The 72,089-nt window shown below is 36.9% G+C and overlaps 2 protein-coding genes across 11 annotated transcripts; both read left to right on the forward strand.

Annotated features, from left to right (window-relative positions):
* The first annotated feature begins 12,365 nt into the window (after positions 1 to 12,365).
* On the forward strand, positions 12,366 to 35,563 carry LOC132640719 (tRNA (guanine(37)-N1)-methyltransferase 2-like). Of its 9 annotated transcripts, XM_060357452.1 has the most exons (13): positions 12,366 to 12,609; positions 12,709 to 12,839; positions 17,189 to 17,286; positions 18,566 to 18,670; positions 27,721 to 27,781; positions 27,973 to 28,048; positions 28,540 to 29,044; positions 29,121 to 29,246; positions 30,216 to 30,359; positions 31,111 to 31,217; positions 32,303 to 32,377; positions 32,498 to 32,552; positions 35,425 to 35,563. In XM_060357452.1, exons 2-13 carry the CDS (start codon positions 12,739 to 12,741, stop codon positions 35,436 to 35,438), a joined length of 1,467 nt encoding a protein of 488 aa, XP_060213435.1. In that variant the 5' UTR covers positions 12,366 to 12,609; positions 12,709 to 12,738; the 3' UTR covers positions 35,439 to 35,563. The 9 variants fall into 9 exon arrangements, 3 of the variants coding, with proteins under 3 accessions (XP_060213435.1, XP_060213433.1, XP_060213434.1); XR_009582345.1 differs by lacking the exons at positions 12,366 to 12,609; positions 12,709 to 12,839; positions 17,189 to 17,286; ... (2 more) ...; positions 32,498 to 32,552; positions 35,425 to 35,563 and adding exons at positions 23,171 to 24,134; positions 24,235 to 24,939 and having other exon boundaries at positions 30,244 to 30,359; XR_009582346.1 differs by lacking the exons at positions 12,366 to 12,609; positions 12,709 to 12,839; positions 17,189 to 17,286; ... (2 more) ...; positions 32,498 to 32,552; positions 35,425 to 35,563 and adding exons at positions 23,171 to 24,134; positions 24,235 to 24,939 and having other exon boundaries at positions 29,121 to 29,237; positions 30,244 to 30,359.
* Positions 32,306 to 36,921, forward strand: LOC132640721 (glucan endo-1,3-beta-glucosidase 8-like). Of its 2 annotated transcripts, XM_060357454.1 has the most exons (4): positions 32,306 to 32,377; positions 32,498 to 32,552; positions 34,483 to 34,806; positions 35,425 to 36,921. In XM_060357454.1, exons 3-4 carry the CDS (start codon positions 34,520 to 34,522, stop codon positions 36,542 to 36,544), a joined length of 1,407 nt encoding a protein of 468 aa, XP_060213437.1. In that variant the 5' UTR covers positions 32,306 to 32,377; positions 32,498 to 32,552; positions 34,483 to 34,519; the 3' UTR covers positions 36,545 to 36,921. The 2 variants fall into 2 exon arrangements, with proteins under 2 accessions (XP_060213437.1, XP_060213436.1); XM_060357453.1 differs by lacking the exons at positions 32,306 to 32,377; positions 32,498 to 32,552 and having other exon boundaries at positions 32,559 to 34,806.
* Positions 36,922 to 72,089: the final 35,168 nt, after the last annotated feature.

The raw sequence follows: 72,089 nt of genomic DNA on the forward strand, positions 1-72,089 counted from the left end.
CTAAGTCCTCTCATTTCATTCCAGTTCAGATTTCCTATACCGCGAAGAAATTAGCCAAGTTGTACATCCGTGATATTATGAGATTGCATGGGGTTCCTATTTCTATCATATCTAATCGGGTTACTATATTCACTTCCTATTTTTGGAAGGCTTTTCATAAGGAGTTGGGTACTCGGTTGGATCTTAGTACAACTTTCCACCCCCATACCGATGGGCAGTCCGAGCTGACCATTCAGGTGCTCGAGAATATGTTGAGAGCTTGCGTTATTGATTTTGGTGGTCATTGGGATCAGCACTTTCCATTGACAGAGTTTGCATATAACAACAGTTATCATTCGAGTATCGACATGGCTCTTTTTGAGGCTTTGTATGGTAGGAGATGTAGGTCTCCGATTGGCTGGTTTGATGCATTTGAGGTTCGACCTTGGGTACGGATCTGTTGAGAGAGTCTCTTGAGAGAGTGAGGGTTATTCAGGCTAAGCTTTTGGTAGCTCAGAGGGAAGATAGAAAATGTATGCGGACCGGAAGGTCCGAGATCTAGAGTTTGTCATTGGTTACCAGATTCTATTGAAGATTTCACCCATGAAGGGTATTATGAGGTTTGGGAAGAGATATAAGTTGAGTTCGAGGTATGTTGGGCTATTTAAGATTCTTGACTGTGGGCGATATTGCTTATGAGTTGGCCTTGCCGCCAGGCTTGGCGGGAGTTCATCCGATTTTCTATGTTTCTATGCTGAAGAAGTACCATGCTGACCGTACTTACATTGTTCGTTGGGATTCGATATTGCTTGATGAGAATTTGACCTATGAAGAGGAGCCTATTGCGATTTTGGATAGGTAGGTTCTAAAGTTGAGGTCCAAGGAGATTGCTTCTGTGAAGGTGCAATGGAAGCATCATCCGGTTGAGGAGCCTACTTAGGAGACTGAGTCCGATATGTGTAGCCGATATGCCCAGTTGTTCGCTGATTCAGGTACTTCCCCGTTTCTTTCCCTTCTTCGCTCGACGACGAGCGATGGTTTAATTGGTATTTGATGTAACAATCCGCTTGGTCGTTATAGTCTTTTTGGCACTTTTGACCCTTCCCCGAGCTTGTTTAGCTCACATTTGACTCGAGGAGACCGTTGACATACTTCCTGAGGTGTTTAGATCTGATTCAGGCAACTTGTTGTGAAATTTGGGCTTTAAGCAAAAAAGAGTTAACTCAAAGTTGACTTTTGAATAAACAGACCTTTTTTGGAAATCCATCGATTCTGAGAGGTCCGGATGGTCATTTAGAATTTGTGTGCATATCTGGTTCGGTTCCCAATGCAGTCGAGTGCATTTTAGGACTTGGGTTGGGAAGTTAGAATTGAGGTATAGGGGGTTGACTCAATAACAAGACCTCCGTTAGGAATTTCGAGGCCACAAGTGCGTTCGTAGCGTATTTTTTATGTGTGTCTATGCATATGGTTTGTGAGCAGATAGCCTCGGGTATTAGTCGGGATTTCAGATTGAGATTGTGATTATTTTTGGGAAAATCTGGTGCTGGTGTCCGCCATGGCGGCACCCTTACCGCCTCAGCGGTACCGCCATAGCGATGGTATGGGTCCACGGCAGCAATGTACATTTGAGGGCCGACTGTCACGACAATCTGAGTGACTGTCGAAGCGGGAAAGGGTATCAAGCCTGGTTATTTCATTAATTGTGTATTAAAAGCTCTTAGTCTATCATTAAATACTATTCCGAAATCTGAGCTATTGGGAGCAAATCTAGGGTATTCTTGGAGAAGATTCTTGGTGGTAAGTCCTCCCAATCCCTTTGCTATTTCATTATCCCTAATCATCTTAGAATCTCTTTATCGTGATAGTTCACAAAGTGATTGAAGATTAAAAGTGGGTTTAATGAGCTATTCTTCTAGGCTTCTAAATCATGATTTGTTGGTTGGGTTAGCTTCCTTAAGCATTGAATTGATGATTAGAATCCCTTATTTCATAACTTCTTCCTAATTAGAGGCTAATTTAGGGAATCGGAAGTTAGAGTTTATACCCAAATTTGGGAGTTTTGCCCAGAATCCGAAATTGAGTGAATTATTGATTATTCTAGCTTGCTATTGATGGGAATTGATCACCTAGAGGTTTAATTTCATGTTGGGACTTTTAGATTCCTAATTTCACCCTTCTAGTTCATGAACCCTATTCGATAGGTTGGGGATTTGGGTCTTGAATAGAAGTAGGGTTCGTTTGATGTTTTTCTTGATTATAATTCCATGATTCGAATATGCTTAGACTTTCTTGCTCTCGAAGCTCAAAGAAAGGAAAGGCTAAGGTGTGATTGTTGGTGATATTGTTGTTTGGCCTTCCAGGTAGGCTACGGTTTACCCTATGGTGAGACTTCGTTTAACGAAGCATATATTTAGGCAATATTTTTGGAGAAAGCATGTAAACCTTCGGGTATGAAGTTGGGTTGGATATTGTCTTAGGTTGGGCACTGTTGTGTGATTGGGGCTAGCCACCCCGTTGTATTATGACTTATCTTGTTCTATTATTGTTGGCTTTGATTCCACGTGGAGATAGTAGATATTGGAGACTTTTGATATATCCTGATTATGATTTTGTAGTATCTTACGTCTTGTCAATTGATACGAGGGTTGTGATTTTATTGTGGCTTATTGTGTAGCCTTATCATTGATATTACTTATGCGCCTGTGAGGTACTGTGGAGAGTTGTGATCCCATTGTAGCTTATTGTGTAGCCTTTTCATGATATTGTTGGTGTGCCCATGCGTGGTACTTGTGATATTGACTTGATTACTGACATTGAACTCATACATTGCACGCATTCTCATCATTCATGATATACTGTTGATATATTGATGATACTTGAGGAAACTTTGTTATGATCTGGGCTCAATTGGATGAGAGTGACGTGAGGACCGATATCCGATGGTTGTCCCGAAATCGAGGTTGTGCGTAGCAATTGCCGAGATTGTTGCCTGAATCGTGAGGTAGCGGTTGTTGAGGTTTCTGTCGAAGCCGTGAGATACATGAACTTCTCGGGTCCCCCATGGGTTGTGCTACCGAGATGTGATGTTCCATCATTGGAGTACATGTGTACACAGTATTGCATTGCATTCACATTCCATACATTATTGCATTGCATTGCACTATGGCTTCTATTGTGATATTCTTGTGATATACGGATTTGGACTGAGTATTTGAGACTAGACACAATTGGGATTAGATGTTATAACATAGGTGATGACGTGTACTTGGTTTCTTGCTTGTGTTTGACTTATACCTTGTTGATTTACCTGTTTATCTTACTTTGTTGCCTTGATATGTGTTAGCTAAACTTAGTAGGCCTATGATACCTACCAGTACTTGTTGTTTGTATTGACTTGCACTTGCTGCATTCTTTTATGAATGCAGAGTTCCAGATAGGATCGAGCTCTGATTCTCGTGGCTGATTGCGGTGCGAGAGTTACTGCTGAGAGTCTTACAGGGTGAGCACGAAGACGTCCGCCGCTTTGTAGATTCTTCCTTTATCTATGTCTTATTTCATATTCCGAGACATATTCAAACTTTGATGCATTTTGTTACTTCCAGATTTGTAGTATCTAGTTAGTTGCTCTTGTATGACTAGACGTATTTGTGGGGAGTTTTGATGTATTCCGCATATTCTATCTATTATTATGTCAGACTTACGTGATTTTTATCTCTTCCTCTTGTTGATTTGTTTATTTATGACTTTGCAATTGTTGGGATAAGGGTTCGCCTACCGAGGTGGGAAAGGTAGGTGCCCGCGCGACTTAACTAAATTAGGTCGTGACAGTGATTAATGTAAAAACAAAATTATGCTGCTATAGGCAAAAATTGTGCAAAAAACAAATGTATAAGAATATCGAGAAGATCTGCAAATCAATGACAATTTTACACTTAGTATTAATTGTCATGCCTTCAAATTTATGTGCCTTCAAATTTATGTTCTGAACTCTCTTGCAGTTTATTGTAGGACTTGTAGACACGTGATTTTTGACCCTCCCCAGGTGTTTCACCTTCTAGTGTCTAAATATTTATTTTTATATTTATTTTGATATGTCGATTATTCTATTTTATTTAGTAGGTTTATTTATGAAAAAAAAGAACAAAAGTATTTACTATTTTTAGATTACAAGTTTTGTGTTCTAGCGAAAGAAAAATAACAAAAAAAAAAAGTTTCTTTTAATCTAGTTTTTTTAGTTAATTACCTTTTAAATTATTCCTTAGTGTAATGATTTAAGTTTTTCTTATTTTTTGATTTAAAAGAAGTTGATTAATATTTTATCTTGGTGTTTTTATTTAATCAAATGAAAAAGAAAATCGAACCAATAATTGCCCGCCACTTGGAAAAATTCCACCCTATCCACACAAAAAAAGCACATTCCATTTTAGGAGGGAATATTCCTTTCATCCTTCAAGATATTTTTATTCATATGGACATTTTGGGAAAAGAAAAAAAAATAACACACTCAAAATTCTAGACTAGATACCCTATAAATATCTAATTATAGAAACCTAGACTACACCTACCATTACCTAATAATCAGCCGCATACCTACAAACCCATTACCAGCCTCTACACAACATCATCGACCAGAAAAACACAAGATCCTAATAGAGAAACGCATGAAAATCAGCCGCACACCACACAAAAATTATCAGACGTAGAAACCTTGTTCTTCAATTCTCTAAAACACCCACCATAACATCTCCCAAACACCACACTTTCGCTGGTTTCTCTTGTTTGTGGGTGAGGTCTCATTCGAGGTCGTCAGCATATTTTCGGGGCAAAGGTTTTTGCTTTTTCTCTATTCGAGTGTAGTTGTTGTCCATTTCAACTATTGTACACAAAGTTGGAAGTTCTTATCAATATTGAAGAAGGTCTATGCAGTTTAAGGTCCAACTCTTTAACTTTCTGTTCATTCTTCATTTTAACGTTATGTGCTTATTTATGGATGATTTCTTATTGTAGTTTATTTGGATCTACGAGTGTTAGTGATTGATTGGGTTACATATGATTTAAGTTTCTAAATGGGTGATACGAATAGGTAGTGATCTATGTTTGAGCTACGTGACTCTATTTTATTTTATACAATATTGAATGTTAATAGTCTTGTCGTTAATGGTGAATATCCAGCCAGTGGCTCTCGGATTAATTCGATTTTTATTCACCTTTTTTGCTCCACAGTTACTTTAGTTAACTTCATATTATAGATGATGTGTTTTCACGTGTTGATTAGATATATTGCTAATCTATTAGTTGATTTAAAGGAAATTTTTCTTTCTAAATCAGTAGCTTGTTTTACATCTTTATGTCTGATGATTTTCCATTAAAGGTTGGTCCATTGCTTAAGGTCGTATTAGTCATAAGTGGGTGCTTATCATGCTTTAGAAGAAATGTTCTGCTTTCATTCAGCAAATAAGTTGGATTATGAGGTGGTGACATCAACACTTGATTCTGGTTTGTGGTTTTGGGAGCTTAAATTGGATCATGTCACTTTATTTTCACTATTTTTGTCCCTATGAGTATGATTAGGCCAATGAAAGGTATTTTTTCAATTGCAGTTCTTCATTGGGTTTATTGGGTATTTTATCATATTGAATTCCTCTGTGTTATGGATTCATTTTAAATGCACAATCTTGTTGGATACAACAGTTCTTTGACGTTTTAGCTTTATATCGTGTTTGTCCATTTGTTTATTTCAAACCCCGTTCTAAAATAATAAAAGAAAAGAGCGAAAAAACCAAGTATAAAGGAGCGAGATGGGTTGCGAACACGTTTCAAAACTCATTGTCAAAACAGATGCTCAAAGGAGAGTTTACTGGGTTACAACCCAAATCAAAAGAATTTGGAAGTTAATTGATTAATTTAAGTGATAATTGACGATAATTCGGAAAGCGCTGCTGCCGATGAATCGTTTTAAATAAAATTTACTTACCATATTCGAAGGCTTTAAGTGCGTTAGATGCTTATTTAGGGACGGGAAGCGAGAACGATCCATAAAGGACTCAAAAGGCCGAGATGCAAATCAAAATTTGTGGCAAGGTTGGAAAGCGCTACTACCAGTACGCCATACATTAACAAAAATAAAATAAGTATTAAAGTGAATAAAAGGCGGGTTGTAAGTACGTATTTCATGGTTCATAAGCATAATCTTATCCAAAAAAATTAGTTAAGCTGAATATAAGTCGATAAAAGCGACCGTGCTAGAACCACGTGACTCGGGGAATGCCTAATACCTTCTCTCCGGTCAACAGAATTCGTTACCTGATCTTTTATTTTCGCAGACCAATAATAAAAGAGTCATTTCCTTTTGATTAGGGGTTCATAAGGTGACTTGGAACACCAAAACTCAATTCCGAGCGGCGACTCTGAATAAATAACTAATCCCTTCTCAAAATGTCACTTCAATTGGAAAAACCCTTTGATAAATAAAAACTCGTGTTCTTCGAGGCGCGAAAAAGGGGTGTGACAGGACTTAATTGAAGATTATTTAAAATATGTCAAGCGAGCAAGAAGTGTTTTGAAACAAAGCTAAAGCCATTGAGGTTGACAAAAGACTTTCCTCATAGCGAACGCAACTTAATGTGTTTTCGCATCAAACAATTTCGCATAAAGATGTCAACTTGAGGGTAAGGATTAAAGAAGAAAGTGGTAAAATCAGGTACTACTTTATTCATTGTTTGATTAGTTGAATTTTATGATTTTTGAAATCTTGTTTCTACAAATGTTAGGATAAATGTTGCCCATGAAATTGACACTTGAAATATTTAAAGTTTATGGTGTCTAATATTATTTTGAAGAATTAGAAGTGCACACGAAAATTACAAACTAATTTTTATTTTGCAAATTTCTTGATTGTACAAAAGTTTTCCCAATCAAAATAGAAGTGCTATGATATACGTTTCAGGAAACAGAGATGGGTTTGTCTAAAGAAAACAACTTCAAGCTATGTATAGGAAAAATGAAAATGACTATAATATTGGCCAATGTGGAGCAACTTTTTATATCCCATGAGCTTGAGAAGACTAGAGAAGTAACTTTAACAAATTGCTCGAAAAAAAAAAATCAATTGTTACATTCAGATGGCAAACATTTTGGTAATGAAATATAATTATGCAGGTCGAGAAAGAAAAAAGAAAAGTAAAGTAAATTATTTGGTTATAGTATCTTCAGAATGGTTGTGGTCACACAAGTGACATTTGTCAAACATTCTCATGTAATTGAAATCTAATTTGATTATTCAATCTTTGTGTGTCTTTGCCTGATTTAGTTGATGACTATATGTTACTTATTTGAATCTCTTAGTATTCTATTTGTTTTTATTAAACTATTATTGTAATTCTATGTCGTTGAATTCACGTAGCCTATAGGGGATTTTCTATGCTAATTATACGTATACATGAGTCTTTTTTAAAAATATTATATTTTTGGATAAAGTCTACTAATTATACTACGTGATTCGGCATACACGTGCAAATGCACATGCCGAGGAACTAGTTAAGAAAAAAGAGACGACAATTTTTATTTTTTTTTGAAACTGTGTCAGCTGTTGTGTCCCAATTTTCTCCTCCAACGTGAATTCTCCTAATATGAGTTGTTTTGGCCTTTTATACTAAATGTACATTTTTGGACCAAAGTACCTTTATCCAAATGCAATAAAAATGCGATTAATATTAAAACATATATAAATATGTTCAATATTAATGACAAGCCACATATCAAGCATGTGTATCGGGAGTACAACCAAAGAGCTATTTGTGTGTTGAATTATTAAAATTTGAAGAATACATTTTTATTAATTGTTAAAAAAAATTCTCCATCAGACTCACCAAGCCCAACAACATCACCCCCATGCATTAAAATAGAATTGTAATGAGATTTTTCAAAGGTTTTTAATCGATGCAGTTTCTTATTCTTTAATAGGGAGTTTTTAGCGGTAGACAAGTCCCGCTGCTTCATTAAAAAATGTCCAAAGTTAGCATTGGTACTAGACATATATGCCCGTGCGACGCACGGGCCGAACATGTTTATTCACTTTAATTAGCCCGTCTTTAAGGTTTGTATTTTGTAAATAATTTTTAAATATTTGTCATAGTCATGGCAATGAAAGTTGTTCATCAATGTGAAAAAAGAAAATTAGTAAGAAGGTGGGGTCAAATTAATATTTTGATTTTAGATTTTTTTCTTTTAAATTGTTTAATATCTTATATGTATACCGACAAGTTGATATCCATCTCAATCAATTAACTGTTCAGATCCAAACATAAGAACCATTGTTGTATATATTGGATTTTTTAAAAGCAAAACTAATAAAATATTTTTATTAAATTAATTAAAAATATGAGGAAATAAATGTGTCGGATAATTAAAATTGAAGTGCATACGTCTATGGAATAAATATTATATGACATATTAGAAATGTAATATGTTATATCGTAAATCACCAAATTTTAATTCCGAAATAAAAATATAAAGTAATACACTTTATAAATGTAAAGAAACAATAATCAGAGAATGCAAAGGAGAGTAAGATAAGTAAAGTATTGACAAAGAAGGAAAACGGGTTTTCCTTCAATCTTAATACTTTAAACGTGAAAAAAGGACGAACAATAGCAATGCAAATTTGTACCAAAAGTTACATAAAGTGTACACTTTAACCAACTACTTTTTTTATCCCACTTAGACATTTGTCATAATCTCTCTCGAATAGACTATTTTCAAGAATATTTATTAGAAAGGGTTAATTTTATTTTGGTTTTATAAATGAACAAGTAATTTGGACACACACATATTATATTTTTCAAAAACGCGAAAAGTCAAGAGTGAACAAGTAAAAGTGCACGGAGGAAATAAATGTGTCGGAGAATTAAAATTGAAGTGCATACGTGTATACATGAGAAGAGAATACATATTCAGTACTACGACATATGTCCACGTGGGATAGAGAAGTAATTGATTAAAGTGTACAATTTATGTAACTTTTGGTAAAAGTATTCATTGTTGTGTTAAAGTGTACAATTTGTAATGCTTATGGTACAATTTTTGTATACATGAGAAGAGAATACATATTCAGTACTATGACATATGTCCACGTGAGATAAAGAAGTAAAATTGAAGTGCATACATCTATAGAATAAATATTAAGTACTATGACATATTAGAAATGTCCACGTGAGATAGAAAAATAGTTGGGTAAAGTGTACAAGTTATATAGCTTATGGTATAAGCATTCATTGCGGGTACAATCTGTGAAGCTTTTGGTACAGCTGTTTAAAGCTGTGTTTGTCCTTTTAAGGGACATATATAATAGAAAAATGTAAAAATCCAAAAGTGAACAAGTAAAAGTGCATGGAGGAAATAAATTTGTGTAGGTGAATTCAAATTGAACTGCATATGTCTATATATGAGAAGAGAATAAATATTCGGCTAGAACATGGAAAGTTAAAAGTGAACAAGTAAAAGTGCAAGGAGGAAATAAATATATCGAAGAATTAAATTTGGAGTGCATACGTCTATACATGAGAAGAGAATAAATATTAAGTATTATCACATATGTCTACGTGGATATAAAAATAATTGAATAAAGTGTACAAGTTATATAGCTTTTGGTACTTTTTCTATAAGAATGTAAAAAGCCAAGAGTGAACAAGTAAAAGTGCATGGAGGAAATAAATTTGTTTAGGAGAATTAAAATTGAACTGCATATGTCTATACATGAGAAGAGAATAAATATTCAGCTAGAACACGAAAAGTCAAAAGTGAACAAGTAAAAGTGCACGGTGGAAATAAATATGATGGAGAATTAAATTTGAAGTGCATATGTCTATACATGAGAAGAAAATAAATATTAAGCATTATGACATATGTCTACGTGGGATATAAAAATAGTTGAATTAAGTGTACAATTTATATAGCTTTTGGTACAAATATTCACTGCGGGTACAATTTGAAAAGCGGTGGGTACAAGGAGGGACTGATGTGTTCGTCCCTCCTTGGCACTTATTATAGATAGAAAAGTCAGATAGAAATTCATTAAAAATTGTCTGAAGTTGACCTTTGCAAGCCATACCATACTTCAGGCAAAAATGTCTGATGGTTGTCCTTCACAAGGCCATACTTAAGACAAAAATGTTCGAAGTTAAACGGGAATTTTCAACTTCAGTCACGTACGTTTGAAGTTATTCCTGAAGCATATAAACTTATATTTTTTTTTAATTTCATATATAAATTAAATGGCGATTCCAAAAATAGGTGTTTCTGCACTTCGCCCCGTAATGGGCTTAACCAGACATTTGAATAATTTGGCCAAACTAACCCTCGCTGCTTTCAGCCTAGAAAGTAGTAATAGTGTGAGTTATCCACTTTCAGCCTTGTAATTGAAGAATATTATCGTCATGAAATTTTAAGGTGAAATTTCAAACTTCATGACAATTGTTATTTTAAAATTACAAGAGCTAAAAAGTAGCAGAAATTTACACCCAATGACTTTAAAAATTGGCGGCCTTGATCTTTTGACCCTCGTTGGTCCCATGTGAAAACCTTCAAAGTTAAAAGTCAAAACTTGTTGAACTTAGAGCTTGTTTGGTATGAGGTGTTAAATAAAAGAGGGAGGGTATTATATGTGGTATTATTTTGTACCATGTTTGATTGACATTTTGAGGCATGTATGACCAATATCGGGATTGTTTAATACACCGTAAAGTGTATTATTTTATACCATCACCACCATGGAATAACTTACCTATGGATAGCTTATACATGGATAAAAAAACTAAAATGAGAAAACTAGCCTTGTTTTGTAACACAAAAACCTATAAATGCCAAGCATTAAAGGATAGAATTGTAACAAATTATTTTTTAGTTTTAAAAATAAATAAATATTCAAATGATATCTTTTGTGTCCAATTTAAGTGTAATCAACCAAACACCCAACAAAAAATAATCTTAGTATACTAGTTATTGTATTGTTAATCCCTACATTACTAATCATTTAAATTTTGAGCAGGGGAAAATGAGGTCAAAAATTGAAGATCTAAGGCCATTTTTGTAAATTGTGGCCATTTGTGAATTTTGTGCAGCACATCCAATGAGGAAGTAGCCCATCCATAGACCATTTACAAAGTCCAGTCCGAATAACTTCAACCGCAGGGCCGCTGCTATCTGGCCTGGAAAGTTGATTTGCGTACCTAATTTGTTCCCTCCACTTTATATCCATCTCTGCTAAGTTTAAGTTACACGGACTCGGGTGCGGATACGGATTCGAGTGTCGGATTCGGCAAAATCTAAATTTTAAGATTCGGGGGTGCGTATCCAGTTATGAATACGGATGCGGGGATTCGGCTAAGAAAATTCAAAATTATATAAAAAATAGAGCTATAAAATATTACAAATTTTGAGAGATATTCTTATGGAAAACTTATATGTATATTTGTATAATTCAATCTTTCATTCTCCAAGATGGGCATTATTCTTCCATTCTCCTACGAACACAACAAATAGCAACTAAATATTAAAAGTGTATTGCAATAGAACAAATATAATTAAAAGAATCAAATGTAAACTAAAAGAAAATGCTCCTAAATAATATTAGTTATTGCTCCTAAATAATTTTAATTAATATAAATTAAATGTTCTTAAATTCTCTCATTCTTGATAAAGTTATCTAAAATGCTCGATCATTCATCTTTGTCATTTTCTAAGTTATTTTCAACTCATTATCAAATTACATATTTGAAATTATGTAAAAAATACTACTCCATCTGTTTCAATTTATGTGAACTCATTACTATTTGGGGAGTCTACGAGGTGGTTCTTTGACCACGTTTATCTTATATTTTTTCTAAATTATTTAAATTATAGATTATCATGAGTTATAGTAATTATATAGTTTCTAAATATATAAATTTTAGTTTTACAAATTTCAAAAATCTATGTTAAAATTTACAGTCAAAGTTATAAAGTTTGATCCTCATACTCCGAAAAGGTTCACATAAATTGAATCGGAGAGTATAAGTTACAACAACTAATAATTTAAATTATACGTTCCAAGAATAATCCATTGTACAAAGGGGCCAATTTTATTATGTACAACCAGTAACTTTATCTGTGCTTTTGTATGATTAAAAATATAAATTAATTATCAAAAAATTGACATGCTAATAATTACAAATTATCCCTATATTGTATGAGAAAGAAACATTTATAAATAGCATAATTATGAGTCTTTCAATTTTGTGTCATAAGTAGCATATAATGAAAAATAAAGGGGATAAAAATAGTATATATGAAAAATAAAGGGGTCACTTTTGTAGGTTAATATAATTAAGACTTTAAGAGCCCTAATTTAGCTGCTACAAGCCTACACCTACACGACGCCTCCAGCTGTATCGTCTTCTTCACGAAACTTCTTTTACAGAGCAAATTTTTTACAGCGGAAAATTCTAGCCTCTTAGGTCGTCTCTTTCACTGTATCTTCTTTCTTTCCTCAAGATTGAAAGAGTAAGCCATCCAAGCCCGGAAACAAACTCTCCATATCATTGCTTCTCTCTGGTCTCTGCCATCCGAACTTAGCGGCTAAGTATAGTATATGTTAGAAAACCCTAAACCACCTACGTGGAATTTGAAATTGAAGTTTAGAACTTCAACTCCCTCAATACTCATTGTGTGTTTTTTTTTGTTTTGTTTAAGAAATAGAGTGAGAGTTGTAGAATTCTGAATATGGTGGAATTGGACGAAAGCAAGTTTGATATGCACCTGAAATTATGGGCACTTCGAATTCCACGACGACATTGCAAGTCTGCCATGAGAATACTCAACGGGTAGCTACTCCTTACCTCTATAACTACATTCATTCTGCTTCTCTTAATGCAAAATAAAATAAAATAAAATAAAATAATAATTACTTGTCTGGATTAGTCAGAGATGGTCCCCATTTGCCTTATTATATAGCACAACCAGTAATAGATATTGTTGCAATCTGAAATTGGGAGCTATATTATGAGAGATGGACTAAGGCATGGGTTGGTTGTATCGAGTGCAATTGGTGTAGTACATAGCTGTTGGAAGCTTGATCTTCGGAAGGAGGGCACAAATTTCATTAATTACAACCAGACCCTTAAGAGTAGTTCTTTAATTATGCAGTTTACCCCAATTCTTATTTTTATTGTTTCTTTTAGACCCGTTAGCTAGCTAGGGTTCTTTAGTATATATTCTATTGGTGTAACCATTTTAGGTTTTATCAATTAAAATCATCTTTCAGCTCTATCTAGTTTAGCTTAGCTTAGCTTAGTTTTAGTGGTAGATTTAGCTCAAATTCCAGTTCGCAAACAGATGCGGCCTTAAATTTGTTAAAGGTGATTGAGGATCAACTGATTGTCAAACTTAATGATGCAATAAAGAAAGTCATGAGTGGTGTTGGTCTTTTGCTGGTGCTAATTTATACTGATGTTACGGAATATTTATACTTTAAATTGGTTGATGCCAGTTTTGTGTATGACAAAGGAAAGGTCTTTGTTGTTGTTACTTCAGACGGGGAAACTGGAAAGTGCAAGATAAATGCGTGTTATTCTTTCCATTTGCCTAACAAGATTATCCCACCTCAGAAGCAAATAGGTTACACATTGGATATCTACTTGTTCTGCTGTACTTACACTCATGATGATGCTCCAAAAGAGGAATTAGGTGGAAATGAAGTATCATTAGTAGATCCCTTAGACGATGTTGTCCTCTCAAGAGTGAAGCCATACAAGAATTTCAAGTTCCATCACTCACACCAGCAAGACATGTATCACTGCTCAATATTGCTACAGGGCATCTGGCTTTGGAATGATGAAGTGGAAGTTTTTTCACTTCTTAAAACTGATCATTCTCTTAAGTTCTATCCACTGTTGCAGGCAGGGTACCTTCTGGGGCAATATATGGCAGGAAATGCTGAACAAGCTAAACTAGAGTCCTTGATATAGCGTAGTGAGAATGTGTTCTTCATGGGTGTGCAGCCAGTATCCAAGCCTCTAGTTGCATCTCAGTATCTGACAAACAGATTGGTTAATCTCGTAAGAGGTGTAAATTACTTCTTTGCTGCAAAGGACCTAAATTCAATCGCTGAAAGTTCTGCTCTCCTCCAGTACATTCAGAGGGGTGATTCTGGTGTTCATGCGATGCAGTTTATCATTCAGTCAACTACAAAAGATCCCAAATACATTAACTCAAGAATGGAGTTCCTTCAGAAGTTGTTGGAGATCAAACTTTGTGAGAGGACTAGTAATGAATCCAGGAACAATGTTGATGCAACTATTAATATGAAGATTGAGGAAGCTTATTCTCCATTTGATGCTAATACATTATCAAAGGGAAGTGGTGTACTGGACATGGCAGGTGCAAACTTGTTTGCAATTAAAGAGCGTAACAGTACATATTTTAGCCAATATGGCTTTGTTGAGCAACACATGAAGCAATGGGTTTCTGAAGGATGGTCACAGTCTACTGTTGCTATTGTTCTTCTAGTGTTAGGAAGAATTCTTCTGATGAGTGACTTCTCGGAAATTCCATTTGATCCCGCTGGTTTTACCACCTTTGAGGACAAGGGTGTTTTGAAGGAGAGAGTAATTTTGCAATCTGAAATTGGGAGCTATATTATGGGAGATACTGACAAACAGATTGGTTAATCTCGTAAGAGGTGTAAATTACTTCTTTGCTGCAAAGGACCTAAATTCAATCGCTGAAAGTTCTGCTCTCCTCCAGTACATTCAGAGGGGTGATTCTGGTGTTCATGCGATGCAGTTTATCATTCAGTCAACTACAAAAGATCCCAAATACATTAACTCAAGAATGGAGTTCCTTCAGAAGTTGTTGGAGATCAAACTTTGTGAGAGGACTAGTAATGAATCCAGGAACAATGTTGATGCAACTATTAATATGAAGATTGAGGAAGCTTATTCTCCATTTGATGCTAATACATTATCAAAGGGAAGTGGTGTACTGGACATGGCAGGTGCAAACTTGTTTGCAATTAAAGAGCGTAACAGTACATATTTTAGCCAATATGGCTTTGTTGAGCAACACATGAAGCAATGGGTTTCTGAAGGATGGTCACAGTCTACTGTTGCTATTGTTCTTCTAGTGTTAGGAAGAATTCTTCTGATGAGTGACTTCTCGGAAATTCCATTTGATCCCGCTGGTTTTACCACCTTTGAGGACAAGGGTGTTTTGAAGGAGAGAGTAATTTTGCAATCTGAAATTGGGAGCTATATTATGGGAGATGAACTAAGGCATGGGTTGGTTGTACCGAGTGCAATTGGTGTAGTACATAGCTGTTGGAAGCTTGATCTTCGGAAGGAGGACACAAGTTTCATTAATTACAATCAGACCCTTAAGAGTAGTTCTTTAATTATGTAATTTACCCCAATTCTTATTTTTATTGTTTCTTTTAGACCCATTAGCTAGCTAGGGTTCTTTAGTATATATTATATTGGTGTAACCATTTTAGGTTTTATCAATGGAAATCATCTTTTAGCTCTATCTAGTTTAGCTTAGCTTAGCTTAGCTTAGTTTTAGTGGTAAATTTAGCTCAAATTCCAGTTCGCAACAGATATTGGAATCAAATATTAGATGTATGATGCCTCTTCTTTTTAAAAATACTCCCTCCGTTTCAAATTGTTTGTTTTGGTTTTCACTTGGCATGGAGTTTAAGAAAGTAAAGAAGAATCAAAATGTCCTTTAGTTGGAATTAAAGAGTTGTCAGAAAAGGAAAAAAATTATTCTTTTTGAAACATACTAAAAAGGAAAGTAAGACAAACAAATTGAAACGGAAGGAGTAATTAACTTGAGCATTTTATTCATCTTCCATAAACAAGCTTATAAAACTAATTTGAAAGGATTAGTAGCACCAGAATACAAACTACCCTATTCTTTCTTCGGAGGATAGCAATCAATACAAAGAGAGATGAGGTAATACATAGACCGTTTGGTATCCTAACTATACAGGATGTAGGAATCCTTCAAAAAATAGCTTTACAGCTGTAAAAACTAACCATGTTTCAAGGTGGCTCGACTATACAGGCTTTTGATCATGTGTATTATTCTGCTGTAAATAAAATTATGCTATTTTACACTACTTGCCAGGAGTTGAATGGTTTTGCTTGACAAAATTATCCTATAAATAGTGTTTTCCTTGTCAAAATAGGAAAAGGAATTTTTAACCCTCAGGGGTTGGCCTGGTGGCAATTGACTTGAGCCTTGGGGTGCTCCCTTTCAAGGTCTCAAGTTCAAAACCCACTGGGTGCAAACAATTTCTGAGGGCCATCGGACTGGGTAAAACCTGAATTAACCGTGGTGCACTTGCGGGAAACTCCTTGCCGAGGGCCTGTGCACCCCCGGGATTAGTCGGGGCTCTAAGAGACCCGGACACCCGGTGCTTAATCAAAAAAAAAAATAGGAAAAGGAATTTTTGGGCGCTGACACTTTAGTTACAGTGTTCCGATCTTGATAAAATAAAGTGTATGTATGATCTTTTACATGAACAGTGATCCTTGATAATTGTGTATGTGTTCGATAATATTCCTCTTTTACATTTGCTGTCAAATTAACGAGAAATTCAACTTAGAGGCATGCCTGTATATACCTGCTTTTTAAAAAAATCAATATTTCCTTCCACACTTGATTCTTCTAAGTAAAACATAGTTTGAGCACTTAATGTTCTCGATATCTCCAATTTAATGAATTGAAATCCTTGATTGTGCACTCATCTTTGGAACTAACTAGCTTTCCATAAGTGACTTAAATAATAGCTAATACATTTTAATTACTTCACCAAAAAAAATAAAGTGACTTAAATATGTTCTTTAACTGCCTGTTGCTTTTCTCTGTTTCCCCCCCTGTTGTTGAATTTTCCTTTAATTTACAGTACGATGTCTTATGAAAATACCATGCAAAGACACATCTGAAACTCAATATTAGATTTTGTTTGAAGGTCAGATTTTTCCTGACACCTCTTTTTATTGTTATATTTTTTGATTTAGAGCACACACCTTCTGGAACAAGTAAATACTAAGCTTCAAATATTGTGGTGGTATCTCCTTTGTTGAGGGTCTCATATACCTGTCTCATTTAACGTTTAATTTTTTTTTTTTTTTTTTTGGCGCTGTTGGTGACGAAAGATCATTTCTTGTAGGCATTTATTTGACAGGCCACGCATAAAGCCTATCACTGAGGATCCAACAAATGAAAACACCCGTTACATGATTTGCTCAGAAAAAGTAAAAACCCCAGGTAAATGAAGTTAAACATCTTGTTTTTATGATACTTGTGACAGATGGTCTAGGAAAATATCCCGCATATATCTGCTGTAAATTGAGATTTTTTTTCCATTAAGATTTGAGAGATTTAACCTCTTTCATGCATGGAAGCAGCTTCTTGTTATTTCTCCAATCAAAACCCGAGCATGAGCATTCTCATTTGTGGCAACCATAACTCGTGATCTGGAAAACAAGATCTGCTACGGGGACACGAAAATGGTGCTCTTCTACGCCTATCGATTAAAAAAAAAAAAGAAGAGAAACAACGAAATAATTTACAAACATAAAACAAACAATCAGAATCTCATGAAACTTTGTCATCTGGTCAGACAATAAGATGCCTTTTCTTTTTCCATTTCAAAAAAAATTGGCATCTTATTGGCTGACCAGATTGCTGTTGGCCAACATCATGCTTAAAATTTATCACATTCATTGCCAGCTTGGACAAGATAATGTGGGATTACAGTTCATGCCATTCCTTCATTTAGAAAAACCAGACGGGAAACTCATGTCTGACTATTCCCATTCTTTATCAGATGTGTTCTTTTGAATCTTACCTTTCTTTGCCTATCTTGTTCTTTTCCGGTTTCATGGATGAAAACAATCAGAAAGCACAAAGTTCTTGGTATAGGGATTGATGTCTTCTTTTATATATTTATGATGTTCAGCAGTTCTTTTTTTTTTTTTTATAAGTAACAATTTTATGTTTAGCAGTTTTTAATTTTATCTTCCATTTTTAAAGGTCATTGTTGCTATTATCTTGCATTATGGAACAGATACTTTGCTTTAGTTCCTGACTTCCTGTTCAGACAATCCAAGATATGTCATGGGCTCTGACTGTAGGAATTCAGATAAATGGTGTAATACTTCAGCATGCAACTCTCTGCTTGCAATAGGCCTCCCTCCTTTCCAAACTAAAACAAGGTTGTGTGTGGATATTATTTGTGTCACATTGTTCTAAACCAATTATTGGTTGTAGGAAATTTTATTTCACACATTGTTCTTAATTAACTTTGTTGCTCATTTACTAATTCACTATGAAGACTCGTCATCCATTCCTGTAATGTTTGGCTTCTGTTTATTTCCTGTGTTGTCTCTCATTATGCTCTCATTCAAGTGTTGTACCCTAGGAGCCACTGTTACTAACTTTGGATGTCTGAGAAGCAAATCTATTTTGATGCTGGTACGTTCTAACTACTTTCACCTATGACTTTTTGCTAACTTGCCTACCTTTTTGGCCAATTATGCGACAGATTTGTCTGATATTCCTGCTCAAAAGCTTGCTGAACTGAAAGGCCTGTGTCAGTTTGAAGTTGCTCCCTATTCACTGACACTTGGCTATTCTTATTGGAGTGCAGGTCAGCAATGATTCCTCCATAATAAGTTGATAGATAAGTCCTGTTATGTCTTTGCAGTTCCTGATATTGTACGTCTTTCTCTTGCAATACTGCAATCCTTTTTACTTGAATAGCTCAGAGGCTAGTTCCCAATGGATGTCTCCGCTTTTCTGTCTTACTCATTCTGTATACTTTTTTGAAATCATGTGAACTTTTCTGTGGTGATATTCATTTGCACCAAATCATAGTGGATACACATTATCAACAATGTTAGCAAAACAGGAATGATTTCAAAGCTTAGTTGGTAACATCTTGCATTTTCAGTTACTATTACAAATGCTGCTCACCTGAAATGAAAGGAAATAGTAGAAAGGCACTGGAAATTGTGTGTCCTGCGAAAAGTAGAAACTAGAAAGGCACTAAAAAATTGTGGATTCTGTGATTAGCAATCCAAAACCAGTAACATATGTTGTACCGAGAAAGGAAAGGACTATACCCTTAATTGCAACTATACCCTTATTGCAAATTTAGTTGCAGTCCGATCTGGCAGTAGAGCTATCAGTCAAATTGAGTTTTCACTGTGGTGGAACTTGAGCCTGTTAACTCCCTCCACTTTTAGATTGTGTTGGCGAATACTTTATTCCGAGTTAGTTAAATCTATAGTTCTTTTTTGATAAGGTAAAGTATTATTAATCAAAATGTACCAAGAAGGTAGACCAGAGTACAACAAAAAGCAAACAACACCTACAAAGAGCTCCCTATTACATACTTCCTAGTAGATCCAAAAATTCCAGATACTGATCTGTACTTTCTTATTACACCGGAAAGACAGATCATGCAGACTTAAGTTCTTAATTCCAGAAATGTGACTCTTTATTCTCAAAACAAACACTATTTCTTTCTCCCTAAGAAAATGCACAAAGTTATAGTCCTCCAAAGCTGCGTCTGGAACTTTACACTTTTGTCCTTGCCAGCTATCCATTAGATTCTTGATATCTTAATGTGATTCTTCGAGTTAACAAAGAATCAATCGACCAAGATCTTGATCTTGAAGCGATTTAACGGGCAGAATTCAAGAAACGGACGTATCTCAAGCTCTAAGTCTCGGATTTAAGTGATTCAAAAATGAGGTGAAAGATTATGACCTGAACTATAAAAATAACTGCATACTTGTTTAAAACAAGTAAATATTGAGATCAGAACGATGAAAAGAAAGTTAAGGTTGTGGGTATGAACTAGAACGAATTGTAAATCAAGAAACGCGTTCTCGAAATCAATTAACGTGATAAAGAAGCACCACACGTTGAAATCAAGGTAAAGATTATCACCACCTTGCTTGGAACCAAAAACAAGGATAAAGAATAAGAAATAGAGAAAATAGCTCTATTGCAAATTAGGGTTTATGCTAAAAACGTGGATCCTTTATTGACAAGTCATGAGAACCCTTTATATAGGCCTAGGGTCTCTTCTTTTATGATTACAAATCCCTATTCTACAGTAGAAAGGAAATAGCTAAAAACAAAGATAGTAAAATCCCTATTCTACAAGGAAAAGAATAAAGAACACTAGAATCCTAATAGAACTAGGATAAAGATTCTACTAATGATATGTAATTAAATCCTACTATAATATAAATGAAGAAACAAGAAACCTATTTAGAAAAGGACTCAAGAAACAAGAATTCCCATTCTTGTATGAAAATAATCTTCAAACTTGAGCTTCTTGGACTCTCTTTCTCTTGAATTTTCAATCTTGTGTTTCTTGGTTTTCTTGTATTTCTTTATCTTCTTCATCTTTCATCATTCTCCCCTTGTTGAGAAAGACCCGTCCTCGAGTTTAAAGGCTCTATAAATGGTGAAAGATTAGCAAAATTTGTTTTTGGAACCCATACTCACCAGGCTTTAAGTTGCATTTTAGTAGCTTGTCATAGAGCTTCATCATGTTAAAAGAAAGCTTTACATATGGCCGAATTAAATCCCACTTTCTTAATAGTAGCTTTATACCATGATTTCTCAAACATATCATCTTAAACTAATCTTCAATGTTTAAACCATGATCAAAACTTATTTCCTTTTGATCTTCATGAATCTTAAACACTCCCGTGTCGATGTGGTGTTTGCATGCAAAATCTGAGTTAGTGCCATGAAAACCTTTAAATAAATCAAATTCATGTACCTTTGGATCCAGGTTGGATATCAACTCATGTCTTCTTAAGAACTCCTCGATGATTTTGCTGCTCTCATATTTGACATGATTATAGCCATTTACCTCAATGAAATTGAGAAAGATTAAATTTACAATTTCTTGCAAAGATTCAACCTTTTGAGGAATAATTCTTGCTCGAACTAGATCATAAATTAAACTCTCATTCATAGACTCCTTTTTCAGCAACTTATTCTATCTCTTCCAAATCTTCATAGACTATTGGTCCTATGCAATACGCTGCTTTAGTTGGTGTGGAGTAAGAAACAAAATCTGTATTCTTTTTGAAATCCCTTTGTGGAAACCCAATCTCACAAATAGTTGGATGCTCTAATGGATCCTCATCAAGCTTTGGAGGTAAATCCTCCACTTGTGGATCCAATACATTCTCCTCCTCCGTTTGATGTTCCTCAGTTATGGGACCAATAATTTGTAATTTGGTCACTAAGGATTCATCAACATATTTGGAGTTTTTAGCATCATCTTTTGGACTCAAGGGAACCAAATTGATTTTTCGCCCATCCTTTGTAAATGAATAGGTATTACATATTCATGATATTTAGCATACCTATCATACACCCATGGTCTTCCAAGTAATAAGTGGCAAGCATCCATCTTTGTTACATCACACCAAACAAGATCTTTATATATTTTGCCAATAGAAAAAGAAACTAGGCATTGACGAGTTACCTCTAAGCCATCACCATTCTCAAATTCGATGCTGTAAGGATATGGATGAGGTTTGGTTGACAAGCCAAGTTTAGAAACCATCTCTTCAGAAACAACATTAACATGACTCTCATTATCAATGATCACCGAACATACCTTGACATGTGAGGTACATCTAGTGTGGAAAAGAGATTCCTTTTTCTTTTCATCTTCTTGAACGCAACGTCCTCTTCTTTCTTGCATATAATCTATAATATTCCTCAATTGTGCTCTGATACCAAATTGATGTGATTCTTCGAGTTAACAAAGAATCAATTGACCAGGATCTTGATCTTGAAGCGATTTGATGGGCAGAATTCAAGAAACGGACGTATCTCAAGCTATAATTCTCGGATTTAAGTGATTCAAAAATGAGGTGAAAGATTATGATCTGAACTATAAAAATAACTGCATACTTGTTTAAAACAAGTAAATATTGAGATCAGAACGATGAAAAGAAAGTTAAGGCTGTGGGTATGAACTAGAACGAATTGTAAATCAAGAAACGCGTTCTTGAATGATCAAGAACCTAAAGAGTCCCTAAGTCACCACTTGAAATCAATTAACGTGATAAAGAAGCACCACGCGTTGAAATCAAGGTAAAGACTATCACCACCTTACTTGGAACCAAAAACAAGGATAAAGAACAAGAAATAGAGAAAATAGCTATATTGCAAATCAGTGTTATCAAAAGCGAAAAGCGCAAAAAAGCTCTAAGGTCAGCTGGGGCTTTAAGCGCAAAGCGCAAATAAAGCGTGGGCTTTAATGAAAAAAAGCGCAATGGTGTAAAAATACAAATATATATATATGTTTAGTTCAAGATTAATAATAATAAGCATGAATAACAAATATATGGACAAAAAAATTGTAAAAATATTACGATAAAGTGAAATATCAATCATCTAGTGTCACCTCCTCAAGAGAGGCTCATTGGCAAGGAAAGTATGTCTTAGAGCCTTGATGACGACACTAAAGCGCACATAAAGTGATGTGAAGCGCTCAACATGTTTTGAGCCTCGCTTCAGGCAGTGTTATGAAAGGCGCTCGCCTTGCGCCAAAAGGCGTGAGGTGTGGCAAGGCGAGCCTGCCTCGCCATAGCCAGCTAAGGCGTGGCAGTTTCAGAAAGGCTAGGCAAGGCGAGCATGGCGAGGCGAATGCGTATGGCGAGCAAGGCGTCGCCTTTTGTTTTTTTTTTTTTTTTAAAAAAAAGAGCTGACTTTTTAAAAACATATTGAGAATAAAGAGTAAAATATTATATTCAGGGTTTTATTTCATCACTTTTCCATAGCAGCTGCGTCTCCTCCTTTGGTTTCTTCTTATTCCAACTTCCACCAGCAGCAGCAGAGCCACCTTCAGCTTCCGCCACTTTCAGGTAAGCTGCTTCTTCTTTTTCCTTCTTTCTTTTATTTCTTCTTTCTTTCCAGCCTGGCTGGCTTTTTCCGGCAGCAGATTAGCCTTTTCCAGGAAGATCTGACTTTTTGGCAGCCGGCCGGTGACCCAATTCCGCCAGGTTTTTTTTTTTTTTTTTTCATTTTTCATTAATTTTTGCCTTCTATTGTTATATAAACAGATTTCAATAATGATATCCCATTCCGATAGCAGAGATATAGGGTGGAATTTTGGTAGAAAAGGTCCAACTCAACATGAAGTTATATGTAATTTTTGTGAAAAAAGTAGCAAGGGTGGAATAACCCGGCACAAACAACATTTACTTGGTGTCGGAACAAATTCTAAAGCTTCTAAAAGATGTCCGGAATCAGTTAAGGCGGAAATAAGAGCTTATATGGAACAAAAGAATGTGGCAAAAACCCAAATGAATTCGATACATGTGTGGCTGATCATATGGATGATAGTGATGATGATATGGATGAAGTTAATGAAATGATGCCTCCTCCCTCCAAAACTCAAAAAAGAAAGACCGGGACGAAAGGTCCTATGAATCTTTATTATCCACAGAAGCCAAAGGAAGGGGCAGGTGATAGTTTGAGTAATGAAAGATCCCGGAAGCTTTTAAGGGATCGTGTTGTAGGTGCTTTTGCAAGATGGGTCTACGATGCAGGGCTCCCTTTTAATTGTGTCAATGCCAAAAGTTTTAAAAAAGTCATTGACTACATAGGAGAATATGGCCCTAATATGAAGCCTCCAACCTATCACGAAGTTAGAGTTACTTGTCTAAAAAAAGAGGTGGAGAAGGTTGACGAGATTGTGGAGGAACACAAAGTGCAATGGAGCAAGTTTGGATGTTCCATTATGATGGATAAATGGACAGCCCGGAATGGAAAAATGGTCATCAATGTTTTGGTAAACTCTCCAAAAGGTAGTTTGTTTCTTGGATCATATGATGCCAGCCACTCTTCTACAGATTCCACTAAAATGTACAACTTGTTTGAGAGGACTATTGAGTCAATTGGAAAGGATAATGTTGTACAAGTGGTTACCGATAATGCTAGTGAGAATGTAAAAGCAGGTCAAACGATGCATGGCACATTCCCACATATTTATTGGACTCCATGTGCTGCCCATTGTATCAATTTGATATTTGGTGACATTTTCAAGATCAACCCGTATGCTTCAGGTAACTTTAATATAGTTTTGACTTGTGCACTTGTGCTATAGCATCAAAGTGTTACATTTTACACTTTATACTTAATAACTATTTGGTATTTCTTTTGTAGTTTTTAGCAAGGCTACTAAGATGTATGCTTACATCAGTCAAAGGCCATTGCTATTAAACTTGATGAGGAAGTTTACAAATGAAAGAAATTTGGTGAGACCGGGCAAGACTAGATTTGCAACAGCTTTCTTGACTTTGCATAGTTTTTACATGCAAAAGAAAAACTTAAGAAGCCTAGTCACTTCAAATGAATGGAAACAAAGCAAACATGCAAAGGAAATTGCAGGGAAAGAGGTTGCGAGGAACATTATTTCTCCATCATTTTGGAATGATGTTTGTAAGGCACTTAAAGTTGGTGGTCCTTTGATTATCGTACTTCGTTTGGTGGATGGGGAGAAAAAACTACCAATGGGCTATCTTTATGAAGCTATGGATCTTTGCAAAGAATCTATTGCAAAGGCATTTGGGGGTGATGAGAGGAGGTATGAAAAAGTTTTTAAGATCATTGATAAAAGATGGTCGGATCAACTTCATCGACCTTTGCATGCAGCAGGACATATTCTGAACCCGGGGTTGTATTATAAGAATGCAGCTGCTGAAACTTTAGATGGAGAAGTGTGGGATGACTACATTTCATGTCTTGAGAAATTGGTCCCTGATCCCAATTTGAGAGATAAAATGTCGGTTGAGCTTGGTAAGTATAGACAAGCAGATGGGACATTTGGTAAGGAATCTGCCATTAGAGCTAGAGACCGTTTGTCACTAGGTAAGTTAGTTGTTTTAGTTGTCTTTATAACTTAATACTTTTTGAAATATTTTTTCCGTAGTCGAATGGTGGATGCAATATGGTAACCATGTTCCAGCCTTGCAAAAGTTGCTATCAAAGTACTAAGCTTAACTTGTAGTGCATCCGGATGTGAAAGAAATTGGAGTGTCTATGAACATGTGAGAGAGAAGAAGATTTATTCTATTTTATATTACATAATTACATTATCCTTATTTTATTAGCATTCTTTAATTACTCTCTACAACTTATACACAGATTCACTCCAAGAAGAGGAATAGACTTGAGCTAAAACATCTCAATGATCTAGTGTACATTAAGTACAATAGAACATTGAAGCGTCGTTATAAAGCTCGCGACACCATTGATCCAATTAGGTTGTAGAATATTGATGAGGTAAATGAATGAGTAACTGGAGCACCCGAAGACCTTGCAGAGGAAGAGTTAGAAGATGATGGTCTCACTTGGGGTATTGTTGCTTCGGCAAGTGGATCTGAGGAGAGTATTTATGGTCTTAGGGCGAGTTTTTCAAGTTCAATGAACAAGGATAAAGGGGTGGCTTCTTCAAGTCGAACCCTCTTTGATGAAGACTCTGAGGAAGAAGAAGATGACAACCAATATAATGCTAACACTCTTGTGGTTGAAGAATTTTTAGATCTTGAAGAAGAATAGATGTTGCTTCATGATAATTTGGTTAATGCTAACACTTAGGGACCTTATGACTTATTAACTATCTAGTTGGAGACTTTTAGACTTTAGTATCAACTATCAACTATCTACTTTTAGTTTTTCAATTGAAATATATGCTAGTATTTTGTTGAGTATTTGAATTTTTGGGTATTTATATATGCATATTTAATATTTTAATTTTTTGTGTTAATTCTCGCCTCACTCCTAAAAGGCGCTCGCCACGCCACGCCTCGCCATGAGGCGTGAGGCGAGCCCTTGTCGCCACGCCTCGCCTTTCGCCATCCTAAACACTGGCTTCAGGGCTTAAGCGCGCTTAAAGCACGCCTTTGATAACACTGTTGCACATTAGGGTTCATGCTAAAAACGTGGATCCTTTATTTGCAAGTCATGAGAACCCTTTATATTAGCCTAGGGTTTCTTCTTTTATGATTACAAATCCCTATTCTACTCTGGAAAGGAAATAGCTAAAAACAAAGAAAGTAAAATCCCTATTCCACAAGGAAAAGAATAAAGAACACTAGAATCCTACTAGAACTAGGATAAAGATCCTACTAATGATAGGAAATTAAATCCTACTATAATATAAATGAAGAAACAAGAAACCTATTTAGAAAAGGACTCAAGAAACAAGAATTCCCATTCTTGTAAGAAAATAATCTTCAAACTTGAGCTTCTTGGACTTTCGTTCTCTTGAATTTTCAATCTTGTGTTTCTTGTATTTCTTGATCTTCTTCATCTTTCATCATATGAGGCACAGCCCACGTGACACCACAAAGATTCAGGAAGAGCTCCCAGCACTGTTTAGCAACTTTCCAGTGAATAAAAAGATGGTTTACTAACTCCAGACCTTCTTCACATAGATAACACCTGTTGCTTAAGAAAAAACCTCTTCGCTGTAGATTATCTTGAGTTAAACGAGCTTCTCTATAACAACCCATCCAAAACAAGCCACTTTGATAGCTGCTTTGGTTTTTCATAGCATTATCCATGGCCAATTCAGTAAATAATGATCAGATTGTTTCTGGATTAGAGTATTACAGCTCTTGACAGAATATTTGGTCTCATTAGCAACTTCCCAAACCATTGGCATCCTCTTTATTTTACTCAACTACCACTATCTCACAAAGCATCCAACGTTAGCAGGGTCCGTCAAAGGGCCGCACCCCAAGAGGGTCTGATGTCGACTAAAAATAAAGGATAGAAGCTGAAGCTGCCTACACTGACTGGTGGTGACTTGCCTCAACTGGATAGAACTGGCAACTGGCTGAAATCACTCTTCAACAGCTGAGTTTCTGCCTACAGGACCAGCACACATGCAGTAACTGTGAATTTAAAAGACCAAGATAGATCGTCGACTTGCTCTCCCAGCCTACCCCTAGGGCAAGCCTTTAGAAATTTCAGGTAGTGCATACAAACACCTCATCATAGAAATACAAGTATAGATATGATATATAACCGGTTTTCGGGTATATAGGTATGGTTTATGCCATGATCAGTATAGGTGTTCTTGGATTTCTTGTTTGGGCTCATCATATGTTTACTATGAGCTTAGATGTTGATACCCGTGCCTAGCGCTGCTTTACGTTTGATCCTATGTACCCATAGAATGCTATGTGTTCTCCACTTTCGGATCTTGCAAAGAGAGAACGTGTTTTTTCCTCTGACTTCCTCTCTCATTTGCGGGGTGAAGAAAGCGGGCTTTACCAAAGTAAAGCAACTGAACTGAAATCATGAAAACAGAAATGAAAGTAGACATGATGTACGAACTGCTAAAACTATTATGGTGCCATGAGTCATTGCTCAAGCTCAAACCCAACTGTGTGCGAACTGCTAAAACTGCTGTGGTACCGTGAGTCATTACTCAAGCTCATCCATTTAGCTCCAAATTACTTCCTATATAATGTGTAACACTTCATCCGTGTATTATTATTAAAAGCAGTGTTCTTTGAGTTCATATTTATGGCTTTATGCTATGTGTGTATTTTAGTGTTTTTCAATCCAATACTTGAGATTGATATTACTAGTTGGCTTGTTTCCACCAATTGCGACTTTATAACTGGAACTTCATTGCAGACCATATATTAAAGCAGATTCTGCCCCCTGGCCTTGAAGTACCATCATCATTTGAGACAATAGTTAAGTATTTTAATCCAAAAATTTTCTGTCTTTATGTTTTCAATACTCTCTGAATAGATTCTAGATAACCTTGTGTTGTGCGTCTCTTTTCCTCAACTCAATTTCTATGCTTCTTTAATTCAAAGTCAGAATTTTCAACACTTTGACCTTCCAATCGAGTTCCCTAATTAATTGACTTGGTATTTGTGCAGGTCACATTGCTCATTTGAATATAACTGATGAGCTTCTTCCTTACAAGGATGTGATTGCCAAAGTTATTTATGATGTATGTTTTCGAATTTATGGCCTCAATCAGTGCATTTTCCATTTAGCTATTTCCATGAAAAGAAGAGTCAAATTACAGTTGGTTTTCTTTCAAAATTGATCTTATAAATGAATCTCTGCTATAAAGGGATGTGAATGTTTTCATTTGTAAGTTGTTTAGCATCACATTTAATATTTTCGAATTAATTCATGAGAATGAGATATTTCCTTTTTCTTTTCCTAAAGTATGGGCCTTTCTTTCTGAATGAAATTGCTTTTCCTTATTATTATCTTTGATGCCAGACACATGATTTTTTTTTTTTTTAAAACCTTATTTGCATTAGGGCCAGAATGCCTCCTTCCATATCCTTCACTTTATGTCCAAGCATCCATGTGATGATATTTCTATCATTATTTCACTTGCTTTTAGTGAGAGGATTCTACCCTGTTTTTGCCTTTCCCAAGTCACCAGTCTTCTTATTTGAATGACTTATTCATTCCTGATCCTCTCAGAAAAACTACCCCAGGATCCAGACAGTCGTAAATAAAGTTGGAGCCATTACCAATGAGTTTCGTGTGCCAAAATTTGAGATACTGGCTGGGAAAGATGATATGGTCACAGAAGTGAAGCAATTCGGAGCAACATTCAAGCTTGATTATAGCTTGGTGTATTGGAATTCTAGATTGGAACATGAGCATTTAAGGCTGGTCTCAAAGTTCCAGTCAGGGGAGACCGTATTTGATATGTTTGCTGGCATTGGTCCTTTTGCTATTCCCGCAGCACAGAATGGATGTGCGGTGTATGCAAATGATTTGAACCCAGATAGCATTCGTTATCTCAAAATTAATGCTGAAATCAACAAGGTTGATCATCTAATTTTCCCATACAATATGGATGCAAGGAAATTTATTTCTCAACTCATTGCTGTACCCTGCAATGGAATCAATGCAGAAGTTGAGATTGATTGCTCTGAGAAATTCAGTGGCCAAGCACATAGGGAGAAACTATCTGAAGACTGTATGTGAACTATTCAGTTCTATACTGTATCTTACCCACAAAGCATTTCATCCATTAATCTGAACCACCCTTGCAGATGAGGTCAAAGAAGTACCTGACAGAACGTCATGCAACATTGCAGGACTCGGGGACTCATCTGTGATGGAAGATATGAGTGTGACTTCTGTGAAAAGACGTGCGGAGAGTTCTCAAGGTGGGGCTGGTAAAGAAATGATATATGCTCTAGTGTGCTTAGTTGTAATTGGTCCCAAATTAATCAGCTTCAAATCCTTTTTTTTTTTCTTTTTTTTTTTTTTGAAAATTAAACTCTCTTCATCAATAAACTCATACAACCAAACGAAAGCTTCTCATAAACTGAGTAAGTATACTGCTATAATAACCAAAAAAAGACAACATATTCCAAGTTTACTGCTATAATAACATATTCCAGAGACACATAAATCAAGAACTAATGCAATTCACTTCCCCAAGAACCAACTTTGACAATGATTTTCCAGCACCCACAAAAAAATAGCAGCAACCCACTAATGATTCCCCCCCAAAAAAAACTCAAGAATAACATTGGAAAAAAGAAAAAGAAAAAGAGAACCCAAGAGAAAATCAGAAGTGAAAGTGATATGCTTTTTGTCATCTTTATGTCTCAAATACACTCATGATTTATCATATAAATATGCATGTTGACATTTCTTTGTTTCTCTGAAAAAAAAAAAATTAAATTCGAAATGCAATCTCACCAGGAGGAAGATGAATAAAGTGGAATGGGAGAGAGAGAGAGAGAGAGAGAGAGAGAGAGAGGAAGATGAATAAAGTGTGGAAGGGAAGTCTGAAATGACAATAATTTAGGGGTTTTCAACAGTTGAAATTGGGCCATATTTCGGCCCAATATTGGGCTGAAATGACGATCAATTCAAAAAAGGGCTCTGATGGATGGGCTAAAAATCAGCCGAAAATCAGCCCATTGCTAATTATCTTGTGCCCAACCCATAAAATTTTGGGTGGGCCATCACGTTTTGGGCCAGAGTCGACACCCCTAGTAATTGGTGATGTATATAATTTAGAGAGAGTTTTCTGTTTATTTATGTTAAATGCTGAATCCGATGTTTCTGTGAATACCATGCTTTTGGGACGCTTTGAATACGAATAACTGAATTTGTTCTTTTGGTATCTGCAGTCAATGATAGTGTTTGTGTTGCTGGTAGGAAAAAAAGAGGTCCAAATAAGAGAGTGAAGGGTTCAGAGTCATTGAACACAAAGCCCTCAGAGCATGTGGACCATGTGATCATGAACCTACCAGCTTCTGCTCTGGAGTTTCTTGGTAAATCTACTATGACCATATCTTCCTGTCAACATGCATATCTTTTAACTGAGGTCACCAGTTATCTGCTTGTCAGTTGTCTTTATCCAAGTTTGTTGAACGTCTCTTTCTAATACTGTGTGTAGATCATAGTGTAAGAATCCAATACAATTCTGACAGGGTTTTAACCATCAGTGGTAATATTCTGACCTTGTGTCTTAGTATTAGAATCCAACCAATTTACAAACTGCCATAAGAGAGCAATGTGAGAAGCTTGCCCATGGTTTCTAACAACACCAACTTTAGGCCAAAGTCCTAAAAGAATGTTTACTTTGTGGAGATAGGTCAATAGGATTGGTGCCCAAATGTCAGAACCAATCTTGATCTCTGAAAAGAAAGGGTAAAGTAACAGTATTTCAAACCATACAATTCACTGGTCATCACTTCATGCTGTGATGCATTTACCAAGTTATGAAGGTAATCTAGTTTGTGATGCAATAAACTGTGTCGATCAAATCCATTTGTTGTACTTAGCTAGCATGCTCTATTTACTGTGATTAAAAAAAATAGAACTGATGTTACTCTTAAGCCTTATAGCAGGTTATAGCTGTGTTTTACGGATGTATTTTCTCGAAAAGTACCTTGTGTTTTCTGGGGGCCTGCAATTCTTTTAAAGCTGTTAAGTAAAAAACATCTTGTCCTGTTGTCAGACGCTGATATTGCTAATGTATTATAACTCGAACGCAATTAATAGTTTCTTTTCGTTCCCTAGATGCCTTTAGAGGCCTTGTTAGGAGGAGATACTGGAAGGGATTTCTACCCTGGATCCACTGCTATTGCTTCATGCGGGCAAATGAAACAGAAGACTACATAATTTCGGTAATACCTAGTCCAATAGTTAATTTGTTCTACTTTGACTTTCCTTTTCAGTTTGACAGTTAAGACTTGCTCGTATTCCAGTTATTTCTCATGCTTGAAAGCAGCATCTGAAATTCAGAATTGGTGACGTGGTTCTCTGCCATTTATTGTATCAAGAAGCTGAAATGAGCATATCAATTAGGTGTGGTCTGAACACGTTGTTTGGTTTAACAATGAACATTTGATTTTCGTTTAATTAATTTAAGCTTTTACTGGATAAGGCGCTCTAGATTGTTCATCATAAGTGAACTTAATAACCTTTTGCTCATTATGGGATTTATTGACAGAAATTTCTCTCCTTTTGCTCATTATCGGCTTTATTGACAGAAATGTCTTTCTCTTTATCCTAATTTTCATGTGGAAAATAAATGAAGACAAATGACTACTCATCATCATTAAGCAAAACTTTATCATCTTTGGGGCGGATGAAAGCCATTCTTTTACATTTTTCATTTGCTGCTCACGGGATTATTTGAAACTTACTCAGATAATGTCATCGATAACAAGTGCATGACATGAAATGATTTGCAATTTTAGTAGCTAAACTGAAATAGCAAAGTTCTGGGGGCATGTCAATGGGTTAATCTATGAAGCATGATGTAGCTTGCATAGTATTCTATGAAGCATGATGTAAAATTAAGTGCACCTGTAAGTTACTAACCCATTGGCATGCCCCCAGAACTTTGCTATTTCAGTTTGGACATAGTATGTCACAGGTAACCCATTGACATGCCCCCAGAACCCATGTCCTTGAATAACTAGATTGGCTAATCTATGAAGCATGACATGCCCCCAGAACCCACGTCCTTGAATAACTAGATTGGCTAATCTATGAAGCATGATGTAGCTTGCATAGTATTCTATATCTGGACATAGTATGTCACAGGTAAGTTGGTTATTAATGCTCTCAGTTATTACTTTTACCACGCCATTTGGTCCTACTAGTGCTATGAAATCTACCTTCACAATGAACTTATTCCCATCTTTCATATATTTCAGCTAGTCTACGTTCTCATGTTTTGCCTTCTCAATTTGTTGACTTGCAGGTGGCAGAGTCTGCCCTGGGAGCCAGAATTCAAAACCCTGTATTTTACAGGGTTAGGGATGTTGCTCCAAATAAGGTACAAGTTCAATAGAGGACTCTAGACTTTTTTGGTGCAGCAGCATTCATTTTGTTCACTTTACGGGTATATTATTGTTCATTTATGCCCCTGAGTGGTTCTTTTTCCTATCTTATGCAGGCTATGTTTTGTTTAAGCTTCAGATTACCGGAAGAAACATGCATTGATAATAAGGGTAAACAATGATACAAATCTGGAAATGCTGTCACAACATTTATTTGTAAAATGCTCGACCTTTAACTTTTCGTCTGTGTTGGTTGAGTTGATGCTACTCTACTTAAGGAGTAAGAAATACTTTTTAAAGTGATATCCTATGAAATCTATCTTTTATATTTCTTGCAATGGGTATGCGTGAACTCAGGCCCCCACTCCCACAATTTTTGACGTTGGCATGGGAGCTTGAGTTGATCTTATAGGTATATATGTGCAAAGGGAAGTCAACAACCTCAGCCACGGTTCTTAAACTTGCTTTGTCCATGTTAGTTATCGCTTATGGACAAACATAGTTCAGTTTCATCCACTGTGCTCCTACTCCTTGATGATACTTGTGGATGTTGACGGAGGAATTATATCTTTTGCTTGATATATATCTGCTTGAATAGGAATTGCACCAGACTTTCGAGCCAACTTTTTGTGAAAATCAAAAGCTACAAAAAGCTTGTAACTTTGATGAAAAAGGAAGTGTAAACAACAATAAGAAAGATTGCATGAGCCTTAAAACACGTAGATTTTGGTTGGAAAGTGGGGCACTGTCGAGGTTTCTTTTCAATATCCTTACAGATAAGACTCAATACCCCGTCTCTACTAATCAAAAAAGTGACAAACTCTTCAACTTTTCCGGGGTCGGCTCTTTTCTTTTAATTTATTTAATTTTGCCCCATCAGCTAAGACATTTGTCCTGTGATTTTAAGTCATCATTTTATGTTAAAGAGAAATAAAATAAAAGGTTGGTGCGGGAAAAGAAAAAGAAAGGGAAAGAAACTGATAGTGAGAGATCACAGAAAATTTAAGTGACTTAACGCATATTGCATAATTATTGTTTTTTAAAGAGACTAATAAAGTTGACTTTTATATCTTTGGTTTAGCCTATTACATGAAAGATACTAGTAGTTCTTTCTGCTAATACTTTCTTATGACTCAAGCATGCTAAATTCCAATAACTAAAAGGGCCCTAATATTGCAAATTCTAAGCGCACTTGCCAACCGAGCATTTTGATTGATTAAGGAAATAATACATTATTTTTAGTTTCCTCGTCTAGTTGTCATCTTGAATCTTTTATTAGGTTTCAATAAGTAAATATTTATGTGGATCCCACGAAGAGTCGAAAGGAAGAAGAAAAAGTTAGTAAAAGAAGGAGCAACATAAAACTAAACAAAGTAGATAAGCAAAGACTAAACAAACTGAGTTTTGAATGATATATCTTCATCGATATAAAGTTTGGATTCTCATCAAATTCACCTCTTTCACTATTAGAAAAAGATGTTTTTCCCACCTCATTCCTGCCGAACCAGTTTACTGGAAAATGCATGGTGGGAAACAGATTCTCATTGAAACACTGAGAAACTTCATACTTTGTCCGTGTGAAAACACTAGTATTTAAGTTTTTTCCATCGACATTCAGGGGGAAATAACCACTAAATGTTTTGCAGTGGGAAATTAGTGAAAAATAGAGATTTTTTAGTAGTGTTTCCCTCCGTTGTCCAAGCTGCCCCTCCTAAAAAGAAAAAAATAAAATAAATTCTATATTAAAGAAAAGGGTTTAGTAATATAGTTTTCAATGTGATAACTTTTGGAAATGACAAAATGGCTTTTTCCTGGCTGCTAATTAGAAATGGATTCTCCGTCGTTGCTTAACTGAATTAACAAAGGCATCTTTTCATTCTCTTATTGATTTCTTTATCTTCATCTTGCTTCTCTCTTCTCTTTTGACCATCCTTCTGGAGGTTTCTTCGTTTAGAGCAAGAGATATTTATCCTCAACTTGTGTATGCATATATTTCTCAGACGAAAATTCTCTACAATTTATTTTTTATACCATTGAAGACCCTTTTGAAGATTCTTGAATTGGAAAAAAAAAAGAAAATGATGAGTGGTGCATGTTGTAGGCTTTTCTTGATTCTGGGAATCGTAGCATTTATAACAATGGCGAGGAGATGTTTGAGCGTGGGAGTGAACTGGGGTACTATGGCATCTCACCAGTTGCCACCAGAGAGTGTGGTGAAGATGCTTAAAGAAAATGGCTTTGAGAAAGTAAAACTGTTTGAAGCAGATGACAAGATATTGAGTGCTTTGATAGGTAGTGATATTGAAGTGATGCTTGCAATTCCTAACTACATGTTGCAAGATATGAGCACTGACCCTGGCCTGGCAGCTTCTTGGATTGATGCCAATGTCTCTACTTATGCTTACACTCGTGGAGTCAAAATCAGGTTAATTGAGATAAACATCTTGGTAGCGCATACAAACACCTCATCATAGCAACACAAGTATAGCTATGATAAAGAAGTAAATCAACTTAACTGAAATCATGAATAGATACCCTTCCTGGTAGTGCAGACTTATGCTTACACTTCGTGGAGTCAAAATCAGGTTAATTGAGATATAAATTTGACACTTGCAACCAACCTGTTTTCCGTCAATTTTTTACTTTCTTTAGAGAACCCCCTCTCACATACACACACAGAGAGAGCATCCCTGTTTAACAGTGGCCTTTTACTGAACTTCAGCATGACTCAAATCCTCGAGTTAGCAGTGGAGGCAGTTTACCACTAAGTCAACCCTCTCCTCTATGCTATCAGTTGTTGTCTAGAAAAATTTATTTGGGTTTTCAAAATATCAAGTGGTTTTATGCAATTCTTTCTTACATCTCTAGTTGCTGGGTAAAGAAATAGTCTAATGATCATCCAGAAATCTTGGGTTAATATAGATTGAGAGGTGTCTTTTGCATGTTCTCCATACAAAAAGTAAGTGTCATTGAGTGTGAGTAACTTGTTCTCAATAATTTTAAATTCCAAATCAAGAGTATTAACAGCAATCCGATAATGCAGGTATGTGGCAGTAGGAAATGAACCGTTTCTTCAAACATACAACGGCACATATCTGCATTGCACTTTGCCAGCTCTAAGAAATGTTCAAGAAGCTATCAACCATGCTGGACTAGGCCCAAAGGTGAAAGCAATCGTCCCCTTAAATGCTGACATCTACTACTCCCCCTACTCGAACCCCGTCCCCTCAGCTGGCGATTTCAGGCCAGAAATACGCGATTTAGCCATTCAAATTGTCCAATATCTGCACTCAAATGATGCACCCTTTGTGGTTAACATCTATCCTTTCCTCAGTCTCTATGAAAACAATTATTTCCCATTAGAGTATGCCTTCTTTAATGCATCAAACAAGCCTATAAATGATGGCAATTATCTTTATACTAACGTGTTTGATGCCAATTTCGATACACTTGCTTGGTCTTTGAAGAAAGCTGGCTTTCCTGACATGAAAATCATAGTTGGAGAAGTCGGGTGGCCAACAGATGGCAATAAAAATGCAAATACTGAAAATGCCAAGAGATTTAACCAAGGATTGATTCAACATGCTCTAAGTGGAGAAGGAACCCCTGCAAGGAAGGGCAAAATAGATGTTTACTTGTTCAGTCTGATTGATGAGAATACTAAAAGCATTGCTCCTGGTAGCTTTGAGAGGCATTGGGGAATATTTGAGTTTGATGGGAAGCCAAAGTATGAGCTAGATTTATCTGGCCTGAAGAAGCATAAAAGCCTAGCTGCGGTAGAAGGTGTGAGTTATATGCATAAAAGGTGGTGTATGCTAAAGCCGCGGCATGCACTAAATGACTTGGGAAAGAGTATTGATTATGCTTGCAGTCTTTCTGATTGCACTGCTTTGGGGTATGGTTCTTCCTGTAATCATCTGAGTGCACAAGGGAATGCTTCCTATGCTTTTAATATGTATTACCAATTCAAAAGCCAAAACAGTTTGGACTGTGATTTCCAAGGCTTGGCTATGGTAACTCATAAGGATCCATCTGATGACAAGTGCCACTTTCCAGTGATGATTGATGACCGTCCTAGAGTAATGCTGTTGCACAAGAATTTAGTGTATATTATACTGGCTATTCTCCAAGGATTTCTAGTAGTTTTGCTGCTTGTTTCTTAGAGAAAAAGCCAATGCTCTCTCATGATTTGCTTCCTTTTTTTTTTCTTTTCTTTCCTACCACAGCAAGTATTAGAATGCAGGTCATCTGCCCAGCATTCATATTATAAACACCTGAATGATGCAAAGGCTTCATTTTGCTGGGAACACGAATCCTAATTCTTGGCGTTAGGCATTTCTCACACTGCATATGAAGAGCATTAGATTAGCAACAAGGGATTGTCGATTCAGAATTGGGAAAGGGAAAGGGAGACTCAATACAATTATAGTATCTTGTTTCTAGTAAATCACATAAGAAACTGGCAAAGCAGCTAGATTACAGATTAACGCCAAAAGTCATAATACAGATTTACTACGAAGCATGAAAATAGCTAAAATAACCAGCAGTATTTCTTTTTTCTTCCATCCTTCGCATTGTTATGCCAACTCTGCCTTGCATCTGCTCAAAGACCTCTTGATCACAATTTAGTAGCTTAGTTTGAATAATCTCTTGGTCACTATACACTATGATTTTTCCTTGAAAAAAAGGATGTTTACAAAATTATATAAATAAAAGAATATGTTATAAAGGAAAAATTAGTTAAATAAATGATATTTTGCAGGACCAAATATCTATCCTAAGTGAACCATTTTCGCCTATAGGATAGACCAAGTTCCTCTACCTATTCCAAGCTAGTGTTTGCCGAATAATAAAGAACAAGAAAGTAAGGACACAGTGATTTTTACGTGGAAACCACCCGGCTTACAAAGGGTGAAAAAACCACGACCTACACCTCTGTAGGATTTTTCTCAAACTCCACTACTACTGTGAGTGTTACACCTCGAAAATTTTCGCGTCGTTTGCATTGTAAGTAAACTAACGTAAGCCGGAGAGGTCATGGAACCCTTATAAGGTTAAGGAGGACTTCTAATAAGTGTTAAACAAAGGTATAAAGGTTTTGGGATCAAGCGAATTGAAGAAATTAAGTTTGTCGAAAATTTGAAAAAACTTGGCAGAATTTTGGACAGGATTTTTGGTCCAACTTGAGAGAGGTATATCTCCTAGAATATGATGAGTTATGGAATCCATAAACTATGTACATTCAAGTTCAGCGAGTCTTCTTTCTAATGCAACTGAAAAATCACAATTCTGAAGTATGGGATGGAAGTACGAGACATACTTTGAAGTACGGCCGCACTTTTTGCCAGTACTTTGCTCGAAAATTCCAGAAAGTTTAAGTCGGTGGACTTAGCCTATAAATTGATTTACATGACCTTGGGTCATCGTTTTTCACCAAAAACATATTCTACTATACCCCCTGAGCTCTCCCAATCACTTCTAATCATCTCTAATCATCTTAAACCTTTTAAAAAGAGGATAAAACACTAAACCCTTAACTAATTCCTAGAAAGTGATTTTTCTTGGCTCTACTTGGAGTTGTGGAGAGCTTGGTCTTAAAACAATTTATGTGAGTTGAAATTCTTCAAATACAAGGTATGTTCTTCAACTTATCTCTTATGTTGAGTTTATTTGAAGGTTTAGCAAGTTTTAAAAAGTGAAAATAGTTATGGAGGAAAGTCATAAAGTGTTGTATTGTAGTTGTTGAGTTCATGGACTGTTAGAGCATGTTGTGGTTGTATTGTTGAGCTAATTTCCATGCATATGGATAGTATTTAATGTTGTTGGTGTGTTAATGAGATTATACTCCTTGATTGGGAAGAATGGAAGTGTATATTGTTATTGTATATTGGTATAATTTGGGCTGTGTGGTGTATATTCTTTGTATGGGCAGTGAAAAGAGTATTTAAGGACTTTTGTTGTTATTGTGGGTTGTTGTGTATGTTGAGCTGCTTATTTTGGGAAAATCTAGTGCTGGTGTCCACCATGGCGGTATCCTTACTGCCTCAACGGTACCGCCATAGCGGTGGTATGGGCCGCCACAGCAGCAATGTACATTTGAGGGCCAACCGTCACGGCGGTCTGAGTAACCGTCGGGGCGGGATCGCCACAGCAATCCTACTGCCGCCGAAAGGGTATCAGTCCTAGTTATTTCATTAATTGTGTATTAAAAGCCCTTAGTCTATCATTTATTACTATTATGAAATCTGAGCTATTGGGAATCCAGGGTATTCTTGGAGAAGATTTTTTGGTGGTAAGTCCTTCTAATCCCTTTGCTATTTCATTATCCCTCATCATCTTAGAATATTTTTATCTTGATCGTTCACAAAGTGATTGAAGATTAAAAGTGGTTTTAATGAGTTACACTTCTAGGCTTCTAAATCATGATTTGTTGGTTGGGTTAGTGTTACGCCTCTAGTTTCCGTCGTAAGAGAACTTATAGTTTCCTAGTTGGGTATACCCTTGGAATGGAGATCCGTACCCGAGTTTTGAGATGTTAAGTGTTGTACCCTGTATATCGAAGTACAAGCATGTATCCCTAGTAATTTACAGGATTAGAAGTTAAATAAATCGAATCGACGAGAACTGAACTGATTTGAAAAAGTATGCAGAACTAGTCACCTTCAACGGGCCATCGACATGTCGACGAGCCGCCGATGTTCACCGTCAACATGTATCCACAACCCCTGAATCTGCAGGGGCAGATCGACGGGTCGTCAACCCGCTCGTCGAACCGCATCGTTGGAACTTTCTAGTTCCAATTATAAATATATGATCCCACAAATTTATTCATTAATTTCATCTTTTCAGACCAGAGAAAAGCCCTCAAATATTCCTTTTAATATTTTCCATACATTTAGTGAAGATTTAGTAAGATCAGAGCCTCAAAAACCCGAGCTAGTGAAGAGAAAGGTTGTTCTTAGGGTTTCATCAAAGTTGTTAAGCCTTTGAATTGAGTTGAAGTTTGATTCTTGGGATTCTAGTCCCTTCAAGGTATGTAAATAATTTTTGTTTTCGTTATTGAGTTGATTATCGAGAATTTTAGTGGTTTTAAGTAAATGAGATATAGTTATAAAGGTTGTGAGTTGAGCAAGGGTTAAGATGAGACTAGGGGCAATTTTGGGAGAGAACTTGGAGTAGAATTGATCATATTTTGATATGTGGGAATTGATATTGTTGTTTATTGATGTTTGGGTTGAATTGGAGACTGAGGGATTATTGAATTATGAAGGAAATGTTGTCCGAGATTCGTTAAGTTCCTTTTTCACTTGAATTGGCTAGTAAGTGCTATAGAGGGTCTAATTATGACCTATGTTATCTTGATTGTAGACTTACGGGTTCAAGAGGTAGAAGTTGGACGAATAGATACCTTCGAGGTATGTTAAGGCTTTCTCTTTCTTTCATTTTGGCATAATCCTATGATATGAGCGAACAACGAGTGATCGAGTCTCCATATTATTCTACTCTTAGAAGTATTAGGAGCACCTCAGTTCTTGATGATCCTATACCCCTTGATGATGATTGTTCCTTCTGTTCATGGGTCCTGAGATTTTGTATGATGATAATGTTAGTTTATACTTATGCATTGCATTCATTTATATATATGCCTATTGACCCGTGATCAGGAGGCGCTATAGACGCATTTATTGTAGATATGTGGGGCATGGGGAAAGCAAGAGGCGTTGTATACGCAGCACCACCTGATCAGCTGGTACATAGTGATGATGATGTATGGATCGGGCTGTACGTTCCTCGGTATTATTATATGATAGATGGATCGAGCGGTACATTCCTCGGCACTATTATATGGGATATGGATCGGGTCGTACGTTCCTCAGCACTATGACCTATGCATATCATACGCCCTCAGAGGCATTTTCAGTAAGCAGAGATATACAAATATGTTCAGATAACCAGGCATATAGATGCATTCAGTCAGTCAGTCTAGCTTATGAGTTTCAGATTTTCTTCATGATTCCTATGTGTATGTTACTCTTATGCCTTACATACTCGGTATATTATCCGTACTGACTCCCCTATTGTTTGGGGGGTTGCGTTCATGCCCGCAGGTATAGGTAGACAAACAGACGGTCCAGCTCAGTAGGACCTCCGCTCAGCTACAGTCAGCGCACTCCACTTGATCCGGAGCTGCGATCTATTTTGGTATGAAATTTTGAGATGCATGATTATGGGTATGACGGGGCCCTGTCCCGTCCTTTCTACAGCTTTCTAGTTCCTTAGAGGTCTGTAGATAGTTGTACGTATTAGATACTTAATGTAGCCCCGTCGGCTTCCATTATTTTGTGGCATATTATATGTAGCAGCCTTGTCGGCTGGCACAGTTCTTTCCAGTATATATATACATATATATTATACATGTATGCATAGATGGTTAATAGTACTTGATTTTGTTCTGATATGAGTCAACATGGTTCAATTATGAGTCTTATGGGCCACCCAGTTATTCACTGATGTCTAGACACGAGTATAGGGGTGCTTGGCCAGTAGTGGTCAGGCACTCGTCACGACTCAGCGGATGGGTCGTGACAGAAGTGGTATTAGAGCAGTTCCGTCCTGGGGTTGTCTAAGACCGTGTCTAGTATAGTCTTGTTTATAGGTGTGTTGTGCACCACACTTATAAGCAGGAGGCTACAGGACATTTAGGATGTTTCCATTCTTTTCTATCTTATATCATGCGATAGAGCTGTGAGATAAAAAGTCCTTTTCTAATGATTTGTTTTGATTTTAGCGATGCCTCGTAAGAAAGCTACACTTGCCCAAAAGGGCAAGAAAGTGGCTGGTGAATCCATTAGCCGTGTTTAGTAGACTACCGAGGCTCAGGGCGATCCTCAGAGTGAGAGCCTGCCCTAGACTTCGCATACCCCGCCTTCAGCACCCGCCCCAGTGCCCCCAGTTCCTCAGCCAGATGCCCCGGGCCAAGATATGCGGGATGTTATATAGCTATTGACCAGATTAGTAGCCGCTCAGGCTCAGCGTCCGGGAGTTGGTGTTGATCAGGCTGACCGAGCGGGTAGCGCGAGGGTTAAGACTTTCCTCGGGTTAGATCCTCCGGAGTTCTCAGTGTGGAAGCAGATATGGATCCTCAGGACTTTATTGATGGTATGCAAAGGGCTTTGAGGGTTATGCATGCTGATGAGGCCGATTCAGTGGAGTTGGCTTTTTATAGGCTCCGTGATATTGCGGTGCAGTAGTATCAGACTTTGGAGCTATCTAGGGGAGAGAATGCCCCTCCAGCTGTTTGACGAGAGTTTTTAGACGCTTTCATTCGTCATTACCTGCCTCCAGAGGTTCGGCGGGCCCGAGCAGATAGGTTCTTACGTATTGAGTAGGGTAGCATGAGTGTGCAGGAGTATTGTGTGCACTTTGATTCTTTGGCTAGATATGCCCCGGCTATGGTGGCTGATATGGAAGATCGAGTTTATCATTTTGTGTCTGGTTTAGGGCCACATTTAATTGATGATTGTACGATAGCTGCGTTACAGCCGGACATGAATATCTCCCGTATACAGGCATATGCGCAGAATTTAGAGGATCGTAAGCGGCAGCGAAGGACAGAACGTGAGCGTGACCGGGGTCATGGTAAAAGAGCTAGATGTTTAGATATGGTCAGTGATTTCAAGGGAGGACAGAGACAACAACATTCCCGGTATCCATTTCATTCAGCAGGGAGTACACCTCCACGGTTTTCAGGTCAGATTTTTGATCGATCTTCTTACTCCGAAGCGAGTCAGAGTTTTAGAGTTTCAGGTTCTCAGTATAGACCCGAGTCAATCTAGGTGAGATCACTTTTGCCGCGGTGTGCCCAGTGCGGTAGACCACACTCGGGGCAGTGTCGATTTGGGTCAGACGACTGTTATGCTTGTGGCCAGCCAGGCCATAAGATGAGGGTCCGTAGTTGGTTCTTCTTCATCTATATACCCTCCAGGGCAAGGTTCTCAGACCCCAGCAGGATGTGGTAGAGGAAGAAGTGGAGCATCTAGCTCGAGCGGTCCTCAGAACTGCATTTATGCATTAGCTGGTAGACAGGATCGTGAGTCGTCTCCTGACGTTGTTACAGGTATACTATCAGTTTTCTCCTGTGATATATACACACTGATTGACCCAGGTTATACTTTACCATATGTTACTACATTTGTTGCTGGTAAGTTTGGGATAGAGCCTGAATTGATTAAACCGTTTGAGGTATCTACACCAGTTGGTGATCCAGTTATAGCTAGGCGAATCTATCGAGGCTGCGTAGTGATATTTTGTAATCATCATACCTTAGCAGATCTGATTGACTTTGATGTTATTATGGGAATGGACTGTTGGCTTCTCGTTATGCCAACGTTGATTGCAGAACAAAGATAGTTCGATTCCAGTTTCCCGGCGAGCCAGTTCTTGAGTGGAAGGGTAATGCTTCTTCGCTGAGGGGTAGGCTTATTTCCTGCCTTAAGGTATGGAAGATGATCAGAAAAGGGTATATTTATCACCTAGTTCGAGTTTAGGATGTGCAAGCAGAGTCACCGGCCCTTCAGTCTGTTCCTGTGGTTAATGAGTTCCTAAAGGTATTTCCAGATGAGCTTCCTGGTATTCCACCAGAACGAGAGATTGATTTTACTATTGATCTATTTCCAGATACTCATCCAATATCTATTCCTCCGTATATAATGGCATCTGCAGAGTTAAAAGAGTTGAAGGAGAAATTGTGGGACTTACTTGAGAAAGGCTTCATTAGGCCCAACACATCGCTGTGGGGAGCACTGGTATTATTTGTAAGGAAAAAGGATGGTTATTTACGAATGTGCATTGATTATAGGCAACTAAATAAGGTGAGTATAAAGAATAAATATCCGCTTCCGAGAATTGATGATTTATTTGATCAGGTGCAGGGTGCTAAGTACTTCTCAAAGATAGATTTGAGATCGGGATATCATCAGGTTAGGGTGAAGGAGGAAGATATTCCGAAGACGACATTCAGGACTAGATATGGACACTGTGAATTCCGTGTCATGTCCTTCGGGTTGACTAATGCTCTAGCTGTATTCATAGACTTGATGAACCGTATATTCAGACCTTTTCTAGATTGGTTTGTGATCGTGTTTATAGATGATATTCTGGTTTATTCACTGTCAAAGGTTGAGCATACTGACCATCTACGTGCAGTACTTGGAGTCCTTCGAGCTAGAGAGATTTATGCGAAATTTTCTAAGTGTGAGTTCTTGTTGAACTCTGTGGCTTTTCTTGGTCACATTATCTCAGATGAAGGTATTAGAGTGGATGCTCAAAAGATTGAAGCTGTGAAGAATTGGCCAAGGCCTACGACACCAACGGAGATACATAGTTTCTTGGACCTAGCAGGATATTATAGAAGGTTTGTATAAGGATTTTCCTCTCTTTCAGCTCCACTGACAAAGCTAACTCAGAAATCAGCTAAGTTCCAGTGGACGGATGCATGTGAGCAGAGTTTCCAGCTATTGAAAGATAAGTTGACTTCAGCACCTGTTTTGACTCTTCCAGAAGGAACAAATGGCTATGTGATTTATTGTGATGCTTCTGGTGTTGGGCTAGGTTGTATATTATGCAATATGGCAAAGTCATTGCTTATGCTTCTAGACATCTGAAGAAGCATGGGCAGAATTATCCAACTCATGATCTTGAGTTAGCTGCGGTGATCCATGCCTTGAAGATGTGGAGGCATTACTTTTATGGTGTTCACGTTGATATCTATACTGATCATAAGAGCCTCTAGTATATTTTTAAGCAGAAGGACCTGAATCTACGTCAGAGGTGATGGCTAGAGTTGCTGAAAGATTATGACGTCGATTCTATACCATCCTGGAAAGGCTAATGTAGTAGCTGATGCTCTTAGTCGTAAATACATGGGTATTTTATCACATGTGCAGCCAGAGAAGAAGGAGATAGCCTGTGATGTTCGTCAACTAGCCAGCTTGGGAGTTCTGTTGATAGATTCAGGTGATGGAGGAGTTCCAGTTCAAGATACATCGACGTCATCTTTGGTAGCTGAAATAAAGGAGCGTCAGTACGAGGAACCTTTACTAATTCATTATCGAGATACAACTCCTCATAAGGAAAAGACACCCTTCGTGGTCACGGGAGATGGAGTACTCAAGCATCGAGACAGATTGTGCATTCCTAATATTGCAGGCCTCCGTCAGCAAGTTATGGGAGAAGCCCATTATTCTCGCTATTCTATTCATCCGGAGACAACAAAGATGTACCACGATCTCAAGGAAGTTTATTGGTGGGATGGTATGAAAAGAGATATGGCAGAATTTATCGCTCAGTGCCCGAATTGTCAGCAAGTCAAGATAGAGCATCAGAAGCCCAGAGGTTTATTGCAGGCTATGGAGATTCCAACATGGAAATGAGAGGTAGTTAATATGGACTTCATTACAGGGTTGCCCCGTACTCAGTGGAAGTATGATTCAATATGGGTCATAGTTGATAGGCTTACAAAGTCAGCCCACTTCTTGCCTGTCAGAACTACTTATTCAACTGAAGACTATGCGAAGCTGTACCTTTAGGAGATTATACGCCTTCATGGTATTCCTTCAGCCATTATTTCAGATAGAGGGGCGCAGTTCACAACAAACTTCTGGAGATCTTTTCAAAGTGGATTGGGGACCCAGGTGAGTTTTAGTACTGCATTTCATTCGCAGACAGATGGACAAGCGGAGCTTACTATACAAACACTTGAGGATATGTTGATAGCTTGTGTGATTGACTTCCGAGGTAGCTGGGATGATCATTTTCCTCTTATCGAGTTTGCATATAATAACAGTTGCCATTCCAGTATCCAGATGGCTCTTTATGAGGTTTTATACCGGCGGAGATGTAGATTGCCTATAGGATGGTTTGATGTAGGAGAAAATCAGCTAGTCGGCCCAGATTTGCTACAGCAAGCAGTTAACAAAGTGAAAGTCATCCAAGAAACATTACTAGCGGTGCAGAGTCGACAAAAATCTTATGCAGATAACCGGCGGCGCAGGCTAGAGTTTGGGGTAGGAGATTGAGTTTTTTCTGAAGATCTCACCTATGAAGGGAGTGATGAGATTTGGCAAAAAGGATAAGTTGAGCCCGCGATACATTGGGCCATATAAGACCATTCGTACCATAGGTAAGGTAGCATATGAGTTAGAACTGCCTTCTAAGTTGGAGTCGGTACATCTAGTATTTCATATGTCTATGCTCCGTAAATGCATCGGAGATCCCTCGAGAATCGTACCGGTAGATGATATCCAGGTGACTGTGCAGTTATCATACGAAGAGGTTCCAGTGGCTATATTGGACAGACATATTCGTCGATTGCGAACCAAGGATGTAGCTTCCATTAAAGTTTTGTGGAGAAATAATAATGTTAAGGAAGTGACTTGGGAAGCGGAAGAGGCAATGAAGATTAAGTACCCGTATTTGTTTCCGGCATTTCAGAAGGTTCAGTCAGAGGCATCATCTTCCCCAGGTATTATTTCATTTTCAGTCATCGTGATTGGTCGTGTGAGGCCATGGTATTGTATGTTTTAGTATGTGGCCTTGTGTGGCATTATTTTGGGTTGCTGTGTGCAGGATGGATTGTTGACACCTAATTTTCACCTCATAAAACGCATATTTTAATTTTTTAAATTTCCCGAGTCAAAGACGAAGTAAGGATGCCCTTAGAAAAATTAAGAATTTAAAAATCTCAAGGCAATTGCAAAAATTGACGTTTAATTTTTTTTTATATAAAAGTTAACAATTACAAGAAATTACGAGTTATTTACTTTCATAAATATAATTCAAAAAGAGAATGCATATCTCGCTCCATCTAACTCCGGAAAATTGTTAATTAAGATGACGAATGAATTATGGCTCATTTTGAAGCTAATTTTCTAAATTTGCGAGTTTTAAATTTCAAATTAGCCTAAATTAATTATTTCTATTTAGTTTATGTCACTTAGTTATTATATGGTTTATATTAAGAGGGAAGGGTTTTGATTTTAATTTTTAAAAACTTGAAGGGGAGAGGGGGGGGGGGGGGTTAACTTAATAACCCCCCCCCCCCCCCCCCACCGTTTCTTTTGTTACCACCTGACTCCTCTTCTCTCTTTTGAGAGAGAATGGCGATGGCATTAGGGTTTGCTCCCTGGGCCAATTCACGACGTCTAATGGCTGTTTTATGACACATTCTTGGGGGTTTTCACCTTCTATCTTGTTTCTCATGGTTACCAGGTTTATTTTCGCATATTTCATCTGTTTGATCTATGAATTTTTACTCGAATAGGGGGTGGGGATGTTGCTTGGGTCCTTCACGTGTGTAGTAGCCATGGGCGACGCCTTGAGCCTCTAGCTAACTTGTGCACTACCCACAAAGTGTGAAACACCTAAGGTAATTTCCCATGGGTACCTTCCAAAATTGGGTGCTAGGTTTGGGGGATATTATATGTTTTTGTACGATTTGTACCATTGAAACGTTGCATTTTTTTGTTGTTGTATGACTAGGTGTACTATTTCATTTTTCGGCTGATTTATTGGATTTTAGGGTACAGTTTTGTGATTATGTGATTTAGTGTGTATTTGTGATTGGATAGGGGTGCGAATTTGGGGAAATTATGAGAAAATCCAGTTGGCTTTTCTGAATTTGAATGGGAGGAGTTTTAAATTAGGGTAAGAATGGGGGGAAATGGGATTTTTTCGAGGTCTGTCCTTAAAACCGTACTTGAGTTGCTATAAGTAAGAGGTCCTTTGGCCATTTGAGGGATCCCCTTTTCTCCGAAAAATCTCCTAAAACAATTCTGAAAATGTCTAGCCTATATACATGAAATGTACCTTATAATATACAATATATACATAGCAATATACCATGGTCTACTAAAAGCACAAAAGAAAACTATAGTATACATTATAATATACAAGAAGAATTTGAAGAAGAAAAAAAAAAGGAAAGAATATCATCTTTTAAAGGGTTTTTCAAGTTGGTGTTGAAGTTGTGATCCAATTCCTCCCTTTTGATCTTTAGGTTGCCCTTTAAAAAGGTAATACTCTTATTCCACCTTATTTACTCTATTTTATGTTGTCTTTATGTGTTGAAATATGTTTATTGAAGTTTAGGTTATGTTTGGTACTTTCGTGTGTTATTAACTGTTGAATAGCTTATCTATGTTATGATGATGATATTATGTAGATTGGGGTGTTGTTAGTTGATATTGGTGTTTGAAAATGGTTTTAAAATGAGGAGAAGGGTCTGTTATAGCTCATAGTTTAATGTCACTGTTTTAGCTTAGCTTTACGTGTAATATTGCATTTTTGCTTAGAAAAAACCAAATCCAAAATTATGTACGAACTACGCAAGGACCTGATTCCCTGTACTTATAAAGGGATACGTAGGTGCTTTTCCAAGCTCGGTCGATTTAACCCAAAAATCCAAAATTATGTATGTTGAACTACGTCATGACCTGATTCCCATTTTTGGGATACGTAGGCGCTCTTTTGAGTTCGGTCTCAACAAAAGATTTCAATATGTTTAGACCTGATTCCCGAAATGGGATACGTAGGCGCTCTCTTGAGCTCGATCGTTCCAAACAAAAATTCCTAGTAAACCTTAGGAAACCTCAGAAATGATTTGGCAAAAGAGAGATAAAGGTAATTCCACAAGAAAACTGGGGCAGAATTTTTGAGAATGATCTCAAAAATTCATCAAGCACGGCGAAATCAAGAAATGACAAGTACACACTTACACTGGGGCAATTTTTTTTGAGAGAGTCTCAAAAATTCCTTCGACGTAGCGAGACCCGAGTTGGTACAACAACGTACACAAATAGGGGCAAAAGTTTCGAAAGGGATTCGAAAATGTCACAAGTCAAGATCAAAGGAGAAAAGAGGCGTAAGACCTTGTTTGAGTAACCAATGTCATGACATTAAAAGGGTGTATATAAAATATTATTTTCTAAACATATATACATATATTTTCAAATCATCTCGCAAAAAACTTTCTTAGCTCTGCTAAAAAATGAAAGATTTTAAGGAAAATGAGCATCCTTTCATGACAAAGATATGAACAGGGGAAGTCCACACGCAGGAAAAGCGGTCGACCTTATAGGAAACTGAAAAAAGATTTCCGTGGATGCAGGAACAAGCAAGCTTGGACATTTTACACTAACTCGTTTGCTATAATGCTTAAAGCACGGTAGTGACAACGAGCCAAGTGAAGGAGAAGCGTCAAAGAATAGTAGAACAAATGAGTATACGAAATGGTAACGAAACCCCCCCCCCCCCCCCCCCCCTTCCCCCCCGAATATAAAGTTTCCTTTACGCTGACAAGTTTGTTCTTTTTGCAAAGCACAGTGATTGTTACAAAAGGAAAACTTTAAAGACTACCGGAAGATATAATCACGGTACCAAAAGCCAGGCTTCCACTTAAAATACAGTTTTGTATCAAGGAATTGAGACCCCGGCCTAGACGTCGCATGGCTTGCCTTGATACATTGGCTGAGTAGATGTCCAAAAATCTAAAAATTTAAAATGACGCGCTGATGGCAGGATTGAATGCCGTTACTCACAATCGAGTCTAGTCCTTTTGGAAGATGTGAATCCTGTTGACGGGCGGGTATTCTTCACCGGAGTCTAAAAAGGAAGGTGTAAGTCTTGCCACCGAGGTAAGCTTCATTCCTCAAGATGACGATATGGATCAAGCGACTATATGCCGAAGGTACTGGGTTGTCATCCATATATATAGCCAAAAATAGGTAGCATAATTCCGAGCTTAATGTCCGCAATCGTTGAAATACGAAAGTGATTCCTACATCAAGATTTACGGTCGCTATTGCAGTCTATTTCAAGTTAACGTAATCATGGTTCAGGGATAGTGGTAGTCATGAGAAAAGGCTCCGCACTTGAATATGCAGTAGTTAACTTGAAAATTCTGACTAAATGGTGTAATTCTGGACATAGGGGTTAGCAGTCATCATGAGAGGAATATATGCTGCACTCTGAGGTGCAGTCTATATTTGGGTATTTTTTACTATAGGTGATGCTAGACCAACAAGTATACCGCGGTCACCATATGCGGATAACGGGACATGCGACACCAGATTTGGATAGTCATCGCGATATGCAAACATGATGTGACGCCAAATTGTTTAGGGTAGTGGACGTCGTAAGAAACAAAAATGGCCCCGCATGAGAAAACATGGGTTTCATGATTGACATATCGACTTAAGAAAATGACAACCATACTGGGGTGCATAGGTTCGCAGAAATGCGGTATAGCCCGACCCAGATCCCAACAGAAGTTATCATTGAACGATGGAAAACATCTGAAGACGACGGAAAAAGATTCGGTCGAAGTATCGTGGTTATTATCCGGAGTAGATTATTTTTCAAAACAAAAAAAAATACAAAAACACACACTTATAGGATAAAAGGAAGAAGACTGACAAGCGTTTGCGAAAAGAAAAATATAATAGTGGAGGATGACTACAATATCAACAAAATGGAAAAATGCCACACAGATATGACTACATTAAGATCAAAATTTTCAAAAGACTAACACGCAGGACTCAGCACCTGGAAACGAGCAAGAAGCTACTGAAGATGGAAGCAAAAGCCAAATTCAAAACATGCGGAGCATACGTGGAACTTTTTCTTGGGCAACTGGTCAAAAACCGTGTACGAAAATCAAGCTTTCTGCAGCGGGTATTGGAGATCATTTCAAGCATCAATTCTAATAATTCCTTTCCAGAAACCGCCTCCGGTTCGGATTTTCAACCGGAAATAGCCAAAGGGGTTCCCACATAAAGGGATATTCCTCTTTGGGCTATCGAGTCAAATTACAATTGGCCTGATTCTCAAAGCCAGGGATATGTAGGCTACTCAAGTTTTGAGGCTCGGCCATATTCCTATAATTATCTTGGGATAGTTTAAAGAAAACTCTTTATTCCATACTCCTCATAGAGTCAGAACTACAAACGACCTGAATTCTTATTTAGCCTGAGGTATGTAGGAAGTCCAAAAACCAGGGTCCGGCCATACTTTCGAAATATTGCACAAAAGATCTGTAATTTCTTTTATTCGGTAAAAATTATGTTTGTCAAATTCGCAGCTCAAGGATGGCCTTGCCATCCTTGAACTTCAAAGGGGCAATTGTTGACACCTAATTTTCACCTCATAAAACGCATATTTTAAATTTTTAATTTTTTCGAGTCCAAGACGAAGTAAGGATGCCTTTAGAAAAATTAAGAATTTAAAAATCTCAAGGCAATTGCAAAAATTGACGTTTAATTATTATATTTTATAAAAGTTAACAATTACAAGAAATTACGAGTTATTTACTTTCATAAATATAATTCTAAAAGAGAAAGCATATCTCGCTTCGTCTAACTCGAAAAAATTATTAATTAAGATGACGAATGAATTATGGCTCATTTTGACTGCATTTTTTACAGTCCTAAAAATTATCCGAAACTATATCAACATTAGGCTCGTTTTGAAGGTAATTTTCTAAATTTGTGAGTTTTAAATTTTAAATTAGCCTAGAGAGGGTTTTGATTTTAATTTTTAAAAACTTGAGGGGGGGGGGGGGGGGGGAGTTTAACTTAATAAACTCCCCCCCCCCTCCCCCCAAATCGTTTCTTTTGTTAGCACCGGACTCCTCTTCTTTCTTTTGAGAGAGAATGGCGACGATGTTAGGGTTTCTTCTTTGGGCTAATTCACGGTGTCTAATGGCTGTTTTACGACTTATTCTTGGGGGTTTTCACCTTCTATCTTGTTTTCTCATGGGTACCATGTTTATTTTCGCATATTTTGCCTGTTTGATCTATGAATTTTTAGCCGAATAGGGGGGTGGGGATGTTGCTCGGGTCCTTCACGTGTGTAGTAGCCATGGGCGAGGCCTTGAGCCTCTATCCAACTTGTGCACTACCCACAAAGTGTGAAGGACCTAGGGTAATTTCCCATGGTTCCCTTCCAAAATTGGGTACTAGGTTTGGGGGATTTTATTTGTTTTTGTACGATTTGTACCATTGAAACGTTGCATTTTTGTTTGTTGTATGACGAGTTGTACTATTTCATTTTTCGGATATTTATTGGATTTTAAGGTATAATTTTGTGATTTAGTGTGTATTTGTGACTGGATAAGTGTACGAATTTGGGGAAATTGAGAGAAAATCCAGTTGGCTTTTCTGAATTTGAATGGGAGGAGTTTTAAATTAGGGTAAGAATTGGAGGGGGGGGGGGGGGGGGATGGGATTTTTTGGAGGTCTGTCCTTAAAACCCTACTTGAGTTGCTATAAGTAAGAGGTCTTTTGGCCATTTGAGGGATCCTCTTTTCTCCGAAAAATCTCCTAAAAAAATTCTGAAAATGTCTTGCCTATATACATGAAATATACCTTATAATATACATAGCAATATTCCATGGTCTACTCAAAGCACAAAAGAAAACTATAGTATACACTATAATATACAAGAAGAATTTGAAAAACAAAACAAAAAAAAAAAAGGAAAGAAGATCATCTTTTAAAGGGTTTTTCAAGTTGGTGTTGAAGTCGCAATCCAATTCCTCCCTTTTGATCTTTAGGTTGCCCTTCAAAAAGGTAATACTCCTATTCCACCTTATTTACTCTATTTTAAGTTGTCTCTATGTGTTGAAATTTGTTTATTGAAGTTTGGGTTATGTTTGGTATTTTCCTGTGTTATTAACTGTCAAATAGCTTATCTATGTTATGATGATGATATTATGTAGATTGGGGTGTTTTTAGTTGATATTGGTGTTTGAAAATGGTTTTAAAATGAGGAAAAGGGTCTATTTTTAGCTTATAGTTTACTGTTAAATTGGATTTTCGGAGATATGAACTTGTTATGTCAATGTTCTGTGAAGTTTAGTGTTGTGTCTAAGGTTATTAAGGTGGTTCTTCTCTGATTCTTGTTGTGTTGTTATTTTTTCATTAGATTCTAAAGTCCTTTGGTTTGTGGTAGCTTTTGGTCTTTTGAGTTTGATCATCTTAGTTATTGATTCTGGTTTAAAGAATAGAGATTGATACTTGCTTATTATAGCTTAGAGTTTATGAAATGAGTTTTAAGGGTCAAAAAGTTTAAAAAATGGTTTTGAAAATAAATCCTTCCATTCTTTGTTTGAAACTATTTTGAGACCAAAAATGAGTTTGTTTTCCTTCACTTAATGACTAAAATCTGGTCCAAAGATGTCTTGTAATACTGTGTCATTTTTAAATGACTTGAAAAACTTTAGGTATAAAACTGGATGGAAATATTTTTCAAACATAGGTTGCTTGTGCTTTGGTATGCTTAAGTATTTCTGGAGTTTCTTGTTGTTTTAGTATATAGTAGTGTCTGTTATATGTGGACCCTATAACATTCTCTCAGACTGATCTTGAACTTAAAGAATGATTTTGAAAATCTGAAATATACCCTCGTTTCTCTATGTTGATTACATAGTTTAAACTAAAGATGTCCATGGCCTCTGCTTACTTGGCTTGTTCTATTTTGAAACCTATGGCCACTGTTTTTCCAAAGAATGACCTTTCAAATTTTTCCAATATAACTTGTAACTTGGACTTGAAAGGTGTTTGGAAAGTATGCAACCTATTAATGCTAAGAACTTCTAAAATGAACCTTGATTTCTTATTCTGACCATATGATTTTCAAGACTATATGAGAAGGACTTGTATTCTTAACTTTAAAATGGAATAATGGATCTGTGAAAGGGCTAATATTGTTGGTGATTTTATCTTATTCCTATCCCCTGCCCTATTGGTCACTTGTTTGCAGTGTCCATATAACTTGCCATTTGTATCTTGTACCCTCCTTATAATGATATTGCTTATAGCTTGCGTAGTCCCTCTTGCTTAACATGATCACCTAGTAGACTAAAGTGAACCTTTAAACTGAAACCATGTTTAGGTGATCCTATTTGTATTTGACTCACTTGGAATGCTCAGTTACTTGACTTTGTTTCCTTGTTTGAATCAAGTTATGTCTAATGAACCATCTCTTGCACCTAGGACAGTGCCATGAACCTTTTTGTCCCAGTTTTGGAATTCTTGAAACCTGTCACTCCTTTTACTTGAAGTCTCTTTTCACTTGTAATTTGTTATGACTAGTTGATCCTTGTACCTAGGATAGCCATCATGCACCCATTGTGATCCTCATAGACTACTACTTGTACATGTGGCTCTTTTGGGAAAATTCTGGAAATAGAACAAGTTTATAGTGTCCTAGAGACTCTGTTGTTAGCCTGTTATACTTGCTATGTGCTGGGGTGACTTTAGGGACTAGAAATGGCTAGAAGTTATAATAGACCTTGACTGAAACCTGGAATACTTTTCAAACTTGCGAACCTGTTTACTTAGTATTTGAATTTGCTTAAGGTTAAAACTAGTTTAAAAGGGCTTAGAACCTTGTTGTTTGATCCTGTAACTTGTTTGAGTAAGAAATATGGCTAAAAATGACCTTTCTAGGACTGATTTAACTCCTTTTCAGTCTAACTCCCCATTTTATTGCTTGCTGGCTATTTAATCTTATTGAAAGCTGATTAAGACTAAGTGTTGTGCTTGTTGATTATTTGTGCATTTCTGTGCCTTTTTGACTCTCCTTTACCTGTACCTCCTCACTTTCTAAATTCTACTACTTGCTCTTAGCCATCTTAACATACATGTTGTTCTTGCTTAAGCTATGGCACTGCTTGAATACTGCAGCCTAGTGTTTAGTTTGATTCTTTCATCATCTGAATTATTTTCTAGCCCTGTTTATTTCTGGAAATGGCTCTAGAGTTTTGGTTAAAATGAAGTTTTCTGGGGATCTTGATTTAACCTTTGGTTCTGGGATTGAAGTGGATTGAACTTGAGGTGTGCATTGAGTATATGGGAGGGTATGCCATTTTGGTTTTGCTCTCTATTAGAGGAATATTAGTATATCGTGGTTTAACACTCAGAACAATTCTGGGCATTTTCTCTTTTGGGCTGACCTGCGATAGGCCTGTACGTCATTATTTGCATATCTGGGCCTCCTTGATTATCCTTTACTGCTTCTGTTAGTCGTTACTATACCTGGGCTTAGCCCAAATAAAATGTAATTCATTTTTTGGGCTTTGTAGTAATTTAATTAGTTTAAATTTATTGTACTTAGTTTATTTGTGAATGTATTCTAATATCATATCCATTTGCATTTTTGTCCACCTAAACCCGTTGGTGGGCCCCAACGAGGCCCACCAACGTATCTAGATCGAGTCAACCCAACTTGGAGCAAAAATGGAGCATACCTTTTGGACCCGAGGATTTCCCTAAATGCATAACATATTCTTGTTGGGCTTGGTCGGCCCAATATCCCTATCTCTTTATTTATTTATGCATTTAAATTCTATACTCGTGTATTTATCTACAAATCGGAACCTTTAAGGTTACCCCATGTTTAAAGTTGCCTAAACCCGATTCCTAAAACTATGTAAAACCAATTTTGCAAACATTAAAAGGATTTATGACTTCAAATGGATTGATTTAATTTGGACTGAAAATGACCGATTTCATAAATTGTGGGACCGATCTGTACATTTATGAAACCTGTGGACTTTGGCATACAGACTGATTTAGACTAAACTTGTGGGACTAATTGCGGCTATTTGGACTTAGATTGAATTTTTTTTTTGGCTAAAACTTGACCAAAGCATAAGATAAAAAAGGGACTCTATATATATATATATATGCGGTATACTATTTGTATATGAGTTATAATAGTATGCCTAAAAATTATTTTCTTTAAAAACTACTTTCTGTACTAAAAAAATATATGTATGCTTTCAAAAACTATTTTGGGTGGACTTATGTAGAGTCCTACTTAGGCTAAGAGCCCTCGGGTATTAGCCTAAGTGTTCTAGTCCGACACTCTAAATGCCTATTTTGGGCAAAATTTTACCACTTTTGATTCTTGAAATGCGCTATTTTTACATAAATGACTAATATTTATTTGCGAAAATATTAAATGGAAACTATTTTTATCACAAACTAATTTATATCTATATAAACATATTATTAGAACCCGTAGGCAAACCGCAATTGAGCGGATCCTTAATACCAGGGTGCCTAACACCTTCCCTTCCCCGGGGGATCATCAGAACCCTTACCTAGACTCTGTATAGATTAGGTTTCTTTTAAAATAATCATAAAACAATTGTTTTAAATGAAACCTTTTTGAATTGATTTTCCTAATTTTCTAAAAAAATTAGGTGGCGACTCTAAAATAAAGTCCATTTAGAGTACTATCCACGTAGAAATATATTTTTTCCTTTTTTCTAGTACGATTGACAACCGTACTTTCCCGGGACACTTTCCTTTTAAATGAGGCAAGTGCAAATACGAATCAGAAAAAATATGCCACGCTACATGGATTGGTATATTTACAGGGGAAACTCTGCCAAAATTTTTATAGCCCATGATTTGTTCAAACATTCGAGGACCGGGGGGGGGGGGGGGGGGGGGGGAGGAAAATGTTACACCTCTCGTTTCCGTCGTAAGAGAATTTATGGTGTCCTAGTTGGGTAAGACCTTGGAATGAAGATCCGTACCCTAGTTTTGAGATGTTAAGTGCTTTACCCTGTATATCGAAATACAAGCATGTATCCCTGGTAATTTACAGGATTAGAAGTTAAATAAATCGAATCGACGCGAACTGAACTGATTTGGAAAAGTCTGCAGAACCAGTCACCTTCGACGGGCTGTCGATGTTCACCGTCAACATGTATCCGCATCCCCTGAATCTACAGGCGCAGATCGACGGAGCTTCGACCCGCTCGTCGAACCGCATCGCTGGAGCTTTCTAGTTCTAATTATAAATATATGATCCCACGAATTTATTCATTAATTTCATCATTTCAGACCAGAGAAAAGCCCTCATATATTCCTTTTAATATTTTCCATAGATTTAGTAAGATCCGAGCCTCGAAAACCCGAGCTAGTGAAGAGAAAATTTGTTCTTAGGGTTTCATCGAAGTTGTTAAGCCTTGAAATTGGAGTTGAAGTTTGATTGTTCGGATTCTAGTCCCTTCAAGGTATGTAAGTAATACTTGTCTTCGTTATTGAGTTGATTATCGAGAATTTTAGTGGTTTTAAGTAAAGGAGATATAGTTATAAAGGATGTGAGTTGAGCAAGGGTTAAGATGAGACCAGGGGCTATTTTGGGAGAGAACTTGGAGTAGAATTGATCATATTTTGATAGGTAGGAATTGATATTGTTGTTTCTAGCGTTGTTATTGATGTTTGGGTTGAATTGGAGACTGAGGAATTATTGAATTATGAAGGAAATGTTTTCCGGGATTCGTTAAGTTCCTTTTTCACTTGATTGGCTAGTAAGTGCTATAGAGGGTCTAATTATGACCTATGTTATCTTGATTTTAGATTTACAGATTCAAGAGGTAGAAGTTGGACGAATAGATACGCTTTGAGGTATGTTAAGGCTTTCTCTTCCTTTCATTTGGGCATGATCCTATGATATGAGCGAACAACGAGTAATCGAGTCTCCATATTACTCTACTCTTAGAAGTACTAGGAGTACCCCTTCTGTTCATGGGTCTTGAGATTTTGTATGATGATAATGTTAGTTTATACTTATGCATTGCATTCATTTATATATATGCCCATTGACCCGTGATCAGGAGGCGCTATAGACGCATTTATTGTAGATATGTGGGGTATGGTGAAAGCGAGAGGCGTTATATACGCAGCACCACCGGATCAGCTGGTGCACAATGATGATGATGTATGGACTGGGCCGTATGTTCCTCGGCATTATTATATGATATATGGATCGGGCCGTACGTTCCTCAGCACTATTACATGGGATATGGATCGGGCCGTACGTTCCTCGGCACTATGACCTATGCATACCATCGGTTGGGGATTTGGGTCTTGAATAGAAGTAGGGTTCGTTTGATGTTTTTCTTGATTATAATTCCATGATTCAAATATGTTATACCCCATTTTAACCGGAGTCAAAATGGTTTACAACATTCCGGTAATTCCGAGGTTAATTAAAGTTAGGGAGTCGCCACCTAATTATTTATGGTGAATTAGGACACCTAAAGTTTATTAAAGTTATTTTCTAAAGTTAACTCCATTTTTAAAGTCTACGAAACCAAAAAGATGTAGGTAAGGGTTCAACTAATCTAAAGGGAAGGTATTAGGCGTCCTTTAAGATCCATTAACAATGGTTAATCGACCAGAATTATGTTAATTAATTAAGGCTAAAAAAATGCAAATATAATATTTTAAATATTTAAGAAAGTAGCTTGTAAGTGTTGCTAAGGTTATAATGGAAATATAAATATGCTATTTAAAATAAGACTTGTAGAAAAGATACTATTTTTTGCGTAAAAGACTTTAGTTATAAATAAACTATAGAAAGTGCGGGATTGTGCAATGTTTTATAAATATTTGGAAGCAAATCAACTGATTTTGACAGCTTAGAAAATATATTGAATGACTAGATAAGATAGATAAATGGCTAGTGTAAATTTAAAAATAACCGCATAAATATTCTACAATGCTTCCTTTCCGATCCGATCTCTGTATATTGTTTATTTTTTTACAGTATTTTAAAAGGTTTGTTAATTCACTCTTTCAATATTCCAATATTCCTAAATTATATGCGCGTCGTATATAATGTGTGCACGTACATGTCATTAATGGAGATCTGGGTATGATTTTTAATCTTTCTTTCTAACTAAAAAAGTGCCAAACTCACGAGGATCAATTAAACTTCACTCGATTTAAGACCTAAATTTGCTGATTAAGACATCCTAATATAAAATAGGCTCGGTTAAAATAAGCAGTTAAGTATTTATCATAGTCGCACAGCTAGGTAAAATGTTAGTCACACCAAACATATAAACAAGCATCGGAGAATGAAAATAAGATGACTAAAGCCATATTTGGATCCCATAGAAGAGTAAAGTTTTCAGTGATTCACTGTTTGGCTAGCCACTCTCTTTGTTTTCTGTTCAGATGAATGTCGAGAGAATGAGAGCTGAATGGGAATGCGCATGCAAGGTCCAAATGTCGCAGAATCTCAAAATGAGACTGCTCGGATAATGAGTCTTTATGAGGACTCCATTTCGCTCCGAAGTGTACATGTAAAAAAAAGATAAAGATTAGCATAGAATTATCATGTGATAAGCTCAACAGATTTCGATAGAAGGCATGCCAAAGAAATAAATCTTGAAGACACTTATGAAAAAAAAATAGCAGCTCATAAAATAGGCTGAAGCTCTGACTTTAAGAAAATTCAGACCAAACAAGAGGGCTGCCACCCCAAAAACACAAAGCACCTGTTTTTGCCTTTTAGACTCGCGATTCAGAAGCGAAGGAAACAAATAAAGTAAACAAGTGTTGACCGGTTATTGCTATCACTGCTATTGCACACAGTTAGGGAAAATGACAACAGTGTTTTGAGAAAACTAGCAATTCATATCATTGAGATGCATCTTTGTTCTGAAAATGTATTGACTATCATTTGAATAGTAAGAAAGATTACAGAAAGCCAACTAACTTGAAAACTAATAATCTTGTCCATGCAGGCAAGTAATATAACCCACCAATGAAATCAAGCTTGAACAATACAACAAATACATGTTAGAAATTATGATTCCCAAACTTCAAAATATCCATTCCATTCTTATATTTGATGTTCGCAGATATACTGCGGCCAGTACCCATCCCCGGTTCCATTAAGCTTAAGTTACCTTAATAAGTGTAAAACTCCAACCATTCAAAACTCTAACAAATTGTTACTCCAACACTAAACTCCTCTACCCCAAGGAACAAAACCAAGACAACACCCTATGCAAATTTTTTCAAGCATTGCCCTTTTTATACTAAATATTAACCTATTCGCACTTAAATAGTGATTTAATGCATTCTGCCCACTGCTGGAAAGCAAAGGAGCTTCAAAATGTATAGTCCCATGGATAAAATTAGCATATTATCTTGAAACCAACTGTAGAAACTCAAACCCAACTCAAACAGAACATGCCAGGCCTTAAGCTCACATCGAATTTAACAGACCATGTAACACATGACATTCTAGTTGGAATGACGAAAGGAATAAATTGTATTAGAGAACAGTGGTTTTTTTTTCAAAGACATTTCTGGTTACTTTCTAGTGAGACCGATCACTTTGAACTTAAAGAGAGTAATCTCAGCTAGTGACATTAGCATTTAAAGGAAGACATGATATTCTGCTTCATATATTTAAACATGACATTCATACTAACAGTTAGACCCCATTCTCAGTTAAACAAGCAACATATGATTAACATGACACCATTTAACCCACCACCTAATATTTAGGTTATCATTTGCACCTAAAAAAAATGCTCAGATGAACTAAACATGATTAACAGGCCACATAACACACTGATAACCATCCGGGGGGCTAGGATAAGAAAGCTGGACTAGCAAGTAACTACCGAATAAGTACCTAGACTTTTGAACATATAATCATGTTAATACAATGCTATTTTTTTTTATTTTTATTTTTTGCTGAAAGAGATGACATATTTGCACAACAATTGATTAGGTTAAACAGGGATTAATTTAAACAAATGTTTAAACATACATGAAACAATTAGGCTAATCATGTTTAGTATGCTGATGACAAAGTTATCTAACATTTGGCTAATTTAAAACTAACTCAACAATGATCTGCATCAAATAACCATACAATGACTACAAGCTAACACATAATCGCTTGACAATATCATTCTAAACCAAACTAAACACACTTCAAATATTAAACGAACTTAATAGGTTAACAAATAATTATAAACATACTTAAACTGAAAACTGAATTAAAGAAGGAACTATTTCTGACCTTTTGCGAGTGCAGCGAAATGGGGCCTTGAGTCTCCGATCTACACTCGAACGCGAATGATACTAGGCTCTTTTTTTAGTACGATTCTCGTCCAGAACAGAATCAAATTTTTTTGTTTCCAAAACCTCCACTCACTCAAACAGGCCGGAAATAGGAGAAGAAATTAAAATTCGGAAAGCCAGACTAGACTCGATAGAAATTTAAACTTAAAGTTGATTTTTTGTATTGAGCGGGACTAGGTATTAAGAAAACTCCAATCGGCCTCCCCTTTTCGAACTCCAATGCTAATATATAGGGAGAAAATTAGGGTTTTTTGACTAACATTTGGGCGGGATTTCAATTATCTTGGTCCAGAAACTCTGTTCAAATCCGAACGTTAGAGATGCCAGTCGCAAATCAGAACAGAGAAGGAAGAAAACAAAAGCAATTAAAGCTCTGTAAAATGAAAAGAGAAAAGAAAAAATGATAAATGAAGTCTGTTTTGAACCCACCAATCCGAACTCGATCTTCAGTCAAAAAAGCATCTTTAGCACGAGATATTTCAGATCTTGCCCGAAATAGTGAGGACTCTACTGATTTAAGGATGAAGGAGGGTTGGAATTTTCTCCAAAAAGGAAGAGGAGGGGTGGGATGCAATTGCTATGGTCAAGGGGACGTCCGTTTAAAGTGAAAGATTTCACCAAAATGGCAAGGCAAATCGTGTAGGCAGAGAAAGGAAGTTGAGCTTCATCAGAAAAATGGAAAATGGAAGAGAGGAAAGGGAAGGGAGGCGTCTGATCCTGTTTTAGGTTTTAGAAAATGAAATAAACGAAAATGGGCCGGGTCGTTGGCTTTTGGGGAATTAATTGGGCTGGACTACCGAATTTAAACATATGGGTTGGGTTGAATATTTCGGATAGTGGGCTGGTTATAGGGGACTGGTCCAAAAATATTAATAGGCTACTAACATGGGCTCAAATGTTGGAACATATTATGTTTGTTGTTGATGGGCTCGGATTTGGTTGAAGTGTTGGTCTTTCTTCCCTTACTTTAATTATTCTTGGGCTTCTAACTTAATAACTAGTACAATATATACTATGTAAAGACAATTAGTAATTAATATGTAGAAAGTAAAGGACTTAATAAAGTATTAAGTTATAATTAATATAACGAGCATAAAATGAAATGATGACAAACCATAAAAATTCTTGATAAAGTAATGCTATTAATGTTGATAGTAAAATAGTGAAGATGAAAGTAACGATATTAATAGTAGTAGAAAAAATAAAACATAGTAGTGAAAATGAAGTACTTAGCTCTTTAATAAATTTAGAAGCCCAAGGAAATAAACTGGAATAAAGGAGGGACAAAATTGGGTGTCGACAGATGCTCCTCTTCGACCGGAGACGATTTAAGAGTTTTCGGGCGAAGAAGTTCACGTAGTAGCCAATTTATTTCCGACCAACAAATATGAACTCTGAAGAACTAGAGAAAATATAGGTTAGGAGAATTGGTGAAAAATATTACGGGGGCAGAAGGGATGGTTGGAAAACATTTCGGGATGGAAGGAATGTTGGAAAACTACGGCCGAACCCCAGTTTCGAGTTGCCTACATATCTCGGGTTCCATGTAGTTCGAAAGAAACGGGTCGATACCTACGCTACGCTTTTTTCCCCAATGTTGTATTATGGTGAGACCGGATATAGAAAGGGATACAAGATTTTGAAAAGAGTTGATTGAGTAGAGTTTTAGCAGTGGATATGAAAGAAAATTTGGATAACCCACGTATCACATGTTTGTGGACGTAGGCGGAGTTGAGTTCGAGAGTAGATCCGTGACCTTTTCTTGTGAGTATGATATTCCTCTTCAGCATGTTTGCCCCAGTTCACTTCATAAGATAAAGTTCCACGTTGCGCTGTGTCTCTGTATGTAGATTGTACTTTCTGTCAAAACTGAAATTCATGTCAAAATCAGTAATAAAGTCTGGGGTAAAGTTGAAAATGTAAAACTTATAAAGAATGTAAAAATGATAATAAATATGAGTGTGAAAATGAGGATGAAGCCGTGTGGCTTATAATGAGGCCGTGTGTCCAAATGTTGTCTCTGGTTGTCTTTAGGGACTTGAATAAATGCGTGATGTTTTATGCAGATGAGGCCGTATAGCAAAATAATGTCTCCGGTTGTTTTCGGGGACTTGATGGTAAATGATATGCCGATGAGGCCGTACAGCCAAATGATGTCTCCGGTTGTTTCGGGGACTTGATGGTAAATGATATCTGTGAAATTAACGTAAAGTTATTAAAGTGAATGATAAGGTAATTGATGAAGTAGAAAGTGAAGTAAGAGTGCAGCCGTTTGGCTTATGAAAATGAGGTTGTATAGCCATATGATATCTCCGGTTGTCTTCGGAGACTTGATGAAGATTCCCGTAAAGTTCAGGGTAAAGTCGTTAAAGTAGGTAAAGTGAATGATGTCTCCGGTTGTCTTCAGAGACTTGACGAAGATTCCTGTAAAGTTCAGGGTAAAGTCGTTAAAGTAGGTAAAGTGAATGATGTCTCCGGTTGTCTTCGGAGACTTGACGAAGATTCCTGTAAAGTTCAGGGTAAAATCGTTAAAGTAGGTAAAGTGAATGATGTCTCCGGTTGTCTTCAGAGACTTGATGAAGATTCCTGTAAAGTTCAGGGTAAAGTCGTTAAAGTAGGTAAAGTGGATGATGTCTCCGGTTGTCTTTGGAGACTTGATGAAGATTCCTGTAAAGTTTCGGGTAAAGTCGTTAAAGTAGGTAAAGTGGATGATATCTCCGATTGTCTTTGGAGACTTGATGAAGATTCCTGTAAAGTTCCGGGTAAAGTCATTAAAGTAGGTAAAGTGAATGATGTCTCCGGTTGTCTTCGAAGTTCAGGGTAAAGTCGTTAAAGTTGATAAAGTAAATGATAAAGTAGAGAGTAAAGTAACAGTGTAGCCATTTGGCTTATGCAGAAGAGGTTGTATAGCCAAATGATGCCTCCGGTTGTCTTCGGAGACTTAATGATAATTCCTGTAAAGTTCAGGGTAAAGTCATTAAAGTTGGTGAAGTAAATGATAAAGTGATTGGTAAAGTATAGAGTAAAGTGATAGCGTAGCCGTTTGGCTGATGATGTTGATGATATCGCGACAGGCCAAATTAATGACACATAGTCCTGATTTAATTCGCCCTCAATCTCGACAACCTACAAAAATAAGTGTATTTGTTAATAAAGTCATGAAGTTATTGTGATAAAAATAAAATTAAAGATAAAGTTGGAAATAAAGTCGTTTGGCTTTTAAGGCGAGGCCATAATGAGCCTAATGATGTTTTCCAGCCAGCTTGACTGTTGGTCTCGCGGTCTTTAATCCCTGCACTCAAAGAAAAATTCTTAGTTTGGGAGGGAAAAGTTGATTCGTGTTGACTCGAAGCCTGACGTCGTTGGCGCTCCATTCGTCTAGTTTGTTTGGATCTTGTGATCTCCGTTCAAGCCTCGGTAGATGAATAGTAGTGAAAACGATTGAAGGAAAGTGTTTCATTTGAAATATATGCAAGTATATGTATAAGGAAAGATATATATGTAAATATATATATATATATATGAGTTGTAAATATTTCTGCCAACTTTTAGATTGTGACGCTTTCAAAACAATTGAAAAGTCATTTGTCTAAACTATTTCCTGTCCGGTAGCCTTAATCTTGTCGGTGTCCAACCGTTCTCTCGTCTGTATCCCTTCAAAATCTGCCCCAGTTTTAACTTCGGGAGGGTGCACTAAACTTATGTTGTGGTGTGACCGAACCTTATGTAGGTTGCCTACGTATCCCGCCAAGGGAATCAGGTCAGAACGTAGTTCGTAATGTACGTAAAATGGTTTGAAATTTCTAATAAAGGGACCGAACCCGATGTGGATTGCCTATGTATCCCACCAAGCGATTCAGGTCAGCGTAGGTCCGTTACATAAATGGCTAAAGGTTTGTTGGATTTTATCTAAATATGACTAAGCCATATGTCGATAGCCTACGTATCCCGCCGAGGGAATCAGGCCATGTGTAGTTCTAAAATAATAAGGCTTTTTGGGTTTTCTGCTATAATGCAACCGAACCCTATGTGGGTTGCCTACGTATCCCACCACGGGAATCAGGTCAGCGTAGTTCGTATGTAAACTAAAGGAAAGGTTGCAAACTAGGCGATCTAATCTAATATCGCCCTTTGATTTCTTCTTGACTTGACAACTTTCATGCTTATGTCATTATTTGTCGGCTATTTCATTTTCTAAGCAGAATCTTGTTTTGTCCTCTAATTTCTTTGTTATTCTCTCGAGATATATTTTATTCATTCGTTCATTTTATGTCACAAACATGAAATTGGTAGATTTGATAAATGAAATAGAAAATAACAATAATAGACGATTAAGGAAAATCAGAAATGCATTCATAGATTTTGCAATTAAGCTTCCAAAAGATGAGGCAAAGCAACAAAAAGTTTTGGGCACGATTCAAGCCTCAATAAAAAAATCGTGCTATTTCAAAAGTTCACTACATGTTCAATCTACCAAGACTCCCGGCGAACCCAGGACGGAGTAAGAGTCCAGTTCTTCAAAGTCTCTCCTGGTTCGGCACCCCAAATGGTCGGTGTCTCGGTGTTACGAGTAGTTGTAGAAGTAATCTTCATTGGTGCTTGTCTTTGGACTGTTCCCACGGGAGCAACAAAAGTTGATGACATGTCCCTTTCCATCTTTCCAATTGGGGTAATGGCCTCTTTCAAATCCCTATCTTCCTCGACAATTATCATGTTCACGTTGGCATTTTCGTGAGTAGGTAAAGGGTTGTTGTCCACATTGGGCCGAGCTCCAGTAAGTTGGATCGCTCCTTCCTTAATCAAGGCTTCGATTTTATTTTTGAGACCATATCAATCCTCAGTGTCGTGCCCAGCAACTCCAGAATAGTATGCACAACGCTTGGAACCATCAAACCATCTTGGAATAGGATTGGGAATTTTCCCTTCAATCGGTTGTATCACGCCTGTTGCTTTCATTCTTTCAAACAATTGAGCCAAGGGTTTAGCGAATCGAGTGTAATTACGGGTATTTTTTATTTCGGGTTTTGAACGGGCTTTAGGTGTAGCATGTGGTCGATTTTGGTAAGTTGGAGCTTGAACAGATTGATATGGATGTGTGTTTTGATAGGGAGGTGCTCGGGATTGGTAGTAGGGTTCAGCGTATTGGTAAGGGTAGAAAGGTTGTTGTGGATGGTTAAAGTATGTAACGACTTGGCTTGGCTTATGTCCTTGGATATTCATGACTGCAGCTACATCTTCTTTCTTCTTTTTAACCTCGCTGATAGAACCAGATTGAATAGCTTTGTTTACAGCTTGCAAAGCCGTAAGATCCTAAATTTTTCTCGATTTTATTCCTTCTTCTAAGGCTTCTCCCATTCTGACAACTTCTGTGAATTTTTGTCCCATCATGCCTATCATTTTCTCATAGTATATGCCAGCCTGGCATTCAATGAAAGTAGCAGTCATTTCTCTATCACTCATCGGGGGTTGAACTCTGGCTGCTTCTGACCTCCAACGCAGTGCATACTCACGGAATGACTCAGTTGACTTCTTAGTTACCTTAGTCATGTAGACTCTATCTGGTGTGATATCGGATTGAAACTGAATCGGTCCATGAAATCTTGTGCCATATCGCTCCAACCACGCCATTTACGGACGTCTTGTTGGGTATACCAAGTAAGAGCCTCACTAGATAAGCTTCTTATGAATAACTTCATCCTCATATTCTGATCTCTACCTACTCAATCTCTTGAGTCAGGCGGGCGATATGTTCATCATGTTGAATAGTAGTCCTATGTTCGGAAGTCTCAGGGGGATCACTAGAGATCACGATGTTTTCCAAACCAGTTGAAATAGATGCGGCTGGATCAGACATAATAATTTTCTTTCCTTGAACAACCCCACTACGTCGAGGTAATGATGACATCTTTGACCTTGTGAGGTAAGGGTGGTCGGCCAGCTCGAGTGTCAACACGAATCAACTCTTTTAGGAATAATAAAAAGAAACAAAATAAGAAAAAGGAAACATAAAATGCAAATTATATCAGCCTCATTAACATATCTAGGTAAAATCATGATCACGTAGAGTCAAATAAGTCATGTAGCAAATGATTCATCAAATAAAGGCAAACAAGTTGTCAAGCAAATGTAAACGAGTATATCAAACAACAATAACGCGTCCTAATATGTATGTGACCTCTTTGTGCCAGAGGTAGGCCTAACTTTTGTTTGAAGGGTAAAGTGTCACGACCCGACTAGGGCCGCGACGGGTACCCGGGGCTAACCACCGAGCACCACTTTCTTCCTCACTCACCATAACTATTTTACATTTCTTTATCATTCGTGATCTCATGATCGTAAGACTATCATCTTTCATTTGAAAACACAATTGATTGTATATACATATACCCCGTTAGGCTAGCAAAATAATATATACAAATATACCATAGTAATCTTGTGAGACCATCTAACCCACACTGCGCATCTACGAGCCTCTACTGACATATTGTATATATGGACAGAACAAGACTCCGTCATGCCCAAAATATACATACATATACCAAAAGAATAATCATAAGCACCTCCGTACAATGGAGTGCTCTCAATCAGCTGACAACTACTAAGAATCTGGATCAAGCTCACCTCCCTGTCTACCTGTGGGCATGAACACAGCGTCCAAAGAAAACGGACGTTAGTACGAATGTTGTACTGAGTATGAGAGGCATAAACAACGATAATATATATATATATATATATATATATATATATATATATATATATCAAGGGAATAAGGGAGGCATCAAATATGGAGCATCTGTAACTGACTGTGAATCATACAAGAAGTAATGCATGCTGACTTACTTTTATACTCATCATCATCTCATGTATGCATAACATGTATATATATATAAACTTCCCGACCATATAGGTACGGTGTGATAATCAATAACATTAGCCCGCGTCCAGGCCTCCCGCGTCCGGGGTATCATCTCATGCCGCCCACTAGTGGTGTCTGCCCATGCCAACTGGCCATGGTGTATAAGCTGCCCGCCTTAGCGGTGACTGCCCGGCTAACTCGGCGCAGTGTAATATCATCATAACATGCTCATCATAGTATGCTCATTATAATATGTTCATCATGATACATGCAAAAGACTCTAGAACAACTTTACTTTATCGATGTGACAGGAGGTCGTGAACCCTCGATTCCATTATGGACACTTACGAACATTCTGCCTCACCTTGAAGGTATTAGTATATAAGGTGAGTGTATATAAGGAATGACATCATTTACTTTATAAGAGCGTCACATCGTCACTGATCTCATAACATATCTCTTTTCTCTTATAGCTATTCATGATCTTAGGGTCTTGGCTGTTCAGGATATAGGAGAATCATGGAAAGGAAAGAAGAATCATGTCATGGGATTCATGCCATAGAAATAAAGGACTAGCCTCACATACCTTTATCGTTTAGCTAAGCTATCGTTCACTTGTTCTCCTTCAATGTCACGTCGTTACCTTCACGAGAGAATTCGTATTAACATTAGTTAATCGACTATAAGAACGTATCGTTATTTCTAGGGAAAATTGGGCAGCATTTCCCTTGTTTCTAATACTTTTCCCATGTTTCATTTCAACTCCCAAACATCTACAACAACGCTTCACAATATCGTATCAACAATCGTCATTTATACACATTGAGCAAAATCCACCATTTTTCTCCAATTTCCTCCACATTTATAATTATAGCTCGTTATCGCGTTTTCACCTATATAATACTTATTTCATGGTCTAAACATCATTTACAACCTATTCATAATCATATCACATCAACATTTATGATTCATTCAACTACCATTCGATTGTGACACTATTCACCCATTTAAGACCCATCTTCTATGTTTTTCTACAATTTAAGCATCTTAGCTTTACAATACCTTAAACAACGTGATAAAGTCATGAAACTTACCTTAGATGGTGGTGGAACAAGCCTAGAGTGGAATTCTTCCCTTTTCACCAAAACCCTATTTCACCTTTCTTGGGATTTCTTGAGGTAGATGACTTTTATTTGAGTTTCACACACTTTGTTTCATGAATTTAATATTGTTGATCATTGATTTCCTTGGTATTATTATGGTTGAAGTGTTTGGAGAGTTTTCTAGAGAGTTCTTGAAGTGAAGAGTGGGAATGAAATGAAAAATGAAATGAAAGGGTCCCTTATATTTAAACTTGAAAGCTGGCCGACCATCTTTATACGGACCAACATACGGTCCGTATAATTTATATGGCCGTATGTGTGGCCTTATATTTGGTCCAATAGCTGATGGCCTCCTTGGCCAATTATACGGTCCCATATACGGCTGGTACAATTTATACGGTCCGTAGGTTGGACCGTGTAATGCCCAGTGGTTCCGTTTTCATTCTCGTCAACTCGTTTGATCTCCGATCCTTATGGAACCTTCTTAACACTTGTTTAACACTTCAATACCAATCTAAAGGAAGTTATTACTTATCCCTCAGACCTCATTATTCCATCACCAAATCGTTGCTCGTTATTCTTATCCGATACACAACATATGGTTTGCTTTTCTTAGCAACTTTCTATCCTTGCCTCATGTGCTTTCAAATTCTCGTTTAGGGTCATCAAATACCATTTCTTACTCATCAAAACATCTCATACGTTATGACCTTCATTCGCCTATTCATTGTACATGTACAGGGAATTTTCCAAGGTGTAACATAAAGTGTGCCATAATACGTCATCCCATTGCTTTTGGCTAATTAAACGAATTCTATTTCCCAAAATACGGTACAAAAGTAATGTAATATTTATTACATATCAAATGAATACAACATAAAGTGTCTCCTAATCTAAGTAAAGTAAATACAATTTCCCACGTCTAACTTCCAGCTCCGTTTTGTGACGTCCTTGGTCTTCGTCAATTGTTGATCACAGATGTACTCCAATGTAGACCCATACCTGTCACAGAAACGTTAGTCATTCCCTCCCTCCTAAAGTTTAATTAGTTAGAGCAAATAGTCAATATTTAGGCACAATTATCCTTCAAACATGCACATAAAGTATGATTAGTGTCACTTGGGGTCGTGAAACCACTTGGACGTTTGGGTAAAGTCATCTAATGGGCTTAATACACCAAGGGTATTAAACCTCCTAGGTCATGAAATGTATGCTCCTAATAAAGGGTGTTGGTTTAGCTCTACTCTAGGTTGACTAAGAGTTGGTTTCCTACGACACAAGGCTCTCCCAAGTGGACAACTTGGGAGTGAAAAGTCTGTGGCTGTCAACTGCACCACCGATCGACTAAATCCACAAGATCGATCCAACTAGAGGGTGATTTAATAGTGCACGGCCGCGAACTGCGAAACCGCTTTAAGTGTGTGAATTTGTGTGAATTTTTCAGGAGTGAAGGAAAGTGAAACGGGAGGACAGTTTATATCAAAACAGTAACACTTAAACAATTTATATCAAACAAACAATTAATAGCATGTACAAACAGTTAACAACAAATAAAGTAATTAAAACATGCACACAAAGCCCATTTAAACTAAGTCCGTTATGGTTAGAACAAGTGAGTCCCCAGCGAAGTCGCCAAGCTGTTATACCCCATTTTAACCGGAGTCAAAATGGTTTACAACATTCCGGTAATTTTGGGGTTAATTAAAGTTAGGGAGTCGCCACCTAATTATTTATGGTGAATTAGGACACCTAAAGTTTATTAAAGTTATTTTCTAAAGTTAACTCCATTTTTAAAGTTTACGAAACCAAAAAAATCCAGGTAAGGGTTCAACTAATCTAAAGGGAAGGTATTAGGCATCCTTTAAGATCCATTAACAATGGTTAACCGACCGGACTTATGTTAATTAATTAAGGCTAAAAAAATGCAAATATAATATTTTAAATATTTAAGAAAGTAGCTTGTAAGTGTTGCTAAGGTTATAATGGAAATATAAATATGCTATTTAAAATAAGACTTGTAGAAAAGATAATATTTTTTGCATAAAAGACTTTAATTATAAGTAAACTAAAGAAAGTGCGGGATTGCGCAATGTTTTATAAATATTTGGAAACAACTCAATTGATTTTGACAGCTTAGAAAATATATTGAATGACCAGATAAGATAGATAAACGGCTAGTGTAAATTTAAAAATAACCTCATAAATATTCTACAATGCTTCCTTTCCGATCCGATCTCTGTTTATTGTTTATTTTTTTTACAGTATTTTAAAAGGTTTGTTAATTCATTCTTTCAATATTCCAATATTCCTAAATTATATGCGCGTCGTATATAATGTGTGCATGTACAGGGCATTAATGGAGATTTGGGTATGATTTTTTTTTTAATCTTTCTTTCTAACTAAAAAAGTGCCAAACTCACGAGGTTCAATTAAACTTCACTCGATTTAAGACCTAAATTTGCTGATTAAGACATCCTAATATAAAATAGGCTCGGTTAAAATAAGCAGTTAAGTATTTATCATAGTCGCACAGCTAGGTAAAATGTTAGTCACACCAAACATATAAACAAGCATCGGAGAATGAAAATAAGATGACTAAAGCCATATTTGGATCCCATAGAAGAGTAAAGTTTTCAGTGATTCACTGTTTGGCTAGCCACTCTCTTTGTTTTCTGTTCAGATGAATGTCGAGAGAATGAGAGCTGAATGGGAATGCGCATGCAAGGTCCAAATGTCGCAGAATCTCAAAATGAGACTGCTCGGATAATGAGTCTTTATGAGGACTCCATTTCGCTCCGAAGTGTACATGTAAAAAAAAGATAAAGATTAGCATAGAATTATCATGTGATAAGCTCAACAGATTTCGATAGAAGGCATGCCAAAGAAATAAATCTTGAAGACACTTATGAAAAAACAACAGCAGCTCATAAAATAGGCTGAAGCTCTGACTTTAAGAAAATTCAGACCAAACAAGAGGGCTGCCACCCCAAAAACACAAAGCACCTGTTTTTGCCTTTTAGACTCGCGATTCAGAAGCGAAGGAAACAAATAAAGTAAACAAGTGTTGACCGGTTATTGCTATCACTGCTATTGCACACAGTTAGGGAAAATGACAACAGTGTTTTGAGAAAACTAGCAATTCATATCATTGAGATGCATCTTTGTTCTGAAAATGTATTGACTATCATTTGAACAGTAAGAAAGATTAGAGAAAGCCAACTAACTTGAAAACTAATAATCTTGTCCATGCAGGCAAGTAATATAACCCACCAATGAAATCAAGCTTGAACAATACAACAAATACATGTTAGAAATTATGATTCCCAAACTTCAAAATATCCATTCCATTCTTCTATTTGATGTTCGCAGATATACTGCGGCCAGTACCCATCCCCAGTTCCATTAAGCTTAAGTTACCTTAATAAGTGTAAAACTCCAACCATTCAAAACTCTAACAAATTGTTACTCCAACACTAAACTCCTCTACCCCAAGGAACAAAACCAAGACAACACCCAATGCAAATTTCTTTTCAAGCATTGCCCTTTTTATACTAAATATTAACCTATTCGCACTTAAATAGTGATTTAATTCATTCTGCCCACTGCTGGAAAGTAAAGGAACTTCAAAATGTATAGTCCCATGGATAAAATTAACATATTATCTCGAAACCAACTGTAGAAGCTCAAACCCAACTCAAACAGAACATGCCAGGCCTTAAGCTCACATCGAATTTAACAGACCATGTAACACATGACATTCTAGTTGGAATGACGAAAGGAA

This window comes from Lycium barbarum, chromosome 5 (assembly GCF_019175385.1).
Source record: "Lycium barbarum isolate Lr01 chromosome 5, ASM1917538v2, whole genome shotgun sequence".
Taxonomy (NCBI): Eukaryota; Viridiplantae; Streptophyta; class Magnoliopsida; order Solanales; family Solanaceae; genus Lycium; species Lycium barbarum.

What these genes read in the sequence shown, in the direction of transcription:
- LOC132640721 (XM_060357453.1), top strand. Translation starts at nt 34,460, where the DNA reads ATGATGAGTGGTGCATGTTGTAGGCTTTTCTTGATTCTGGGAATCGTA. An exon ending in ACTCGTGGAGTCAAAATCAG is followed by an intron (nt 34,807 to 35,424) that starts GTTAATTGAGAT and finishes CCGATAATGCAG; the next exon opens with GTATGTGGCAGTAGGAAATG.
- LOC132640719 (XM_060357450.1), top strand. Translation starts at nt 23,402, where the DNA reads ATGGATGATAGTGATGATGATATGGATGAAGTTAATGAAATGATGCCT. An exon ending in GATCAACCCGTATGCTTCAG is followed by an intron (nt 24,135 to 24,234) that starts GTAACTTTAATA and finishes TTTCTTTTGTAG; the next exon opens with TTTTTAGCAAGGCTACTAAG. An exon ending in CCATCATCATTTGAGACAAT is followed by an intron (nt 27,782 to 27,972) that starts AGTTAAGTATTT and finishes TGGTATTTGTGC; the next exon opens with AGGTCACATTGCTCATTTGA.